General features: G+C 43.2%; 2 protein-coding genes across 3 annotated transcripts; both read right to left on the reverse strand.

The window, feature by feature from the left end:
* Positions 1–1,874: 1,874 nt before the first annotated feature.
* On the reverse strand, positions 1,875–21,818 carry LOC109408341 (structural maintenance of chromosomes protein 5). 2 transcript variants are annotated; one of them, XM_062856067.1, is made up of 8 exons: positions 21,652–21,806; positions 21,465–21,571; positions 21,260–21,401; positions 20,646–21,202; positions 14,436–15,245; positions 13,160–14,324; positions 2,346–2,621; positions 1,875–2,234 (listed from the first exon to the last, which is right to left on the reverse strand). In XM_062856067.1, exons 2-8 carry the CDS (start codon positions 21,515–21,517, stop codon positions 2,124–2,126), a joined length of 3,114 nt encoding a protein of 1,037 aa, XP_062712051.1. In that variant the 5' UTR covers positions 21,518–21,571; positions 21,652–21,806; the 3' UTR covers positions 1,875–2,123. The 2 variants fall into 2 exon arrangements, with proteins under 2 accessions (XP_062712051.1, XP_029731341.1); XM_029875481.2 differs by having other exon boundaries at positions 21,465–21,818.
* Positions 21,819–32,602: 10,784 nt separating this feature from the next.
* LOC134290995 (uncharacterized) lies at positions 32,603–37,450 on the reverse strand. Its single transcript, XM_062858237.1, has one exon. The coding sequence runs from the start codon at positions 37,448–37,450 to the stop codon at positions 32,603–32,605; it is 4,848 nt and encodes a 1,615-aa protein (XP_062714221.1).
* Between the last annotated feature and the right edge of the window lie 34,639 nt (positions 37,451–72,089).

Below are 72,089 nucleotides of genomic sequence, written 5' to 3' on the forward strand. Positions count from 1 at the left end.
AGCGATAATCGCCGATTTACTCGAAAGTAGGCCTAATTCATCACCATCTCTGTCTCGCGGCTACCGGTTGTCATCACCATCTCCGCATGTTCTTCCAACATTAATCTTTGCCTCAGCACAGAGACCACGAAAACGTTGACGCAAATTCCCCCATTAAAAAGCCGACACATCCTGCTTCCACCGCATAATAGACGCTTCCTTTCTTCCACGTTAGCCCGCCGCGCCATCCTTCTGCCTGGCTAGCAGCGGAGCAGCAAAAAACAGGTGCAAATTGTAGCATGACTTTTCAATCGACCCTCCCGGAAGACGTCAATAATTAACGAGACGATCGGAAAGTGTGAGATCGCTCGACGCGGCGGCGGCGGCGACGGCGCGCTATCGCCCTCCTATACTGAACGCGATAGTTTGCAAGCACAGGCCATACGAGGATGATAAATTCCAACACGAAACCCCTATCAGGCCGGACCGCGTGCGTGCGTGCGGTTCATGCGACGACCGACGCGATCACATCCTGAGAAAGCGGCGCGGCAAGAAGGGCACTGGACGTTTAGTAGGGGCTGAGTGGGGTGAAAAGTCCAGCCACAATGTGATGAGGATATTAGCACTAATATGTGCTTATAGTCTTACTTCGTTAAATTTAGCGTACCTATCATAGGTATAATAATAATAATAATAATGGTATAGGATTACACAGATTAGAAACTAACAACAATTAGATAGTACATTTTGGAAATCTTATCCAGACAGCGACACGACACGACAAAGCATATTACCTAATCTTAGTCAATGATCTTAAGCAATCATTTGAACCAGAAAAGAAGATGCACTCAGTGTAAAAAGATGACCATGAATTAACCTATACTATTGTCGCTTTTATTTCCTCTGGCATACGAAAACTTGACCAGCCCATTGCAGTCTGCCGTATTTTTTTGTATCGCATTTTACCCAACTATCCCTTACGCGAGGCGCCTTCGTCTAACCCGTACAGGATAGCGTATGGTGATCGAACGCGCTTCGCTTATTGCCCCGAGAAAGCTTTTGTATGAAACTGTTGGAAAAATCAAGCGACAAAGTGTCATCGGTTGGATACGCTGCTGAGGGGATGGCGCTGCGATTCAACTGCCTGGCCATAGGCCTCCGGGCTTCTTCAGATGATGGTGATGAGGATGATGCATGCGACCACTGCCGCGTCGAGTGATAGCGGAATCGATCGCGAATTTCAGTCTGGTTCGGTATGGTGGGCAGCAGAAGAAGCGTCCTCGAGGATCGCTCTAGGTATACTTTATACTTTATTAACGCGACACACGCAGGTTTCTATCGCCGGTTTTGAGCCCACGATCCGGCTGCTCTCCTAGCTGAGGGGCACACGTGTCTAGCTGGTTAGGTAAACCTCTCGGCACTAATTATATTTCAGCATGGTGGCAGAGAGAAATGTTCACCACAACAAGGTCAAGAAGAAATGCTATCATATAATGTTGCCAGAGGGTTCATGATAACAAAGTAGTGACTCTAATTCGATTCAAACGATCTAGGATGAATCTGGTTGGTTACCGTTTGTCACCAATACAACCTGCTGCAGCGAGACCGCGAGCAAAACGAGAACCGCCGCTTCTGCGACGACGATCAACAACACGCAGTGTTTTGCCGGCGTGCGAAAAGGTCCGCTACCGTGCGCAAGCCAACGCTGGCCATATCACCAGAGAAATTAATTTCCACTCTTGTTTAGATTGGGGATAGGTAATGGATGAACGGAGGGATTTGATCGAGTTTGCTTTTTTCCTGACCCATTGGGCTTGAGAGCCGTGTGGACACATAGTAGGTATATGTAATTTTCTTTATGTTCTATTTTAGGAAAACCAAAAAAAGGCGAGATGTATAATAATTTCACGTAGTGAAGTTTTAATTTTTTTGGCTTTTGTGATGATGATCTTACATAGAAACAAGCGCATCGATTAATACGCTGATGGAATGAAAAACAAAGTTGCACTCTAGTCAGGTCTAAACAGGAAATAGAAGTTAAAAGATAACATGAAAAATACTTAACGTTTGTACGACTTTGACTAAGTAGGGTAGGAAGGAATTCAATCACCCAGTGGAGATGCTCGTCATTTTTTTTAACATCTCTAACATTCCTGTAGCTGGTCACGAACGAACACGTGAGAATCCGTAATAAACTTCCCGTTGTGAACGATGAATACACTCATCAGATCATTGTGCTTCAGGTTCGGTAGAAGCTGGAATAAATTAAGGGAATTTGTGAACCCACAACCACAAAATTATCGACAAAATGATTTCATTCCATTCGGTGTTACAGCGAACAACCCGCAATCATCGGATTCACCTACCTTGGGAGTTACGAAAAAGTACTGCGACTGGCCGGAGCGGCATGTTTCATCGACCAACATTTCGAACACCTTGCGCTCGTTGCGCGGGTCCATGCCCTGGTTGATTTCGTCCACGCAGCGGAATGGCACATGCGTGATGTGCTGCAGCGACAGGGTGTAGGTGGCGATGGCAACGGCCCGCTCGCCACCCGATTGCACGTGCCGGTCGAGTGCCTGGAGTTTTTCCGTGTTGCGATACTTGACGCGGATCTGGATGCCGTATTCGTCGTAATCACGCTGCGCGAAAATGGTAAAAGAAAAGAAGTTAAGGATTTAGTCTTTATCCTTTGAGATACGAATGGACATTCATAAATGCTGTCATGATTATTATTATTACACAGTTTTGGGCACTTCTCAGTAACAACACCGAGAACCTTCATCTAGTCGGTTATTACTTTTTTCCTAATGAGTCTGCTTCGGATGAACCGTTAGTTATGGTGATTCAAGAATCACCTAAAGCTTGTATCTACAATAATCGGGACACAGAAATACGACTGCGAATAAAGGCTTTAACTACTTCACAGGATCCAAGAAACACCATACTTTTTGTTGTTCAGGTCCTTACCAGTACCAGTTCTTCTGGGCTTCGTGGCCGTGCGGCTAGAGGCGTCAGTCATCTAGACGTTTCGTAAGCCTCGGAGTGTGGGTTCGATTCCCGCAACAGTCGGGGAAAACTTTTCGTCAAACGGAAAATTCTCCACTGGGCCACTGGGTGTTATGTGTGTTGTCCGTTGTCATATGTTAGTGCTTGTTCAGTCTGTACAACCTCTGGTTGAAGACGGTGTAGTGTCTTTTTCTAGGGAAGTTAGGAGAGATTTAGGACCAACCCCGGTCGTTGAAAGGAAACCTGGTACGATACGGACATTCTCCAGGTGCCATATCTGCTTCAACTTCTGCGCCAGGTCGTGATACTTCGTTAACCAAGCAACACACATGGTTACAAAACAGTCACGGCAGCGTATGTAAGGGTCCAACTAACATTTTCAGCGCTATAAGCTTCAGTCATTTGCTTTCTGTTGTGTAACCATCGAATAAAAGCAGTCAACGCTGAATGAAAAGGAAGCTAATCAAATATAAATCATAAGCTAATACACGACTGCAAAACAAGCACCATACAGCTACCAAACTCGGTTTGCAAAAATCCATCGCTTGTCACTGGGGTTGCCTTTGCTCCACTTTATTCCCACTCCGGGAGATTTCCCGGAAGATGTGGAAACATGAACTAATCGAATAGGAGTCCCCACTAACAAAACAGCTGCTACTATACAGTCAATTCGTTATACTGACAAATCCCAAAACCAGCAGCGCATTGAAGGCCGTTATGCGATTTCATTACAGCTAGAAGCTGTAATAAAGAAACTGTTGGCATACCAACACGGCTTGTCAAATGTAAACATTATTGTCAAAACAAACTTTAAACGGGATATATAGCTACAGCACAAATTCTTTACAATTCTTTACAGCTATCCATCTCTGTGCTGTGAAATTATTTGGGTTGCCTTTATTGCACTTTAATTCAATGCCGGAAGATATACCGAAAGATGTGCAAATCGAGTAAGAGTCCCAGTCAATACAACAGCTGCTTTTATACAGTACGTTTTGTAATGTTGCCAAATACACACAACAGCAGCGCTTTGTAGCTGTTTAAAGAATACTCTTTCAGCTAGAAGCTGTGACGAAGAACCTGCTGGCGCAACCACACAACTTGTTCAATGTAAACATTATTGCGTTTGACATTTCACAAGTTTTTGCAGCAAGATGAAGTTGGGTAAAGTTTCTTGTAGCACAATTATGAAGCCTGGTCGGGAGTAAAACAAAACGGGCTATTTTCTGGGCTATTTATATATAGCAGTGTGGCAGCGAGGACATCATCGGGACCAGTGGATACGGAGATCGGGAGTTCGATTCCAAGTAGTGGCAAGTACTTTAATTATTCAATTTTAAAAGCGAGGATTCCAGTTTCATATGTATTGCGTCACGGTATCCATAACCTAATTATATTGAATCGATTAATTTCGGTTAGCCGTATAACTATTATTCAACAACTGTGAAAAGGCTGAAAAAGTGCCATCTCAAGATGTTATTCAGTTAGTGGTTACATAGGAGTCGAGAAAAGAGCTATGACTTGGTGGCATAGAAGCTGCTCGCACAGCATGTACAAGTGGATTAAGTTCGCCAGATTCTTTGGTATAGGGCTTGCTTAGAAGCTTCCGTCCATATATACAACACCGTAACTCAGCATCAAGCCGTATTGAAGACGTTTTGTTGACGTTTACATTCACAATAAATGTTAGTTGGCAACCCAGAAGTCACTGTGACTTACTGCGCAATCCTTACATACGCTGCCGTCACTGATTTGTTACTATGTGAGTGGCTTGGGTATCTTGCCGGAGAAAATTGATTGGACATTATGGTCTATCGGTGCAGTGATGTCCATGTGGGTTATCCGCTTCCATGCCCGCTTCATTCTTTTGTCGTAAATCACAATGTCCGGCCGGTGGACACGAATGAAGACGTCCGTAATGATCTCGCAATCCCAGTACAGTTTTGTGAAACTAATTTCCATAACCGGGTCCGACTGGTGCTTGTAGTAAGGCACAAATCTATCAGCCAAGTTTTGCATTAAAGCATGTGTTGATGGTGCACCATCTTGGCAACATCGCTGAGGCAATCGAGGTGTACTGATCCAACTAACATTAAACAGTCTGCAACGACATATTCGATTGTTTCTCCTACTGAAATTCGCTTGGCAAGCGGTCTTGCACGTCTTCGTCGCAATATCCCAGTCCTGGATGGCTACCATGAAACCTTCTGTTTCCGGAAAGAGTTAAGCCAGAACCAGCCACCGGTTCGACGCAGCCTCATCAGGGTGGCTCCCATGTAACTCATTCTGCTTCTACATTAACTATCATCTCGTCGACGGCCTTGATGTCGCAATTCAGCTGATAATCGTCGTGCGCCAGATGTAAGGTGCTGTAACCGTGATCAGTTTTACATAAAGTGTGATACATTTCGCGGCGGTTCTAGCTTTTTACAAGATATGAATGCTGGTTGTGGGAGATATATGATGCCTGGAAATCGTTAGTGAACGCCACTCGATCAGCTCTTATTGCTGACTGCACCTCAAATTGGACTGACACAATAGTGTGCATACCATTTAAATTGTGCTTGCAGCGAAGGATCACGTCGGATCGAGGTGGGGTCTTCGGTGTACTCATGTCTTTCAAATCAAGGAACCAGTGCACCAAAGACGCCGAGACAATCTGAGGCTAATGTGCACTAGGCCGTCCCTTATTTTGCAAAATTTAGAAATGTTATAAGTTCGTTAGTGGAAAATGATCGTTTTAGCTAAAAAATGATCGTGTCAAAATTTGAAGTCCGTATCTCAAGGCTAAGTGGTCCCTCAAGGGGCCTAAAGGTGTCAAAAATTGTATGGGACCAAAAAAACATGAAATTTTTTTCGACAAAAACAATACGCTATTCTACTAAAACCGGTGATTTTAGGACCCCAAAGGGCCAAAAATGTGCTTAGATTTACGATATCTCTACTCGCTTCCAAGATATTGACAAAAAACAACTGAAAAATCAGCATTTTTGACCATTTTTTTAGATTCCGAAGAAAACTTACCTTATTTTGTTCAATAACTCAAAAACGAGTAGAGATATCGCAAATCTAAGCACATTTTCGGCCCTTCAGGGTCCTAAAAACACCGGTTTTAGTAGAATAGCGTATTTATTTGTCGAAAAAAATTTCATGTTTTTTTGGTCCCATACAATTTTTGACAACTTTAGGCCCCTTGAGGGACCACTTAGCCTTGAGATACGGACTTCAAATTTTGACACGATCATTTCTTAGCTAAAACGATCATTTTCCACTAACGAACTTATAACATTTCTAATTTTTGCAAAATAAGGGACGGCCTAATGTGCACTTTTATCACACTTTTAAGGCGTACCAGAAATACTGATAGATAGTTTAGGGTGAAATCTGTTGGATATGGCAGTAGATCAATCAAGGTAAATGCCTGTATTGTTTAAGGTTCTGATAATGAATGGATATTTCATTGATGCTGCCGTGTGCAGCGGAGTTGTCCCATGTTCCAAAACAGCAAACTGAGAAACACGCGTTTTAAGTTTCAGACTTGTTTCCTTTTTTCGGCATAAGGCTGTCCCATGCTAAATTTCACAAAAGATATCAGGATTTCCGGAGAATGTTCAGGATTCCCTCAGAGATGCTCAGATAGATTTTTATGCTTAAAAATGAACATGGAATAGCTTTTGAGAAAAAATAAATGAACATGAGACAGCTTGTGCTGCAAAATTGAACATAGGACAGCTTATGCTGCAAAATGTAACATGGGACAACTTATGATGTTTTCATGGAGTTTCTGAATAAAATATACTAACCGAGAGTAGATTCTGAAAGTATACGCAAAAATAGACCTTTTGATGATAAAAAGTCAAAATCGTCAAAAAGTAACATAAGACAACTATGCTGCAAACGGCATGAATCCATACAGGCTTCGTTGCTCCATCGTAAGTTTTCGGTTCAGAAATGAACTTCTTTGCCAGGTTGATGGTTTCACTGTACCTAACCGGCGGCAATCCTCACCGGATTCGTATTCCGATTCGCTTTAAATATCGTCTGCTGTAACGACTGACATTGGCTCAGGATTCGGAAATAACCATCGACTCGATTCGAACTACGCGGGGTTGCCTTGGATGTGGCTTGGCAGCCTTCTGATTCTCCAAAAAACGTGCATCTCGACTAAAGGTGATGTTGTCGATCCAGCGATCGATAGTGATGGGCCGAGTAATCCACAAACGTCACCGTCATTGATTTCAGTTCCAGTTTTGTACGATTCTGCGCGGAAATGTGTACGGACGCTTGACAACCAAAAACGTGCAGGTAGTTTACGTTGGGTTCTGTCCATATCATATTTTGTGAGGTGTCATCTCGACGGATCTGTTGGGCAACAAGTTCTGCAGTATTGACGGCCCAATAGGTAGCTCATTCCTGCGTTCAGCAGCATAGCATGCATATTGTCATTTCAACCAGGGATCGATTTTGTCACTTTGCTGTGGCGTGTAGACGGTGGGGTATTGCGGTGTTATTCCCTTCTTGCGGTAGAAATTTCTCAGCTGCTTCGCTTTATATTCTCCTCCTTGATTCGTACGACTATATTTTCCCCAGTGTTTCGGATTTGTGCTTCAGGAAATAGATTACAGAATGGAGAGGGACATTTGGCATAAAGTCATTTGGCATAAGGTCGTTTGGCATAAGGCCACTTGGCATAAAGTCATTTGGCATAACGGTCACTAGGCATAACCGAAATGCACCCTTCTTTATTATGCCAAGTGACCTTATGCCAAATGACAGACCAATTGGGTTGTTTAGTGAATTAAATATTGCCATTTTCTTTAGCCTAATCGAAAGAGCTCATTTTTCTGAGTATTAGATGATTTTATTGCGTTCCAATTCCTTTGTTTTGATGGTTAAATAAACAAAACAGTTTTAATGTCCGTGGATAGAATGACAGTTCAATCGATAAAGTGACAGTTCACCCCGACCAAAAATTTTCTCCATACAAACTTTAAATGCATTTTAAAAATAGTTCCCGGTCACCAAAAATGATGAAATTTTGGATTTCGACTAATTTTTGGACGGAGATTGCGATTATGCAATAATCTGGATACCCCTAAAGAACCCAATTACGGTGTATTGCAGTGTTATTCCCTTCTTGCGGTAGAAATTTCTCAGCTGCTTCGCTTTATATTCTCCTCCTTGACTCGTATGACTTGATTTTCTCCAGTGTTTCGGATTTGACAGGAACCGGCGGAGCAATCGTTGCAAACTTCCAATGCTCTTCCCGCATCAGCAAACTCTTCACCTGGAAACTCCAATTTTCATAATTCTCGCTTCCAAGCCTCTAGACTCCAAATTTCTCCATCTTGATAACTCTCGACAAACTTAATTGCCGAGAACTCTTCACAGGACCTGAAATTCAACTTCAGCATTCACAGTAGACGCACAGCAGGCCTATAATTTGATGGATATAGCCGTAGATCGATTAAGGTAAATGTCTGTATTGTTTAACCCTCTAATACCCAATCCCGCCTTTAGACGGGGTATAGTTTGAGCATTTTTGTAATTTTTTTTTTTTTATTTATTAGTTTTATTCAATATTAATTCAATAACACATGGGTACAAATATTTTACACGAGCTGAGATATGGGTAACCTTTCAACAGCTATCTAGTTCGAGAATTGCAAGACTATCGGCGATTAGGATACAAATTCAGATAAAAAATAATCAACTAAAGGAAAAATTACGAAAAAAAAAACCTTTGAATTAGCTAATAGAGTTTAGGGATAGTTGGAGGAAAATATGTATCTTAATCTAATATCACAGGTAGGTGTTGCAGAAGCGGATTTGCTGAGGTGGTGCATCCCATCCAGAACTTTGGAAGCACACGTTGGAACCAGTCGTCGATTCTTTCCATGTTTGTAGTTTTGTGAACGTCGTCAGTTGAATGGAATGGCTCCAAGTTCAGCATCATCTTGAGGATTCGGTTCTGTTTAATCTGGAGCTTTTTTCTGTGGGTTGCAGCACAATTGTACCACGCCGGAAAACCGTATGTCATTACAGGCTTGAACACCGTTTTGTACAAAAGCAGTTTCGAGTTTGTGTCCAGATGTGAGCGACGATTAACCAGCGGGTAGAGCATCCTGATGAGCTTATCACACTTATGCCGTTTTTCTTTATTATCCAGTTCCAACCTGGGTTGGAACTGGATCAGATCACAGTTTCAACCCCAACCCGATTTCGGTTTCGCTTGTACTAAAATTTGTTTGACTTTGGTTGTTTACACATTTTCCGCCAATCCAGTTCCAACCCAGGTTAAAAAAGAAAAACGGCATTACTCAAGGCGGTTTTGATGTGCAGGGCAAATGTAAGTTTGCGATCCAAAGTCAGACCCAAATAACGTACGTCATCCGACCATGGGATATGGCGCCCCCACACAGAGATATCGTTTTGTGGAAGTTTGCGAGGACTTCGTTTTCGAGTGAAGAAAATTGCCTGCGATTTTTCAGCGTTGGTCTTAATTTTCCACTTTCGTTGATATCGTTCGATGGCATTTTGAGCCGCTTGTAATTTAGTGAGTACAATGGTCGGGTCAGAGTCGGAAGCGATGAAACCAGTATCATCAGCGAAAAGATAATATTTGACATCTTCGAGCATCACCAGGTCGGCGGTGAAGATATTGTACAGCGTGGGGCTTAGCACAGCACCTTGCGGTACACCGAATGGTACTCCATGTCGATCTGACAGATGACCATTGACGCACACTTGGTAGGAACGATTTGACAGGAAGGAACGAGTAAGTTTCAGGATGTACATAGGAAAGTTACCTTGAAGCATTTTGTGCAGGATTGCTTCCTGCCATACTGAATCGTATGCCTTCTCAACATCTAGAAGCACCATACCAGATGATTTTCCCCGTGCAAAATTTGAGCGAATCTCCCTTACAAGCCGGACAAGTTGATGATTTGTAGAGTGACCTCTTTTGAACCCGAACTGCTCATGTGGAACAATCCGCGTGACCTCCAAGTGTTGTTCGATGCGTTTGAGAATTATGCGTTCAAAAAGCTTGCTAAGGGAAGACAGCAGGCTGATTGGTCTGTAGTTTGACGGAATCGTTAAATCTTTGTTCGGTTTTGGAATGGCGATTACCACGGCGTGTTTCCAACTAGCCGGAAAGTATCCGAACCGAATGCACGCAGAGAAAATTTTGGCTAAGAAGATATGGGCTTTCCGAGGTAGTTTCTTCAGGACACAGTTTAGTATTTTGTCTTGCCCTGGAGACTTTTTTGGTTTGAGCTGTCGGATGATCTGAACTATTTCCTTTGGACGCACTAGCCACGGATGTGTTCCTGTCAGATCAGTCTGGTCGATATGAACGATTGATCCATTCACTTCTGCAAGAGTATCTGGATCGTCAGGCATTTGATTGGTGTGGGCATGCGCAAAGCTCCTGGCCAAAAGCTGGGCTTTCTCTAGCGGGGAAGCGATAAATGTGTCTTCGTGGCGCAAAGGTGGGCTATACTTCGTCGGTTTCCGCAAAGCCTTTGTGATCTTCCAAAGTGTGTCGCGATCACCGTTTATTGTTCGCAGCGTTTCCTTCAATTTGCTGAAATTCGCCTGATCGCATTCCTGTCGGATTCTACGATTTAGCGATAGCACGATGTCCCGGTAGATTGGGTCTCTCCTTCTGTACCACTGTCGCCGGCGTTTGTTCCGCAGCGCGATCAATGCTCGTGTACTCTCCGGGATTTTTGCAACTTCATACGTTCGTTTCTGAACTTCTGGAACTGAGGCAGCTTCAGCATCCATTAGCGTCGTCGACAGTTTTGTAATTTTTGGCTGATATTCAGGACTGTACTGTATATCTCAAAATGGTTTTTGGTGTATTATAAAGCGCATTTACATTTTTTAAAAATTATTGAAAAATTGATGTCTTAGTCACCTTTTAGAAGTCATTGTTTATTTTGTGTTGAATCGGTACAATTACCATATTTTAAATTTTTCACAAATCATTCTATCCTTGTTTAATAGTTTAAGGGAATCGAATACACTCTAAAATTATTTTCCTTAGAATTACACGGAAAATAAAATTTTCTGTGAAAAAAAATTAAAATAATAATATTTTAACAATAATCAAAAAATCTCAAAATGTTTTTATCTCAAAAAATTTATTCCCCAAATTGGCTTCCAGGAAAAATATAAAAGTGTGGGGATGTTCAAAAATAAAAATTAGAAAAATCAAGAACTGAAATTCATGAAATCGAGAATTAAAAAGAATCATCTTCCAAAATATGTTTAAATCGATTTTAGATGACGAAAAATATCAAAATAAAAAATTTGGGTATTAGAGGGTTAAGGTTCTGATAACGAATTGATATTACCACCCCAAAGCTGTAGGTCAACAGGGACTAAGCCAACGCCTTACTGTCACGATGCAGCTCTTCCTTGATCGTCGTATGGCAAATGCCTCTAAGTACCTAACAGACATTCGTTAACGTTTTGGCTTTAGCCATATTTTGAATTTCCTCCAGTAGTTGTTTCATGGAGGAGAACGTGCCTCTGGCTGGAGCTCACCTAGTGATACCACCAGTTGCAGTAGATGCCAGCTCTTTCGTTGATGCCGAAAGAACTGGCGTCTACTATTTTGCCGGTGAAGAAAGGATGGCATATGCCAATTCTAAATTCCATCCGGATGTTGCAGAATATCACAAGTTTGCAATAGTCGATGCAGCCTCATTACCGATTCCGTAACCATCTTCAAGTCGTCCATAAAGAAGGTGTAAGAAGTTATTGTGCAACGTACCTAGTTGAAGAAGCTCTTCAAAATGGATCACTAAAATAACTAAAAAAGCCCGCTATGGAATGAACAGATAGCGCCACCGTAGCCTTGTGTGTTTGTCATAACTCCACTGCTGTCACAATGTTAATGTCCATATACGGTGGCGCCTCTGTTTACATGCGGTGAACGCTAGAAAATTTGGCTTCATTGATCCATTGGACAAAATGCAACTATTTTCAGCTCAAGGTATTAGTTTTTACGTGAATATGTCTGATTTAGATGAGGATTTATGACAAGATATCACTTTGAAATATCCTCCTTCTAGATCTGAATATTCTGAATAGTTCTGAACCGCAACACTACTGTTCCGTCGGTAATTTGTAGGGACATACTCTACATCCCGATTACGTGCTGGTTTAGTTTCAGGCCGTTCACATTCACCCTGTACAACTGCAGTACCCGGAAACGATATGATTCCGGTACTGTATGCACATTAGTATGGGACAAATATCAAATCCTCGCTCCAGTCGACTTTTTGGATTCCAGGTCCCATATAAACCGTGTAAAATTTCAGAGCGATCGGTAAAACTATAAATTTGCGCAAGCGGTTCAAAGTTTGCATAGGATTTACTATGGGAAAAGTTACACTTTCAAACAAAAAATCTCAGAGGTTGCCATTTTTGTCTCCTTAATTCAAATCGATCAACGCTTCTTGTAGAAAAATTCATTTATGAAACTTTCCTTCGAAAACCGCAAAACGATTGGATGCTTGTGGAAAAAGTTAGGTATTGATTTATTACCGATTTGTGATCCAACGAACGGCTTTTTGTTTTGTTTTATTAGCAGCACTGTAGCTGCTGCCTTGGCTGCTGCTGTTTCTGGGGGTGGTGATGCCTCTCGCCACCCCATGCAACAACGGCAGCAGCAGTGCTGCTGATAAACCAAAACAAAAAGCCGTTCGTTGGATCACAAATCGGTAATAAATCAATACCTAACTTTTTCCAATCGTTTTGCGGTTTTCGAAGGAAAGTTTCATAAATGAATTTTTCTACAAGCGTTGATCGATTTGAATTAAGGAGACAAATGGCAACCTCTGAGATTTTTTGTTTGAAAGTGTAACTTTTCCCATAGTAAATCCTATGCAAACTTTGAACCGCTTGCGCAAAATTATAGTTTCGCCGATCGCTCTGAAATTTTACACGGTTTATATGGAACCTAAATGGAATCTAAAAAGTCGACTGGAGCGAGGATTATTTTTTTCATACAAGCGTGTCCCATACTAATGCACATACCATTATCACTGTACACAAGAAAATTATCCCGTAGAATTGCCCAGAACTGTGTGACGTTTCCAATCGTTTAAAAATGCCTGAAAGTGAGATGTATCCATGATACAATAGGAAAACTTACCTCTCCTTTTGTGACGATTTCTACCTCGCCAGCGAAACCCATACTGCTCATGAACCGCGAAAAATTCCCATTGATAATGTCCACCACCCGGCTAATTTCCGGATACCAACGATCATGTAGCTTCTGCAGTTCAGCTTCCAAAGCATCTGTGCTCTTTGTTGAGTCACCGATTGCTTCCCTCAGCGTTTCTATCTGTCGACACCGAGCTTCGTACTCCTCCAAGATGTTTCCATTGTCTCGGGACATACACTCGATACGTGCCTGAATCTCTTCCATGTGATTGACCAGGTCTTCCAGTGAAGTAGGCAATTTCCGAAATTCTTTCTTATAAAGGAAGTTCTCATTCTGAGGTGTTGTGTTGTTAGTCAGTCCCTTCGCAAAGGTCAGTTTTCGTTTCACCTTTTCCTTAATCTCTTCATAGCGCCTCTGAACCGACTCGTAACTTTGCTTAGCAGAATCGACCGCATCTTCTGCCGAACGGATTTCTCCCTCTAGGTCGGCGTTTTTGTTCAAGAATATCGTCAGTTTTTGCTTGTACGCCTCATGTTTGACCGTTGCGTCCACGTACAAATCCAACTCGTCGACCTTTTTACCCTGCAACTTTAGAATATCGGAAATCGTTTTCGCACAGAACTGCTTGAATTTAGCCTTTTCTGCGCTGATGTCCACCTGTCGCTTAGCCAAATCCGTACACTTCTGCTCTTGCCGTTTGGTTTTGAGCTTACAATTCTGATACCGGGAAAACTTTTCCTCGACCTCCCTACGCAGCTTGGTCAGCTCCGAGGACTGTCCCTGCAATCTCGTAATGTCAGCTTCAACCTCATTCCGGTGGTTCCGAATCTTGTCGCATTCTTTCACCAGACGTTGGAGGGCCCGTTTGCGTTCCTCCAGCATTGCCGGATCGACGTTCTTGTTCAGCAGATTGTGGGAGTGAATCTCATCCGATCGGGAACTTTTCTCCCCGGTGTAGCGTGATTTGATCACGGAGAACCGATGCGACGGAGTAAAAAACAACCGGATTTCGTCCGGCATTTGGGAGGCGTACTTGGTGGAGTCGTTGGCACCAACGGGGACGTTGTGCAGTTGGAACGATTTACACAGATAGTTCAGAATCGGGAAAGGTGCCTCGACCATGTCTATTAGGTAGGAATGGAAACCGTAGCGCCTGGAGGAAGATTAAAAACACATTTGTAATGTTCATCGTCTCTAATTAATTCCAATAAGCTGGGACAAAACTTGTCTATTGATGATAAAAAAATTATAAACATGTACTCACTCTAAATTTTGAATCGGTAATCGGGATTGATACATCAGTCTATCCGAGGGCTCCGAAAACACCACATTAACCCCTTCCAGCTTCATCTCTTGGCGCACTTTGCGCAAAAACAGAGCCATATCGTCCCGATCCTCACAGGTGAACGCAATCAGATCCCGCTTGGCGATGGTGTTTTCCAAATACTTGGCATTTTCGCTATTTGGCACGTTCAGTTCCAGGATCATCGGTTCGTAGATTTTCCCCCGGAATAGATGCTGGTTGTCGCGCAACCACAGAGTTGCGTGGTAGGCACTTTCGAACTGCGACTGCAGCAGCCGCATCTTGACTTGTCCGACGTTTTCCAGGGTTTCGATCCGCCTCTGGATGCTCACCATCTCCGGCTTGAGCTCGGTGTCGATTTTCATGTTCAAATCATTGCGTCTACTGATCAGCAGATCAGACTCTCGCTTGAGTTTATCAATTTTTCCGTTCAGTTCACGCTTTTTCTGTTCCTGTACCGGCTCGGAGCCAAGTTCTTCCATGGCGTTCTTACAATCCTGAACCAAAATCGAGAGGGTTTCTTTGGCTTGCGCCAACTGATTTTCCCGATCGGCTGCCTGCGCAATGGAATCCTGAAGGTCGCGTTTCGCCTTCATGATGGAATCCTCCAGCTGTTCAGTTCTTGTTTCCATCTGTCGCAGCTGACCGGCATGTTTCTGAATCTCCGTCTGCTCGGACTTAATCTTATCGTTAAGCTCTCCTTTGACTTTGTCCAGTTTGGCCGCTTTGGATTTGAGCGGATCGAGCCGTTTTTGTTTCTCATTCATGTTCCTGAAAATAAAACAAAGATTGATATTGAAACATGTGTGAAAGTTTTTGGAACTTAAAAAAGGAGACGTAAGGTCCGGTTTGAGATTGAGTTGATGCTTGCGATTAATTAATAGTCGTAGTTGCTACTCCAGTATTAAAGTTTAGCTACACTTACACAAGGAATCAATAGGTATAACTACTTGCGACTAAGGGGCTGTTCATAAACCACGTAGACCAAAATTTGGCAATCTCAGACCCCCCACCCCCCCCCCCCTCGTAGACTCCTGTCCATACAAAAATTTTGAAATTTGTATGGAGCGTAGACTTTGGTCAGATCCCCCCTCCCCCCAAAAAGTCTACGTGGTTTACGAACGGCCCCTAACAGTTATATTCAGTGTAAAAGTGCACTTTCACTTTTGCTTTTTAGAGATTGGGCTATGTGAAGAACTAGTTAAAATTCATTAATAAAAAGATATTGAGGTATACTGCCGTGAATCGCATATCTGTCCCATTTGCATAGGAAATCCAGCAAAGTTGGGACTGGTATGCGATTCACGACAGTACAGATAAAAGCAGATACGGAACTGAAGTCTATTTATCTGCACGAACACGAAAAGATGATTTTTTTCCTGTTTCTAAAAATATTGCATACATTGGCAAATGGCACTAAGATTAGCTAGAGGTTGAAATACTACAGGGGATACTCAAAATAACTGGGATAGGTAAAATTTTCACTTCTCAAAAAATGTTCAACTCACTGTAACTTTTCGTAAAGGGCATCAAATATTCTCAAATTTTTACTGTAAGTTCATCAACTAGTTGTGTATCAGTGGTCAAAAGTTGGGAAAGATCGAGCCATTCTACACGAAGTTATAAAGGTTCTAGAAAAAGGTATAATTATCCGATAGCCAACTTTGCGCTTGTATATCTCCGGATTCAATGAACCGATTGCAATGCAATTTTGATCATTTATGGCTTCTATAATGAGCTATTTAAATCTTTTGACTAGACTTAAAATTATTTACACGAAAGGAAATTATTGCAATTGTATTATTTTTCTAATATACCACAAATTTATCGAAAACTTCATCATCGTTTCAAAATTCGAGATAGTAATTATAGTTCATTTAAATTCCCTCTAATTGACTTCAATATGAATATGTTTTGAAAGGAAGTAACAAAATAATCAGCATTAAATTGAAAAAGTAATGGGATGCATATGAAAAATAGATAAATTTACAAAAAAAACATACATTTATCCTAACCGCCATAACTTTTTTTCTTATTAATAATTTCAAATTAGGTAAACTGTTTTTCAAAGTTCATTACATTAGTCATAAATGATAAAAATTTCATTGCATTCGGTTCATTGAATCCGGAGATATAAAAGCTCAAAGTTGGCTATCGGATAATTATACCTTTTTCTAGAAATTCTAGAAAAAGGTATAATAAGGTATCTAGACTAGAATCTTTATAACTTCGTGTAGAAGGGCCCGATCTTTTCCAAATTTGAATCACTGATACACAACTAGTTGATCAACTTACAATAATTTTTTGTTTGAAAAGTGAAAATTTTACCTGTTCCAGTCCCAGTTATTTTGAGTATCCCCTGTACCTTATCCTCGCATCATTCATCACTTCAGCGCAGTCCCTATCTCAATCTTTAATGTACTCTAGGAGGAATCCTTGAAGTAATAGCTTGAGGAACCCCTAGAGCAGTTATCCTCCTGTCTATATTTTCAGCTGCTTGTATTGAAACACCTGGACCGATTAGTGAAACATTTAACACGTTATTCTTGAGTATTTCGGGAGTAGAACAACTTTCATAAGAAACATTGTTAGAAATTCTACGGCAACATAAATGTCACGTGTGGCTCGTGGGCCGCACTTTGGTAACCACGGCCATAGAGGAAACTCTAACGGAAAATCTGGTGTAACATCTAGAGAGGAATTAATTATTGAACTCCAAGAGGAACACCTGGAAGAAATACTTAAGGAACTTTTGGAAGAATTACTGAAAAATCCCTGAAGAAACTTTTGGCCGAGTCGTTGTAGAAATTCCTGGAGCAATCCCTGAAAACATTCCTGGAGAACAATTTTCTTGATGAAGAATCCCTGAAGAGGAAGATGGTCCCGAAAGAATCTTTGAAGCAATTCCTGGAGGAATTTCTAAAAACATTCATGGAGGAATCTCTGAAGAAAATGCTGTAGAAATTACTGGAGAAATTTACAGAGGAATCCTTGAAGTAATTCCTTGTGGAATACCGCAAGTAATTTCTGGATGAATCCTTGAAGGGACCCTTTAATGACCTCCTTGAAGATACCAGAGTAATCCTTTTGGAAAATTTTCAAAGGTTTCCCAAAAAAAATCAGGAGGAATCTTTCTTTATTTTGAGGAACCCTGAAGAAATTCGCTAAGGGAGCCCTGCAGCAGCATTTTGAGGCATTGCAGAAACAGTTTTTGGAGAAATCCTTGACAAGGTTCTTTGTGGAATCCTTGAAATAATTCCTTGTGGAATAGCTGGAGGGATCTATGAATAATTTGCTGGAGGAATTCCTGAATAAACTCCTAAAGAAATCCGTGGAGTAGTCCTTCAAGGAATCCCTGTAGAATTGATTGAAGGAATCTCTGAAGAAACTGCCGGAGAAATCCAGGACTGAACTCGTAGATAAATCTCTGGATGATCTATAGGAAGAGCCCAGGAGGAATACCTAATGGAACTCTTGAGTGAAACCTTAAAAGAATTCCTGAAGAAATTCTTGGAGAAATCCATAAAGAATTCATTGAAGCAACTCGTGGATAAATTCCTGAGGAATCCTTGAAAAACATCCCAAAGGAATCTCTCGGGAATTCCTAAACAATCCCTGAAAGAACTGCTGGAGGAAACCCTGTAAAAATTTCAGGTTATATCTGTTTAGCAAGTCCTGAAAGAATCCCTGAAGAAATTTGTGGAGGAATCTCTGAAGAAATAATTGGATGAACCCCTGTAGAAAATTTTGGAATCCTTGGGGAATTTCTGTGGAAATTATTGAAAAAATCTCTGATAAATTCCCTGGAGAAATTTCTAAACGAATCATTGTAGAATTATCTGTAAAAACCCTAGTAGAAATTGCTGGAGGAATCCCTTTAGAAATTACTTGTATTCTTGAAGGAATTACTGAATCTTTGAGAAGTCTGTGAAATAAATCTTAAAAGAACTCCTGATTTCTGAAGAAATCTGTAAAAAAAAAATCTTGAAGAAATGTCTGTAAAAATTCTTCTAGAAATTCCAGGAACAATCTGAAAAAATACCAGAGCAATAACTGGAATTTTTCTGAAGAAACTGCTGGAAGAAATTCGCGAAGAAATTGCTGGAAGAAACTCTAAAGAAATTCCTGGAAGAATCGTTTAACTCTGCGGTTTAAGGTAGGAATGCTTGAGTGAACTGTAGAATGAACCTTTGGAGAAATTCCTGAGTAAATCTTTGAAGGAACTTTTGAAGGAATCCTCTGAAGGAACTTCGAGGAGAATCCATGAGTGAATAGGACAGATCGGTGAAGTACTAGATTTGTAGTAATGAGCTGAATTTTAGCATGGTGAGAAGGTCAATTCTCCGTTTCTGCAATAAAATGGTGGAAAAAGCGTGGGTATAGGACAGATCGGTGAAGTACTAGATTTGTAGTAATGAGCTGAATTTTAGTATGGTGAGAAGGTCAATTCTCCGTTTCTGCAATAAAATGGTGCAAAAAGCGTGGGTATTATGATTCCTTGTCTAATTTGATGCTGTTTGAGCAAAACTTTGGACAACAGTGTTGTTGTTTTCTCCATTTCTTGCAACATAAACAACATAGGGAAGCGGAACCATCTCGGCAGGGGTCCTATTTTGGGCACTTTTCTGCTATAACTCAGCCAATTCTTAACCAATTGACACAATTTCTGGAACGCGATGAGATACGTATAGTATCTAGCCGTGTACAAAATTTCAAGTCAATTGGTTTGGAATTGACTGAGTTATAGCGAAGAGTGCCCAAAATACCGGCCGCTGCCCAAGTGGTTCGCTACCCTAGTTATCCAAAGTTTTGCTCAAACAGCATCAAATTAGGTAAGGAATCATAATACCACGCTTTTTGCACCATTTTATTGCAGAAACGGAGAATTGACCTTCTCACCATACTAAAATTCAGCTCATTACTACAAATCTAGTACTGCACCGAACGTGCCCCATTATGATTCCTTGCCTAATTTGAGGCTGTTTGAGCAAAACTTTGGACAACAGTGTTGTTGTTTTCTCAATTTCTTGCAACATAAACAACATTGTTATCCACAGTTTTGCTCAAACAGCATCAAATTGGGCTTCGTGGCCGTGCGGTTAGCGGCGTCAGTCGTTTAGGCGTATTCTTCATTACACCAACAAAGCTAGCCATGAAAATGTTTGACACTTCTCAGGTCATTTTGGCAGACCACACACATGTACGACAAAGACGGATCAAATATTCTACTTTATCGATCTTGTTGCCGTCCTTTTCAAGCTCATGTTACATCTGTCAAAATGACCTGAGATCTGTCAGTCATTTTGAGGTTAGGTTCGTTGGTGTAATAAAGAATTGTGAGTGCCACGGAGTGAGGGTTCGATTTCCGCTCTAGTCGGAGGAAACTTTTCGACAAACGAAAAATCCTTCATTGGTCCACTGGGTGTTTCGTGTTGTCCGTTGTGTTAGTGATTGTTCAGTCTGTGCAACCTCTGGTTGAAGACGGTGTAGTGTCAAAAACAGTGTACGCAAAATATGGCACCGCAAGCGAAAAATAGGCAACAAAGAAGGCACGGCAACAACGCTTTGTTTTTTCGTTAGCGGATAATGACAAAATCGCTCCAGAGTTTGTTCACAACAAAAACGGTAGGAATATTTGTCTTGTTCTATTCACATCGTGATTTTCGCATTGTTCTACAACTGAAACTCGACTCTGAGGATGGTAAGAGTCTTAATTCATCCAAATGCTCATGAATTCGATGATGTGGGTCGAAAGTTTCTGCAGAAACGCCGAAATATCGGCACACGCACGGCAAGCGATATTTGTTTTATTGCTCTCATCGCTTGACATGCGTTTGTTGCGGAGCGCCTTTGTTACCGACATGCGTTTGTTTTTCGGCGTGATCCGTTTTTCGTACCCTGGTCAAAAAAAAAAAAAAAAAAATAGGCGAGGAATAATCATACCCACGCTTTTTGCACCAACTGCAAAAACTGAGAATTGACCTTTTCACCATACAAAAATTCAGCTCATTACTACAAATCTAGTACTATACCGAACGTGCCCCATTCCAGGTGGAATCTGATGAAATTTCTGGAAGAATCACTGAAGGAAGTTGATAACCCAGGAAGTGCTCACTGCAACTGTCTAAAAATATCTTGCTACAAACCCAGTACAAATTACTTCAGACTTACGTTTTCGCCAGCTGCAGATCGTCCTTCGTAGAGTTGAAATCGAGGAAAATTTGCTCATACTCCAGCCACGCCTTACGCGCATTGCAAACCTCCACCTCCTTCTCGTACTGCTTCCGGACCTTCATGTTCTCAATCTGAACGCGCAGTTCCTCGTTTTTCGCCTCGGCTTCCCGCAGTTTGGTCAAATTGTCCGAACTGGACTTGGCAACCGCCTTCTGCTGGTTTCGCTTTTCCAGCAGCTGATCCATCAGCTCTGTCATCTCCGGCCGGCAAACGGAAGCCTGCGTATTCATCAACAGCTCCCGGGAGTTCATTTTGGTAAAATCCTGAACGCGGTCTTGCGGCAAGAACTGGCACAGGTTATCGATTTGGATGTTGAGTTCTTTGACCCGCTTGAGGAACTCCTTGTGCGACACTTTGGTACCGTCCACTTCGAACCGATCCATTCCGCTCCGGTTGAACGTTCGATTGAAGCTCATTACGTCCCCACGGGAGTTTTTGTACAGGGCCACCTCTATCTTGGCTACTTCCTTACCGTTTTTGATGTAATCTTCGATCTAGAATTGAGAGTTTTGTTCAGAATCTTCTTGACCCAAGATAAATGACAAACTCACATTCCCGGAACGAGACAGCAGCTTGCAGTTGCCTCCCATCCCCAGGACAATCGCGGCCACGATAGTGGATTTGCCCGTTCCATTGGGACCGATTATGATGTTCAGGTGCTCATCCGGATAGAATATCACGACGTCGTAAGTCCTGCAATAGAATGCCGGTAATCCAATCACATAGATTCAAAATTACCTGACAGAAGAAACTTACACGAAATCCTTGACTGCGACGGATTTAATCTTTCCTTTCAGGGAGTCTGCCATCAGCGCGCTTCGGTGGTATTTTCGGATGGGCCGTCGTCGGAAGCCGGGTGCCTTCTTTGGGATGCAGAATTCAGAATCAAATTACGCTCACATTCAGCAGTTACCACCGAAAAAGCGTAGTAACACTGTAATACTGTCGATAAAACTTAAACTTATAGAAATCACGCACAAAACTACCGAATTATTGTCGAATAAAATTTGAAAACTTTCAAATCAACGAAAAAATCACGCAGAAAACAAGAATATTATTTGCGAAACACTTCCGCGGAAGTCTGTGTTTACTTTGTTCGCAACAAGCGCGGCAAACAAGATTTTTCCCGTTTTATCGTTTTTGCGCGAAACCGCTAGTTTAAAACGATAGAAGGTTGATGTCCACGCTGTCGTTATCGTTTGTACTACTGTGAAGATTGGTGTGAATCATAATGATGTTTCTGATAGGGAACGCTAGGTGGCAGCGTTATAGACATTTGGATGCGACACCGCCTGGTGGTGAGTGGCAAACGCATTTGTTTTAACAGTGAAGGCTCGCCATCATGGACCGGTTGCACGTGCAGAACACGCTAATGGTTTTCATTTCATTGCCGACCTTAAAGAAATATTTGAAATCAAATCAACATCAACAAAATTATAAAGAGAAAATTATAAAAGAAAAAAAAACATAACAGTTTTCTGCTTATATTCGCATAGTTGACGTAAGCGCCACTGTAGTTTTCAACACTCTTTTGAAATTTTAACAATGGGAAGATTCAAATATTACGTCCATATTTTTTTGGGATTTCTAGACCCCCCCTCCCCCCTCTGTCACGCTATTTTCCTATACCTAATACACGTACTGTCACACTTTTCTAGACCCCCCCCCCCCTCCCCCAAATGTTGGACGTAATTTTTGAACGTTCCCAATGAATAATGGAAAGTTTAAGATTTTTCTTTACGTTTTAGTCTGGATCAGTGTTGAAAATGTAATTTTGACATAGGGTGACGAAGGGTATTATCGGCAGGTTTGTTCACTTCGTCATAGGGGTTTTTTGTAAGCCGAATTGTCTGAAATTTGGGCATATAACTCAGCTTGGTTGGGAAGGATTTGAGGCCAACTTTGAGACCTACAGGTTTCAAAAAAACCCCTTATGACGAAGAGAACAAAACGGCCGAAAATACGTAAGTTCCCCTATCTAAATTGAACCTTATCCAGCTCATTTTAGAAGCTTAGCCTGAGAATATGGTACACTAAGGTTTTTTTACACGGCTTTTTTAATACACGGGGGGCTTACTACTTAGGGGCCGTTCATAAACCACGTAGACTTTTTGGGGGGAGGGGGGGTCTGGCCAAAGTCTACGCTCCATACAAATTTCAAAATTTTTGTATGGACAAAAGTCTACGAGGGGGGACCCCCCGAGATGACCAAAATTTGGTCTACGTGGTTTATGAACAACCCCTTACCACTCAGGCTAAGGCCGGGGTGGCCTCTGCTGTACATAGTAGCCGCCTCCATTCCACTCGGTCCATGGCTGTTTGTCTCCAGTTCCGCACTCTGCGTAGGGTCGACAGATCGTCCTCCACTTGGTCGACCCACCTAGCTCGCTGCGCTCCACGGCTTCTTGTACTGGTCGGATGACTCTCGAGAACCATTTTAGTCGGGTTGCTATCCGACATCCTGATGACGTGACCCACCCACCGTAGCCTCCCGATTTTCGCAGTATGGACGAAGGTTGGTTCTCTTAGCAGCTGATGCAGCTCGTGGTTCATTCGCCTTCTCCAAGTCCCGTCTTCCATCTGCACTCCGCCGTAGATGGTACGCAGCACCTTCCGTTCGAAAACTCCAAGGGCGCGTTGGTCCTCTGCACGTAGGGTCCATGTTTCGTGCCCATAGAGGACGACCGGTCTAATCAGCGTTTTGTAGATGGTTAACTTCGTGTTACGGCGAACTTTATTCGATCGTAGAGTTTTGCGGACTCCAAAGTAAGCACGATTTCCTGCCACAATGCGCCTCTGAATTTCTCTGCTGGTGTCGTTGTCGGCGGTCACCAGTGAGCCCAAGTACACGAATTCTTCAACCGCCTCGATTTCATCACCGTCGATGTAAATTCGTGGTGGCGGGCGCGGTGATTCCTCCCTGGAGCTCTTTGCCATCATGTACTTTGTCTTCGACACATTAATGACTAATCCGATTCGCCTGGCTTCACTTTTAGTCGGATGTACGTTTCCGCCATCGTCTCAAATTTACGAGTAAAAATGTCAATATCATCGGTGAAACCAAGCAGCTGAACGGACTTTGTGAAAATCGTACCACTCGTGTTAATCCCCGCTCTTCTTATTACACCCTCTATCGCTATGTTGAACAGCAAGCTCGAAAGACCATCACCTTGCCGTAACCCTCTGCGAGATTCGAAGGGACTCGAGAGTGTCCCTGATACTCGAACTACGCACATCACTCGATCCATCGTCGCCTTGATCAATCGTATCAGTTTATCCGGGAATCCGTATTCGTGCATAATCTGCCATAGCTGTTCTCGATCGATTGTATCATACACCGATTTGAAATCGATGAACAAGTGATGCGTGGGCACGATGTATTCGCGGCATTTCTGCAACACCTGGCGGATGGCGAACATCTGGTCCGTTGTAGCGCGTCCACCCATAAATCCAGCCTGATATTGCCCCACGAACTCTCTTGCAAGCGGTGCTAGTCGGCGGAATAAAATTTGAGAGAGTATCTTGTAGGCAGCGCTCAGTAGTGTGATCGCGCGGTAGTTCCCGCAATCCAACTTGTCGCCTTTTTTATAGATGGGGCACGCGATATCTTCCATCCATTCCTCCGGTAATACTTCCTCCTCCCAAATCTTGGTAATGACCCAGTGTAGTGCTTTCACCAGTGCTTCTCCACCGTATTTTAGAAGCTCGCTTGGTAGTTGATCTGCTCCAGCGGCTTTGTTGTTTTTCAACCGGCCAACCTCCTCCTCAATCTCTTGGAGGTCAGGGGCCGGAAGTCTTTCGTCTTGTGCACATACTCCTAAATCTGTTACCACGCTACCTTCGGTACTTGCAACGTTGCCATTGAGGTGCTCATTAGTATGGGACTCGCTTGTATGGAAAAAATAAATCCTCGCTCCAGTAGACTTTTTAGATCCCATTTAGGTCACATATGAACTGTACAAAATTTCAGCGCAATCGGTGAAACTATAATTTAGCGCAAGCGGTTCAAAGTTTTCATAGGATTTACTATGGGAAAAGTTGCACTTTCAAATAAAAAATCCCAGAGGTCGCCCCTTGTCTCCTTAATTCAAATCGATTAACGCTTCTTGTAGAAAAATCATTTATGAAACTTTCCTTCGAAGACCGCAAAACGATTGGATGTTTGTGGAAAAAGTTATTGATTTATTACCGATTAGTGATCCAACGAACGGCTTTTTGTTTTGTTTTATCAGCAGCACTGCTGCTGCCGTTGTAGCATGGGGTGGCGGGAGGCGGGAGACAAGGGGCGACCTCTGGGAATTTTTATTTGAAAGTGCAACTTTTCCCATAGTAAATCCTATGAAAACTTTGAACCGCTTGCGCTAAATTATAGTTTCACCGATTGCGCTGAAATTTTGCACAGTCGATATGGGACCTAAAAGGAATCAAAAAAGTCAACTGGAGCGAGAATTTGATAATTGTCCCATACTAGTGCTCATCGTAATGCCACAGACAAACAGACATACTACTCAAATCGAAATCATCGCACAATTTAACGGTCATTTTGAAAATAAAGTGTGGTTCGCACTGTGCTCGCATGTGCCATGGTGGCGCTGCTGTGCCTACACCACCTCTCAATTTTGGAGAGAAATGAACGCGACGCCGATCAATGTTTACATAAAATGACTCAATCATGAACCTTCATTCATGTTTATGAATGGATGACGGCACGGGGGAGTCGTCACCTGCAAAATTGTTACATCGAGCCGAGGGAAACCACACCTGCAAATGAATGCTTCGGATTAAGCATTATAGAGGGTGCTAGTGAGATGCCAAACGATGTTTTTGAAGCAATTTTCTTCTAAGTAATATGTCTGTTTGTCTGTTCTGCCTGTTCCGCGCCTGTTTGTAACGTGCCTCATTTGCTCTCGTACGGTGTTGCAGCATTCTCGCCCATGCTGCATTCTTCTCGTTTTTCAACTGTTCACATTCGCCGTCGTACCAGTCGTTTCTGTGATTCGGAGTCGCGAGGCCTAGTGCTGTAACCGAGGTACTACCTATGGCGGATCGGATGTCCCTCCAGCCATCTTCAAGTGTAGCTGCGCCAAGCTGCTCTTCTGTTGGTAGGGCCACTGCTAACTGCTGCGCGTAGTCTTGAGCCACTTCTACGTTACGAAGTTGCTCGATGTTGAGCCGCAGCGTTCGACTTCGACGCGTGGTGATAACTGTCGAAAGTTTTGAGCGCATGCATACAACGACTAAGTAGTGATCCGAATCTATATTCGCACTGCGGTATGTGCGAATATTGGTTATATCCGAGAAGAATTTACCGTCGATTAGAACGTGGTCGATTTGGTTTTCTGTTTGATGGTCGGGTGATCTCCAGGTGGCTTTGTGGATATCTTTGCGGGGGAAGAAGGTGCTTCGGACTACCATACCACGGGAGGCTTCAAAGTTTACGCATCGCTGGCCGTTAACATTCGATACGGCGTGCAGGCTGTTTCGCCCGATTACCGGTCTGTACATTTCCTCCCTTCGGGCTGCAAAACGGTGAGTCGATAAGGAGAGCGTCCAACATAGCTCTGGTCCTCACAAGTTCCTACCTCATGCTTCCACGGGTCAAACGATGACAAAGACCGCCAGTTAAGAGTTGTGCGCTTAACTGGTAGTGCAGCCTGGGCACTGTTGTCCTTCTGACTTCAGCTAGATTGAGGAGGTACGTCCCGAGCGACTGTTCACCAAGGAGGTGCGGCTCAAACAGCGTCTGTTCTGGCATCCAGCGGCTGAGTATGAAATGCTGTATTGCGTCAGCTATACCTAAGAAGGCAGCCCCTTCAACGCAATGTAGGCAGCGCGGCCCCGGTAAGGTAGCCTGCTGAAAACCTTCAAACACCCAGAAAAGCAAAAGTAGAGTAAACGGATTGATTCAACGGCAACAGACACGGCAACGAATAAAGGACAACGATTGGAAAGTCGGATCTTGGAACGTGAGAACTTTGAATGAACCCGCACGTGTTGGGCTCCTGGCTCGTGAACTGCAGAATGTCGGCGTTGATGTGGCCGCTATTCAGGAGATACGCTGGCCCAAAACTGGAGAACGCGAATTCCGAGCGGTGGATCCCATCGCCAACACTTCATTCAAGTACCACATCTACCACAGCGGCGGCGATAAGGCAGAACGCGGAGTTGGCTTTATAGTGATCGGGAAGCAGATGAAGCGAGTTATTCGGTGGAAGCCGATAAGCGACCGAATCTGTGTGTTGAGGATGAAGGGCAAGTTCTTCAACTACAGCCTGATCAGCATCTATGCGCCAACGAACGACAAACCCGATGACATGAAGGATGAGTTCTATGAGAGCCTTGATAAGGCCTACGGAGAGTGCCCAAAACAAGATGTCAAAATAGTCATCGGAGATGCAAATGCGCAGATCGGCAGAGAATGCGGATGATCCTAGATAAATTTCGGGAATATAACTTGCAGACTCACCATCTGTTCATTGATTTTAAAGCAGCGTAAGATTCAATGAAAAGAAATGAGCTTTGGCAGATAATGTCAGAACATGGTTTTCCGGCGAAACTAATTAGGCTGATACGCGCAACGCTGGATGGATCAAAATCAAGTATTCGGATCGCGGACGAAGTGTCTACGTCGTTTGTGACCTTGGATGGATTAAAGCAGGGGGATGCTCTTTCAAATTTATTGTTCAACATTGCACTCGAAGGAGCGATTAGGAGGTCAGGCGTGCAGAGGAATGGCTCTATCATCACAAGGTCGCACATGCTCCTCGGTTTTGCGGACGATATTGATCTCATCGGCATCGAACGTAGGGCAGTGGAGGAAGCTTATGCTCCTCTGAAGAGAGAGACAGCGAGGATAGGCTTGACGATTAACTCTACCAAGACGAAGTACATGATAGCGGGTAGAGACAGAAGCAGGCCTAGTGGTGTTAGTGTTGAGGTAGTGATTGATGGGGAAGTGTTTGAAGTTGTTGAAGAATTTGTTTATCTTGGAACACTTGTGACATGTGACAATGACGTTTCCCGTGAAGTGAAAAGGCGTATTGCAGCTGCGAATAGGGCCTTTTACGGATTGCGAAGCCAGCTTAGGTCCCGTAACTTGCAAACGCAAACAAAATTCGCTCTGTATAAGACGCTGATTCTTCCGGTTGCCCTCTACGGTCACGAAGCGTGGACGTTAAAGGAGGTAGACCGAAAAGCTTTTGGAGTTTTTGAGCGCAAAGTGCTGCGGACAATTCTCGGTGGGAAACCAGAAAATGGAGTGTGGCGCAGACGCATGAATCACGAGTTGTACCAAGTGTACGAAGATGCGAATATTGTGAAACGTATAAAATACGGCAGACTTCAGTGGGCTGGACACGTAGTGTGAATGTCGGAAGAAAGAATAGCGAAAACAATATTCAGCAGAGAACCCGGTAGAGGTAGGCGACTTCGTGGGCGGCCGCGAACTCGCTGGCTGCACGCAGTTGAAGAAGATCTACGATCCCTACACGTTCGGGGAAACTGGAGGAACATCGCCCAAGACCGACGAAGATGGTGCTCTACTATACGCTCGGCATTGGAGTAAAGTTACTTTGTAGCCAACAAGGTATCAAGGTAGGTACATTTCCTCCCTTCCTACCTGCGTGTTCATGTCGCCGACAACGATTTTCACGTCACGCGGCGAGCAACCATCGTATGTTTGCTCTAACTGCGCGTAGAACGCTTCTTTCTCATCATCGGGTCTCCCTTCGTGTGGGCAGTGGACGTTGATGATGCTGTAGTTGAAAAAACGGACCTTAATTCTCAACATGCACATCCTTGCGTTGATCGGCTGCCACCTGATCACACGTTGTCGCATCTTGCCCAACACTATAAATCCTGTTCCCAGTTCATTGGTAGTGCCACAGCTTTGGTAGAAGGTAGCCGCTCGATACTCGCTTTTCCACATTTTCTGGCCAGTCCAACAAAGTTCCTGCAACGCCACGATGTCGAAATTGCGGGGATGTAGTTCGTCGTAGATTATCCTGTCACATCCTGCGAAACCTAGTGACATGCAATTCCATGTTCCAAGTTTCCAATCGTAGTCCTTATTTCGCCTCGTGGGTCTATGCCGATTATATCGAGTCGTATTTTCTCCTATGTTATTCGCAATGGGGATTTTTGCGGGTGGCTTATTGGGCCTACGCCAACAGGGGCTGTCCATAAACCACGTGGTCATTTTTTTGGGACTTTTCATCCCCCCCCCCGCGTGGTCATTTATCCATACAAAATTTTTAATTTGTCCATACAAAATGGTCATTGGCCGAACCCCCCCCCCATGACCACGTGGTTTATGGACAGCCCCACAGGATTAGAAGATTAAGATGACCTTTTTCGATCACTGTTTTATATTTGTGTTGTAATTTTTACCCCTTAACATTCATGTAGACTTAACTGTCGGATGAATTATATTAAATAATAATAATAATAATAATAATAATAATAATAATAATAATAATAATAATAATAATAATAATAATAATAATAATAATAACACTCCTGTCTCGCCGGAGGGCCATCGTGCCAGTTCTGTTTAACGTCCCAACCAACACTGGGACGACCACGCTGATGGGGCTACCACCTTGGATCTAGCTGGGCGTGGTGCAGCGTTTCTTATTCAGCCGCTGGATGTCAGAACAGACGCTGTTTGAGCCGCACCTCCTTGGTGAACAGACGCTCGGGTCGTACCTCCTCAATCTAGCTGAAGTCAGAAGGACAACAGTGCCCAGGCTGCACTACCAACTAAGCACACAACTCTTAGCTGGCGGTCTTTGTCATTGTTTGACCCGTGGAAGCATGAGGTAGGAACTTGTGAGGACCAGAGCTATGTTGGACGCTCTCCTTATCGACTCACCGTTTTGCAGCCCAACACGGAGGGCTAGGAGGGGTTAAATGAGGGTTTTCCTAAAGGTGACTCCTTATAGCATAGTTCTGTAAATACGTAGTTTACAAAGATATTCTATGACACCAAGAACTTCCGCGAGTACAGCCTACAAGTGTAATCAATTGTTAATTGTTGCTATATTATTGTGGATTTACCGGCTACTTGCATTCTACTGGTCGCTTCAGTATGGCCTCCAAAGTAGCCGCTTTATAAAAAGAGTAACTTAGAAATGATTTTAAACATTTTTATTGTATGCGCTATTCCTCGTTGCCACTAGCTACTCAGCGACATTCATTTTTTGACAATCAAGTTGTTTTTTATATGAAAACGGCTACTTTGTAACGGCTACTTAAGTAACCGGTAGAATACAAGTAGCCGGTAAATCCACAATATTGATGCGATGTAACATGGAGCATGATTCTGTAGAAAACTACTTCACAAATATGCTCTAGGTCATCCAAGAACTTCCGCGAATAAGGAATTCAAGATCTACAAGCGTAATAAATGGATTTTTGTTACATTACTGATACGGTGTAACCACAGACGAAAAATCGCTAAAAGTAAATCCCAAAAATATTGTATGGCGAATAGAATCTAAAGGCGTATTTCTCGAAGTGGAACACTTTATTCGAAAAAATATTTGGTAGCGGTTGTGCACAATGATGACCGCTTTGGTGCCTAAACAGTCAGTTCACTATCCTTACCGACCATAAATCGTTCCGTTGGTTGGTATTTTCAACGAGACGTCTACGCCCATCAAAGGTTGGGTACTTCAAATGCGGGAGTACCGTTACCGTACCTGCCATGTCCCTGGAGAAGTAAATATAGCGGAATCACTGTCTCGAGTCGCAGGTAGAGTTTCAGAAGGAGCCAATAGAAACCTATCTAAAAGAATAAATTAACTACATCGGCTGTTTTCCTACTCTCTGCATCGACCAATGTGGCGCTATGCGCGAAAAATCGCTAAAAGTAAGTCGCAAAAATATTGTATGGCGAATACCATCTAAAGGCAAATTCTTCGAAGTGTAACACATTATTTGAAAAAATATTTGGTAGTGGTTGTTAGAGTGGGTCATCGTTTATATGGAAAAATGAAAAATTCAATGGAATCCCATCAGATCAAAGCTTGTTTGATCCCATTTCAGGACCCAAATATGTGTGCAAAATTTGGGCAGGATCGGTTATGTCTACGTTTTGCGCATCGCGTTTGAAGTTTGTATGGGGTTTTACATGACAAAACACACTTTTTTGCATTTCTCTCATAACAAGCTCCAATTTTTCTAAAACCATACAACCGATAAAAGGAAAACATAGCCTAGGGTGTCCTGAAAAACTTTGTCGAAGATCGCGAAGTGATCTGATGCTTATGAAAAAAGTTATAGCGTTGGCATTGCTTGGTGAAACAGCATGATTTTGTTGCTATTGTTATTTCTTTGCATGTTATTTTCACAAGCATCGGGTCGCTTTGTGGTCTTCAACAAAGTTTTTCAAAACACTCTAGGAAGTTTTGGAGCATTTTCTGGAGAAATCTCTGGAGAAATGTATTCAATAAATATTTGAAGAAGTTCTGAAGGAATCATTGGAAAAATTTTCAAAGATATTTCAGAAGAATTACGTAAACGTTTATTTGATAACAGCTTCAAAATTTCACTTATTTGAAAGTTTTTTTTTCCTTTGCATGACTACAAACACGCGCTACAAAGCAATAATTTACAGTGGTCCATTCGTATTCTATTTTATTGGTTTTCTTTTCATTTCTTTACGCATAAATTGAACCATCTTTGCTCCTGGGATACGCACCTAAAGATCATTATCATAATTCACCAGATTCAGCATTTTTTATGTGCCACAAACGCAGCAAAACCCAACTCGGGTCGGCTTTTAATTTCAGCGTGGTGTGAGGAGGATGTTGTTTATTCGCTTTCTTGCCTTCTTGTGTTTTCGCTAGGAATTGCAAAGATTTCATTTTTTTTTCTAGAATTCACATTTTGAATGTAAATTCGATTCCAATCCATCATCGATGAGAACCCTCTTTTCGGTCCGATTTTTTTTTGTCTAGGTATTTTGTTTTCCTTCAGTCTTCCCAGCGCTACCGAGTCAGAATTTGGAATCAATCTCGATTCTAATGCATTCTGTAGGTAGCCAGAAGGATGATTGCACGAGAGCGAGGATCTCACTCTCTTATCGCCGTTATCAGTTCGGCTATTGATCGGTCCCTTGATGATGGTCAGTTTGATCGATGATGGCAACAGATCTGGCGTTGGAAGCCTATTGTATTCAAACAGCGAACCGACCAACATACGTGTGGATGAAGCAATCTCGCAGGCACAGAATGTTTGTGGTGATATCACTGCGGACTTCTGCTAGTCCACCATCATCCAGGGATGTAGTCTGGGGTGGGTGGTATTCCTTGGTCGCAGACATCCTCACCCACCCAGAAATACCATATTTCTGAAAAGAGAGAAAACAGGAATATCCTCTTCGACAGGGTGGGGAAATGGAACGAAAATTACGTTTGCTTGCTGGATGAACTGTCCTCGGGGTCTTCTTCGGGGATGCAGTCTGGTATCGGCAGAATACACAACTTCTCTACCGGACGAGTTAGCATACCAGAAGCTGTCCTTAGTGTAACGACCCGAACCACGTTATCATCTCCGGGATGTAGCCTTGCTATTCGCCCCATTCTCCAGCGCATGGGGGGAACCTTATCGTCTTGGATAACGACCAGTTTTCCGACTTCCACCTGAACCGGTGGTTTCCAGCGTTTCGTCCTGGCTTGGAGTTGACATAAATACTCCCGGCGCCACCTTCGCCAGAAATCTTGGAGTTTTCGTTGCATTAATTGGTACTTGTCGAGGCGATTCATGGGGATGTCTTCGAGGTTGGGTTCGGGTAATGCTTGGAGTGACGTGCCGACAAGGAAATGCGAGGGAGTCAACGGTTCCAGATCGTCCGGATCCTCCGTCAAAGGCGTGAGCGGTCGGGAATTCAATCACCCTTCTACTTGAACAAGCAGCGTTGTGAAGTCTTCTGGAGAAACTGGATCTTCACCGATGACCTTCAAGAGGTGTTTCTTTGCCGAGCGCACGGCGGCCTCCCAGAGACCTCCGAAGTGAGGGGCGCTTGGTGGAGAGAAATGCCACTGAATACCTTGCATGGCACAGTCCTTTGCAACGATCTCTCTGTGGGTTTGATCCTTCAGTAGATTCAGAAACTCCTGTAATTTCCTCCGAGCACCGACGAAATTGGTTCCGTTGTCGGAGTAGATGTCGCTACATTTTCCACGTCTAGCCACGAAACGATGCAGAGCTTGGAGGAACCGGTCAGTCGACAGGTCTGTGACTAATTCGAGATGCACCGCCTTCGTGCAGAGGCATATGAAAAGCGCAACGTAAGCTTTCACTGCCGGACGTCGAGGGGCTGGCCGGATATATATGGGTCCAAAATAGTCGACACCTGCTCGAGAAAATGGCCGGGAAATGGTGACTCGTGCTGCCGGTAGATCTCCCATATATTGCTGGATTGGTGTTGGTCTCGAGCGATAGCATTTGAGGCAATTGTGGACTATTTGTTTAGCGACACTTCGTCCTCCTAATGGCAGAAACCGTAGCTTTACTACAGCCAGAAGAAGCTGCGTACCAGCATGTAATAGCTTTTCATGGTAATGCTGCAGAAGTTTGCGAGTGAAGGCGTGGCGAGCTGGCAATGGAATGGGATGCTTGCTGTCTTCCGCTTCCTGGGATTTGCTCAAACGGCCGCCCACCTTCATGATTCCATCCTTGGAGATCGTAGGATTATACCACCGTAACGGAGAGTTCGATGGAAGAACGGCTTGATTTACGATCGCCTTCCATTCCTTACTAAAAGCTTCCTTCTGCACTCGTCTTATCAGAACGTTCTCTGCCTCTCGTAATTCCGCTGTAGTCAGGAATGATCCACTCTTCCTGTCACTTGTAGGTTTGCGTAGCAAGTCCATCAATCGTAGCCAATAAGCAGTTCGGCGGATCATGTCCGTATAGGAAGCAAATTTACTGATGTATTCTTCGTTGAATTCAGCATACGACGAAGCTACGGTTGCTGCAACAGTACGACGTCTTTCATTCTCACCTTCTTCTCCAAGTCCTTGCTGAAGTTTTGGCCATCCTTCAGGATCACCTTCCAACCAACTTGGCCCTTGCCACCAGAAACGATTATCTACGATGTCTTCCGGTGTAATGCCTCTCGATATGAGATCTGCAGGGTTTTCAACGCCTGGTACGTGTTCCCAGAGTCCCTTTTCAGTGATGGCCTGGATCTTCGACACCCGGTTTGCAACGTACGTCGTCCATGCTGTAGGAGTAGAGTTTATCCAGCGTAGAACACAGGTCGAATCAGTCCAAAAAAATGTCTTCATCGGACGCTTCAATGATGATTGGACCTTCTCAAACAGTTCAGCAGAAAGCAGTGCTCCGCAAAGCTCTAACCGCGGAATCGATTGACATTTTAAGGGTGCTACTCGGGACTTCGAAGTAAGAAGCCTAACCATCACCTTCCCAACGGCGTCTATACTCCTTAGGTAGACACAAGCACCAAAGGCCTTCTCTGAGGCGTCTGAGAAACAGTGTATTTCCACAGAAACCGCTCCGGGAACGATGACGCAACGATCAATCTTGATTTGGTTGAATGCCGATAGTTGATTTCGCAGTTTTAGCCATGTCTCACCCACCGTGGAAGGAAGTGGCTGATCCCAGTCCAGTTTTTGACCTTTCTCGTCCTGAATAGACCACAGCTGCTGCATGAAAATTTTTGCGGTGGTAATAGCAGCTCCCAGTAGACCCAAAGGGTCAAAAAGTGTGGCAATTATGGACAAAACTCGACGTTTAGTGAGCTGCTCTGCCTCGTCTAACGGTGGGATTTCGAATTGGAATTTCAACTCGTCGGTTTTGGGCACCCAGGTCAGACCTAGAGTTTTTATGGACGGATCGGTCCCAAAATTGATTTCTGCTGCTTGTTTAATGGCAAGGTCTTCTGGTGGTACGCCTTCCAATACCTGGGAGCAGTTAGACGCCCACTTTCTCAACCGGAAACCCCCTTTAGACATCATGTGGTCAAGTTGTTCTCGGAGAATCAGTGCCGTTTCGACGTCGTCCGCTCCTGTGATGACGTCGTCCATATAAACGTCCTCACTAGCTGCTTGTGCTGCCTTGGGATACTGTGTTGCCTCATCTTCCACCAGTTGCTTAACCGTCCTTGTAGCCAAAAAGGGAGCTGGTTTGGTACCGTATGTCACGGTGTTCAGCTCGTACACGCCAACCTCTTCTATCGGTGAAGATCTCCACAGGATGCATTGGAGTGGCCGATCTTCTTCGCAGATGTAGATCTGGCGGAACATTTTTTCCACGTCTGATACCAGCATGATTTGGCGTGTGCGACACCGTAGAACAATCGACCTTAGATCCTCCTGAATCACTGGCCCCACCAGTAAAACATCGTTCAACGACACTCCTGATGCCGTTTTACAGGAAGCATCGAACACTACTCGTACCTTAGTGGTGGTGCTTGCCTCCTTGACCACCGGATGATGCGGCAAATAGCATCGTTGGACCGTTTCCTGAGTAGTTTGTTCGACCTTCCGCATGTGTCCCATCGCAAGGTACTCGTCCATGAATGCGACGTATTGCTCTCGCAAACTGGCATCCCTCGCCAGCCTACGTTCCGTTCCTTGAAGCCGACGATAAGCAATCTCTCGGGACTCGCCCAAGTGTAGGGGTGTTTCGTTGTGTTTCGGAAGGGCGACGGTGTACCGACCATCTTGCTCTCGACGAACTGTTTGCTGGTAGAGCTCTTCACAGCGCTGCTCCTCTGGAGAAAATGCTCTTTCCGATTCTAGCTCTTCACACTCCCAAAACCGCTCCAATAGTAGGTCCAGCCTTCCGGACGTTGAAGTGTTGCAACTGATTTGCAGGGAGTTGACGGAAGTAGATGCGCCTCCACAAACGACCCATCCGAATACCGAGTCGTTGAGGGTTGGTAACCCTTCGCCTATTGAGATTCGCCTGCCTGTTTTGAAAAAGTCGAAGAACGACTCAATCCCGAGTACGATGTCTACTCCCTTTGACTCAAAAAATGCCGGATCTGCCAGTTCGATCCCGCTTGGAATGGTCCAACCATCAATATTGACCGAGGTTGTCGGAAGATTAACAGTCACCTTGGGTAGAATGAGGAAATCCAATTCCCGCGAAAACGGAGATACTCGCGAGCGTACCACCGCTCGGATTCGTTGCTTAACTCTTGTTGAAGCTTGTCCGATGCCTAGAACCGAGATGTCCACCTTATCTCGAGTCACTTTCATCCGTTGGCACAACCGTTCGGTTATGAAATTGCTCTCGGAACCGGAATCTAACAGAGCACGAGCGGGATGCCGATTGCCGTCGTCGTCCACCATCACGACGATCGCTGTTGCAAGGAGAACTTGCGAAGAGTATTGGTGCGCTGCATTTGAGACCGTTGTATCAGTGGCCACCGCATTGGCCACTTGAGAGGAGCTGGGTTGCGAAGTTCCTTGTGATTCCTTGTCGGAGGATAGATTGTTGCCCTTTGCAACTGTGGAAACCTTATTTCCACCACTCCTTTCTGACTTGAAGCAGACCATGGAATGATGGCGACCCTTGCAATGCCTGCACGAGTACTTTGATTGACATTCCCGAGCCTGATGTCCCGGCCTGAGACAATTTCGGCAGAGGGAATGAGTTCTCAGCAGGCCGTCCCTGTCTGAAACCGATAACCGTTGGAATGTGCTGCATTGGAACAGCGGATGATTCCCCGAACAGCATACGCAACGCACTCCGGACGTTTGCGATGTGGTGAAGCTAGTTCTTGTGAAGGACTTCTGCTTCGGCTGTGGTGGAGGCTGATGGACACCCCTAGTGTCCATAGATTTGGGTGGCAGTGACTCCAGTACGTGCACTCGCCGATTGAGGAACTCCCTGAGCTCATCTAGAGAATCGTTTTCCTTTGACGAAGAAAACTCTTCCCATCCCCTACGTGTCACTGGATCCAAGCGTGACGTGAGGATGTTCACCAGCAGTAAATCCTTATACTCGGCTGGCTGGATTACCTGATCGAGGGTTTGCACTATCCGCTCAAAGCTTTCCAAAAGTGTGTGCAATTCCCCGACGGATTCCTTGGAGAGCGTAGGCAACGACAGCAGTGACTGGATTTGCCTCTTCTTCAATTGCTTACTGTTGTTATAACGCTTCAGTAGCATATCCCATGCTACCTGGTAGTTTGCCTTGGTTATCTTCAATGGATCGATCAGGCTCCGTGGTTCCCCTTGAAGACAACCCTTAAGGTAGTGGAATTTTTCGACTTCCGGAAGATCAGGCTTCCAATGTATAAGAGAGGTGAACAGGTCCCGGAAGCCTAACCACTCGTCGATATCTCCATTGAAGCTTTGAAGCTTGATTTGCGGCAAGCGCACATTATCAAGCACGCCATGCATTGTCGCATCGGCAGTTCTCACACTTTGGTCTAACGACGATGGTTCCCTCAACTCCTTAACTTGATCCACAAGGAAAGATTTCGCCTCATAATAATGATTGTTGAACTCCCGCCTTTCCTTATCATATGTCTCCTCCCCGTTATAATCGTCGTGAGATTTAATCTCAACTAACGTCTCGGAAAATTTCTCCCATATCTCTTCCAATTTCTCCAGACGAACCTCCACTTGAGAAAGCTTCGTATCCTCCTTGAAATCCTCAATGAATTCCAAAATGTCCCGAAGTGAGGACTGTGTTCCCGCAAGCCTTGCAGTTAGTTGCTTCAGCGAAACTTTCTTAGTGGATGATCCAGCAGGCGGCATAGTTGACGTCACAAATCACCGGCAACAGAATAGAGAGATGGTGGTGTAATATTCCGCGTATACGCCTAGCTTGGCTGGCATATACTATCGTGTTCACTAACCTGACAAAACAGGCGGTTCCGCCCAACGATAATTGACAATCCAAATAGCAAATCACGATCAGTGCAGTGTGATTTCTTAACGTCAACCAGTTCGTCTCAGCAATAACGAAAAGTAGAGGAATGAAGAGGAGGGAGATACGATGTAGTATTCAAAATAAATGCCACGGCTGGACATATACTGTGGTGGCTTACCCAGACAACCAACAGCGGTGCAAGTCCAGCGTGCAATTCACTCAAATGTCCAAGGCGGATGATCAACGTTCACGAAAGGCATTCGACAGACCCAGCCGGGTCCACAGGGCTCACGTGTGTAAATAAGGAGTCGAAGAGGATACGAATTTCGATCAACAGGTGTATTTACTGTACGCCTAGCTTCGGCAACATATACTCTAATAAAGTGTATTTACCTGGACAAATATTCGTTGACGCTGCCTCTTCTCGTCCACACGTACCCCGATGGTAGTATCGATCCTTCCGTGGTGATCGGTGTCGTTCACCAGATGAATGGATTCCAATCGATGAATGGCGGGTCAGGCAATGAATGAATCACCACCGAGGCGTCTTCCCAGGAGACGAAATGGCACCCTGTTGCCACGAATGGTCTCGTCGGTCACACAACACCACAAAGTGCAAGACCGTGTCCGAAGCCACCTGACGGTCCTGTCCAGGTTGGCTCCGTTGCGAATAATCCAGAAAATGGTCGAAAATTGGGTGTAAGTACAATGAAAGGTACACTTCGACTGGACATATACTCGTTCTTTAACATTTACCTGTGAGACAAGTTTCGGCGCTTGTCCAGTGAGTGTCCTCCGGCGAAGTACCAATCCTTAGGTTGTTGTCCTCCTCCACTGACAGAAAATACCGCGCAGCGAATGTCCAAGCCAAGCGACGCTGTTTCCAAAAGATGATGGTGGATATCCTTTATTCCTTTGATCGCACTGATCCTTTGTCGCAATCGATCCTTTCTTCCTCAAGAACAATCGCAGCATTCAGCCCTCCTTGGCTGGCAAAATGGCACCAAACAGCGTCCCAACGTCCAGCCCGCGTCGACGATATCCAAACCGAGCTTCAATTGATCCTTCACTGGTCCCGATCCGGTTCGAAGGACCACAATGAACGAACCTGGCAGTCCTTATTCCTCGACTTCGATAGTGGATGATACAGCAGTGGTTAGACCAGGTCCGACATCGACCAAATGGTGGGATTGAAACGGGATCCAAAGGAGACCAAATCCAATAGTCTATGACCAGTCCTGAAGCTCGTAGTTCCAGGGTCCAATTAGGGGTATGGCATGCACTGGGGGTCCCGGTCTAATTAATTAAACACTCGCGGGCTAGGTTGATGACACTTGATACATTTAAAACACATTTATTAAAACACACATTACTTAGAACTATATTTCCACTTAAAACTAAACAAGTTAAAATTCGTGCGTAGGCTCAGTGCCCAGTAGTTTCACCGGCGATCCAAATTTGACTAACTATTCGTTCTTGAACAACTGCGACTGTAGGTAGCCAGAAGGATGATTGCACGAGAGCGAGGATCTCACTCTCTTATCGCCGTTATCAGTTCGGCTATTGATCGGTCCCTTGATGATGGTCAGTTTGATCGATGATGGCAACAGATCTGGCGTTGGAAGCCTATTGTATTCAAACAGCGAACCGACCAACATACGTGTGGATGAAGCAATCTCGCAGGCACAGAATGTTTGTGGTGATATCACTGCGGACTTCTGCTAGTCCACCATCATCCAGGGATGTAGTCTGGGGTGGGTGGTATTCCTTGGTCGCAGACATGAATCAATGAATCGAATCGTTGTTTGAATTTCTTTATCGGTTCCCCTCTGAGCCATTTACGTTTGGAAATTCTGATTTCTCCTCTTTTAATTATCACAATGACACATTTTCGGTAAATATGTTTGTTCTTCAGCATTCTCAAGAGCTACTTAACTCTTGTTTGCCGAGAGTTGTTTTTAAGCCGAGCGCATTCATGGGTCGTCCTCATCACCCCTTTTAAAAATGTTGAAATTTTCTGGCAGCTCTCTGGAAGGTTGGATGATCTCTTGCTCAAACATTGCACCGTCACCGTCTCGATGATTAGCTTTCCCTCTCTGCATTTTGTTTGAATACGAAATATGGGTGCTGCATACATTTTTGTTACATACAAGGTGTGCATACAATGGGGATTTTCCTTCGGTTTTTATGGCAAAGACGGAATCAGGGATCAGGCGATAAATACCATAAGCACGGAGCACTTCACATGATTGGAATGAAATATGGTAACATTTTCAGTATTACCTCAGCGTGCGTCGAAAAACAAAACGTGTGTATTAAAGAATCGTACCAAAGAAATGGTTCGTGAGATTTGACCAAACGATGATCCCCAACATGTGTTTCTGTTTAGTGGGACAACCCCTTCTATACAAAATAAGCAATTTTCATTTTTCAATAGAACGTTTACTTCGACTTTTAGTCTTTTCGACCTTTTGTTTTTCGACCTTTTATCTTTCAACCTTTTCTCTTTCGACCTTCAGTCCTTTCAACCTTTAGTCTTTTGATCTTTCGTCAGAGATTATCTATGTTGATACAAACTTATTTAATAGCCGACTGTTGATGAAACAGCTCAAATACTATAAGTCAACAGGTGGGTTAATGGGATAGAGCATTCGATTTTTTTATGAGAATCGTGGGTTCAAATCCCAACCGAGCACGTGCATTATTTTTTTTATAAAATAAATGTTTCAACTGTGAGTCAGCGTGCCAATCCAAATCCAATCCAAATCCAATCCAAATCCAATCCAAATCCAATCCAAATCCAATCCAAATCCAATCCAAATCCAATCCAAATCCAATCCAAATCCAATCCAAATCCAATCCAAATCCAATCCAAATCCAATCCAAATCCAATCCAAATCCAATCCAAATCCAATCAAAATCCAATCCAAATCCAATCCATATTCAATCCCAATCTAATCCAAATCCAATCCAAGTCCAATTTAAGTCCAATCCAAATCCAATCCAAATCCAATCCAAATTCAATCCCAATCTAATCCAAATCCAATCCAAGTCCAATTTAAGTCCAATCCAAATCCAATCCAAATCCAATCCAAATCCAATCCAAATCCAATCCAAATCCAATCCAAATCCAAATCCAAATCCAATCCATAAATAACTGAGAATTTTAAGTAAAAACTACTTACTCATAGATTTTGCAGCAATTTAGCACGTACTACAAAGAAATTACATACAAATACATTGATAGCCACTTGACATCTCCTCTCGAGCCAATCCATTCCACCTAATCGCACCCACCGCTTAGCCTAATTACTTTACAACGAATGGCCTAAGCCGAACGCCTGTCGTCGACTGTTGTGACAACAAAGAACCTGATTTGAAGGCAAATCGTTTCGGCAAACATCACAACGTTTGAACACATCACCAAAATGACCATGCATTTATGTACTCGTCTCCTATTCATATGAAGCGCATCAGGAGACAGTTAATACCACACAGATAAACAGGCAATCGTTCCAAAGGTTACCCTTCACTGCCTACTCCTACGACGGCACACTGCTAAACGCAATGCTGCTTCCAGGTTGCGAAGCTGCAAGGGAACAGTGCATCTGCAAATAACATATTTAGTATGAGCCCTACTTTTTCTTTGACGTAGCACAGACAGACAGACTCAACGTTCTTCAATTCGTTACACAGATTCGGTCATAATTCTTCACCGTTTCCGGACGGTTTCATGGAAAAGTTGGATTACTCTAAATTTACTTCCTTGAGTTTGTAATATACAGGTTCAGTGGTCTAATGGATGCCACTTCTGATATATTTGCAGAATGACCTGGGACCATTCTCTGGCTTATTCCATTCCTTCTACTTGATACTTTTTCCATACACGTAGACATCTCTAGAACCAGGAACGGGTTGTAAAATTCCTTTCCATTAAACTTCACAGCAATGTAAAATCTTTAATGTAACGCCTACAAGTCGGCAAACCGCGAACTATGTTGCATAATGTTCACAGTAAACTTAATACTAAATTTATCGCCTAACGCCCGCCAAACGGCAACCCACGCACCGGCGTGAACCTATGCTAAATAATTTTCACGAGTGTGACAACCAGTATGTTGGGAAGAGCTTGTTTTACACCGAGGTCAAGTTGGAATCCATCATGGTGCCAACGATTCACAATTTATAGCTTAGTACAGCAGTGTTACTTTTGTAGTGAAGAATTACATCTATTTGTCTGTGGTCGTACGATTCTAAACGGAACCAAACCACGGAACCAGTGACAACTGTCTACAATCGGACGCGGTTCGTTGGTTCGAACAGATTTTCCTCAACGCACAGCACACACAACTTGTCAGATCCATCCCTCCCGGATTATGTCGGTCTAGTTTAAAAAAGGCAACAGAGGAAAAAAGCAAAATCGCACCCCCTTGTCGAAATGCGGAACTACGGGTTCTGCAGGACGAATAGGGAAATTAATTGAATCCCTAATTGAGGGTGTAATAGCGTATTAAATAGTTTCGGGTTTTTTTTTCTCGGTGCGCAGTTTCGAGGAGTTTGTCTCGAAGGGGATCAAGCGTGGAATTACTTCTTTCGAATGTTTGTTTTTTGAGCGGACCCTTTTTCTACTGAAAAGAGGCTTTACCTGGTTCAAGCGGGAGCGAAACAATTTCAAGGAATTGATTTACCAAGCAAGTCACGCATGGTACGAACAAAGTTGTAAAATCACTGCACTAATTTCAATTACCTCAATTGAGATATAATAACGGTAATGAGGAAATTTGCCTTATGATCCAAAATTTATCATTTCATGAGACTTTAACAACACAAGCGCAAATGTCTGGTTGTTTAAATTGGAACAACAGTCGATTCTCTCCAACTTGGTATTGAAAGAACGGTCGAAGAATAGGAAATTTCCATGAAAACAAAAACCTTCTCTTGGAAAACTCACTGTAAATGATCCTGCCCGACCACAGAAGGGGAATTTCATCTCTATTAGAGAAATGACTTGAAACTACCAACCGGAATCCATCCTCATCCTCACATATTCCCAAACGTGGTACAGCCTAATGACAGTGGAATTAAGGCCAAATTATCACCGAGTCAGGAAAATCGCTTGCGGTACGAAACCTCGTGCCTTGGACAAATCTCAACCAAGTTGCTTCCTCATCTCCTCTCCACTCACATTTAATCCTTTTCCTCTGTGACCCTTCTCGAGTTCTCACCATTCCGAGAGTCGGAGACTGAGAAAAAATAATCATCCCAAAATGGTCCTAATTATAGGGATGGTGATGGTGGTTGAGCTGGGAGACGACATGATTTCGGTGTCTTGGGTGCTTGTTGTGCGTCATCTCCGATTGCAGGGACCAACGCCCTTTAATCCAGTTATCATCCTCATGCACTTGACATGATATCTATCTCAGAGCTGATTCTGGATATCATGGAATCAGAAACCAACAATCGACGACAGGCATACAGACAGATATACGAAGCAAGGACATTAAAATGCGATTTGTGGCTGCAGGGTGTGTGCCTGAAGTGCAAAGTTCAATTAATGACAATTGCGATAATGATACATGCATTATCTGGTGAAGTTCTTTTTATCTTGGTTAAGTTTACGATAATGAAGATTCAATTAAAACATTTCTGACAAAGTCATAATAAGTCTTCATAAGGTCCCTCATCTGTTTTTGCAAAAAATGCCCAAAAAATAAACATAAATAAATTTAAAATTACCGGAATATCTGGGTGCACAAATCCTGCTTCTTGGCACATCATTTCTGGTTTTTTTTTTAATCTAAAATCGCTAACATTATCTTATTGCAATACATATACCACACAGTCACACAGATGCAAGTCTCCCTCAATAAGTATATAGTATTGAGCTACACCAAAAAACCACTATTTGGGTAAGCTATGGGGGTGAACACTACAGCAGACGGAATCTGAAATCGACCACGTTCTGATTGACGGACGGCACTTCTCCGACATTATCGACGTCAGGACCTATCGTGGCGCCAACATCAACTCCGACCACTATCTGGTGATGGTCAAACTGCGCCCAAAACTCTCCGTCATCAACAATGTACGGTACCGGCGACCACCACGGTACAACCTAGGCAGACTGAAACAACCAGATGTCGCCTCAGCACACACGAAGAATCTCAAGGCCGCGTTGCCAGAGTAGGGCGAGCTCGATGCGGTCCCTCTAGAGGACTGCTAGAGTACAGTGAAAGCAGCCATCAACGACGCAGCCGAGAGCACCATCGGGTACGTGGAACGGAACCGACGGAACGAACGGTTCGACGGAGAGTGCAGAACGGTTTGAAGGAGAAGAACGCAGCGAGGGCGGTAATGCTGCAGCAAGGGACTCGACAGAACGTGGAACGTTATAAACAGAAGCGGAAACAGCAGACCTGCCTCTTTCGGGAGAAAACGCACCGCCTGGAAGAAGCGAAGTGTGAAGAAATGGAACTACTGTGCCGTTCCCAAGATACACGGAGGTTCTATCAGAAGCACAACGCATCCCGCAACGGCTTCGTGCCACGAGCCGAAATATGCTGGGATAAAGACGGAGGCCTCTTGACGGACGGACGTGAGGTGATCGAAAGGTGGAAGCAGCACTTCGATCAGCACCTGAACGAACGGCATGAAGAACGTAGGCACGGGAACCCACGGCAACGGAGGAAATGACGACGCCAGTGCAGCGGAGGACGGAAATGAACCAACTCCCACGCTGAGGGAAGTTAAGGATGCCATTCACCAGCTCAAAACCAACAAGGCAGCTGGTAAGGATGGTATCGCAGCTGAACTCATAAAGATGGGCCCAGAAAAGTTGGCCACCTGACTGCATCGGCTGATAGTCAGGATCTGGGAAACCAAACAGCTACCGGAGGAGTGGAAGGAAGGGGTAATCTGCCCCATTCACAAGAAAGGCGACCATTTGGAATGTGAGAACTTCAGGGCGATCACTGTCTTGAATGCCGCCTACAAAGTACTATCTCAGATCATCTTCTATCGTCTGTCACCTAAAACGAATGAGTTCGTGGGAAGTTATCAAGCCGGCTTCATCGACGGCCGGTCGAAAACGGACCAGATCTTTACCGTACGGCAAATCCTCCAGAATTACCGTGAGTACCAGGTCCCAACGCATCACCTGTTCATCGACTTCAAAGCGGCATACGACAGTTTCGACCGCGCAGAGCTATGGAGAATCATGGACGAAAACGGCTTTCCTGGGAAGCTGACTAGACTGATTAAAGCAACGATGGACGGTGTGCAAAACTACGTAAGGGTTTCGGGTGAACTATCCAGTTCATTCGAATCTCGCCGGGGACTGCGACAAGGTGACGGGTCTCATGCCTACTCTTCAACATCGGTCTGGAAGGTGTGATGCGACGAGCCGGGGAACGATTTTCACAAAATCCGGTCAATTTGTGTGCTTTGCGGACGACATGGACATTATCGCTAGAACATTTGGAACGGTGGCAGAACTGTACACCCGCCTGAAACGCGAAGCAGCAACGGTCGGACTGGTGGTGAATGCCTCAAAAACAAAGTACATGCTGGTAGGCGGAACCGAACACGACCGGATCCGTCTGGGTAGTAATGTTACGATAGACGGGAATACTTTCGAGGTGGTGGAGGAATTCGTTTACCTCGGATCCTTACTGACGGCTGACAACAACGTGAACCGTAAAATTCGGAGGCGCATCATCAGCGGAAGTCGGGCCTACTACGGGCTCCAGAAGAAATTGCTGTCGAAAAAGATTCACCCATACACCAAATGCACCATGTACAAAACGCTAATAAGACCGGTGGTCCTCTACGGGCACGAGACATGGACCATGCTCGAGGAGGACCTGCAAGTACTCCGCGTTTTCGAGTGACGCGTGCTAAGGACGATCTTCGGCGGTGTGCAGGAGAACGGTGTGTGGCGGAGAAGGATGAACCACGAGCTCGCTGCACTTTACGGCGAGCCCAGCATCCAGAAGGTGGCCAAAGCCGGAAAGATACGGTTGGCAGGGCATGTTGCAAGAATGTCGGACAACAACCCTGCAAAGCTGGTGTTTGCAACTGATCCGGTTGGCACAAGAAGGCGTGTAGCGCAGAGAGCACGATGGGCGGACCAGGTGGAGCGTGACCTGGCGAGTATTGGGCGCGACCGTGGATGGAGAGCGGCAGCCACAAACCGAGTATTGTGGCGTACTATTGTTGATTATGTCTTGTCTTAAATGTGATGTTGAACAAATAAATGTATGTATATGTATGGGGGTGAACAAAGTATTTTTCTTGCTTATGTATATGGGTGCATTACCTAAAAGAAATATTTTTTCCTTCTCAAGGTTGACTGGTAGTTCAAGGAGGGTAAATAATCCAGAAAGCTTACTCTGCGGGATTTAAGGGAGCTTTCAGGAAGGTTTCAGGATGTTTTTTGAGGGAGTCACGAGGGTTTCGAGAAGTTCCAGAAAGATTCAGAAGGTTAGAGGTTATTTGAATTCTACAGTTGTCTCAGGGGGATTTTTAGAGGTTCAAGACATTTCAACGGGTTTCAGGTTTTCATGAGAGTCAGGGGCTTCAGCAGAGTTCATCAGGGGTTTCAAGATGTTTCAAGGAGCTTTGACAGGTGTCAGGAAGTTTTCAGTAGAGTTTCAGAGAACTCTTCAAGGGCTTCAGGAGAGCTTTTTTGAGGAGTTTCGAGGTGCTTCAAGGCTTTTCAGTGGATTACATATCTTATTCGTAATACAGCAAGAGACCACCAATAACGTTTGTCGATTCTATAACCTGTACTCAAGGGACAATTATTGAACTTTTCTGAGATAAACTAGTGACGTTTGGAAAGTTCAGTTCCCACCGGTTGACAAACGAAAACAGACTACATCCAACCCTCGATTTAGGTAATGAGTCGGAATTGCCTAAATAGAACTTTTACCTAAATGGATTTCAAAAAGCTTTCATATGCTCTCAGGTGAACGTCACGGGGGTCAGAGGCGTTTGAAGATGTTTCAAAGCGTTTCAAGGTATTGTAGGTTGTTTCAAATACGTTTTAGAGCTCATCTCAGATGAGCTTTATGATGATTTCAGAGGGGTTTCAGTCAGGGGTTTCAGGGGGTTCAGAGGCGCGGAGGTTTTAAGGAGGCTTCAGAACCGTTTCAAGGCATTTCAATGCGTTTTGGGGCGTTTCAGAACGTTCCAGATGGGTTTCAAGGAGCGTCAAAGCCTCTCAAGTGAATTTCACGGAAGTTTCATGGGGATTTAAGAGGCGTTTCAATGCATTGCAAGACGTATTAAGGTGTTTCAATGTGTTTCAAAGCATTTCAGGAGAATTCCGGGGGGTTGAATACGAATTTTACGAAGGTTTTATGGGGGTTCCAGAGGCGTTTCAAAGCGTTTCAAGGTATTTCAATGCGTTTTAGGAAGTTTTCAAAGGAATTAAGGGAGCTTCAAAGGCTCTCAGATGAGTTTAACGAAAGTTTCAAGGGGGCGTTTTAGAAGGCTTTCAAAGCGTTCCAAATCGTTTCAAGGCGTTTCAATGCTTTTCAGGGCGTTCCAAGAGATTTCCGGATTTAAGGCCTTCAGAGGCTCGCAGGTATATTTCATGGGGGTTTTAGAGGCGTTTTTATAGATTTTTAAGGCATTTCAAGATGTTTCAGGGCGTTTCAAGAGATTTCAGCGGATTTAAGGGAGCTTCATAGGACCACAGGTGAATTTAACGGAGGTTTCATGGAGGTTTAAGAGACATTACAAGGCGTTGCAGGGCGTTTCAGGAGTTATCAAGGAAGCTTAAGGGGACTTCAGAAGCTCCCAGGTGAATTTCGCGGAGGTTCCATGGGTGTTTTAAAACATTTCAAAACGTTTCAATGCGTTTGAAGGCGTTTGCATCCATTTCAGACCGTTTCAGGAGTTTTCATGGGATTCAAGGGACTTCAGAGGCATTTCAAAGCGTTTCAAGGTGTTTCAAATCATTTCAGGGCGCTTCAGGAAGCATCAGATGGCTTTTAAGGGCTTCAGACGCTCTCAGGTAAATTCCATTCTCATGCGTTTCAGGGTGTCTTGGAGTTCTTAAAATAGATAATGAGTTCTCCTCTTGACATCACATTGCTACATGAGGCTATGCAAGAATAAATATCATACATATTTCTCTAATAGATCATTTATTACGCTTGTAGATCCGATGACCTATACCTAGGGAGTTTTCGGATACTTTTATACAATCATAGAACCCACCACTTGCTAGAACATAGATGCCTGAGGCTGTGTGAGTATGAACCTCATTTAAATTTTTTGTTGATACTACTAGTAGGTATCGTAGATTCTATGATCTTAGCTCAAGGGAGTTCGTGGAGACCATTAAAGAGTCATCGAACTCACCACTTGATAGATCATTCCTACCTGAGGCTATGCGAGTATGAACCCTTATCATAAAGCTCTTAGAGACAACCAACTACATTGGTATTTCCCATGACCTCAAGGAAGTTCTTGGAGATTCTCAAACTGACAATGAATCCACCACTTAACTACACATGGTTGCATGAGGCTGTGGAAGTTTAAATTTTATTCATAATACTCCAATAGATCATGGATTACTCTAGTAGATCAGATTGATTATACTCCAGAAAGTTCTTGAATACTTTTATTCTTTAAACCCTTAAACACGCCGTAACCGCACCTTAATTGTCAACTCTGCTTTTTCTTCCCGTAAACCAACTTTATCTCTAAGTAGGTAGTACTCCAAATACTCTGAACACAATCGAACTGCATTTAGGTCACGTTACCCTAATGGAGGGACCTAAACAGATTTTACCTAAATTGATTCTACCTACACTCCCAATCAAAAGTTTGTGGTGACCCCCTCAAAAACATGTAATTTTTTAGCCCCAAATCTCTGCCAATTTGCGTCCGATTTCAAAACCCTCGATCTCATGTAAAAGATAATACAAAGAAACTTTGAACATGATTCAAATGAAACTTTTTCATAAATGTTTGCATGTAAACTTAACCCAAAGTTGCCAAATTTTCTAAAAAAAATAATATAAACTTAACGCAGTGTCGCTGGAAGTTGGGTCGACCAAATTTTAAAATGAGGGTGGGAATATAACCATCGGGTATACGTGCAACGGAGTCGACGGGACGAATGGTTCGGCGAAAAGTGCAGAACGATTTTGCAGGAGAAAAACGCAGCATAGGCGTTAATGCTGCAGCAAGGAACCCGGCAGAACGCGGCACGTTCTGAAGCGAAAAAAACGCCGCCCGGAAGAAGTGGAATGCAAGAACATTGAACTGTTACCAAGAAACACGGAAGTTCTACCAGAAGTTCAACGCATTGACAGACTTCACGGTTGTCCAATACTTCTATTTCATATAGAAGTCAGTACATACCACATTATTCCAAAAAAAAAACAGTTTCTGGAAAAAGAGGTACACACCTAAAAAATATTCTCAAGCTCGGCAGAATAAAATGCTGATTTCCATCGACAACTCAAGAATTTGCCGATGTTTCAGCAAACAAAATGTTTTTGCTGAGATTTACCACAATCATTTGCAAAAAAAAAATAAGCAAGTTCTGAAATTTGACAGCATTAGGGTCTTGTACCATTTAGGCGAGTGTACCTGTTTTGGGCACTTGCCGCTATAACTAAGTTCATTTCAAACCGATTGATTTGAGTTTTTGTATAGAGTAAGATATTGTACGGCAAGTGCCCAAAATAATTACACCTGCCCAAATGGTACAAGACCCTATTTGCTGGGTACATCAGCAAACACAAAATAAGCCGATGTCAGCATAAAACATTTTCGAGATGTCAGCATTTGTATCATGTTTTGCCGAAATTGAGCAATACAGCTGTCACTTTAGTATCCGCCATTTCTTGAATGTGGAAAAACAGTTCTTCGTACTTTGTAAAAGTTATACTTCAACTGCAAAATAACGTGAATACGTAAGAATTTGTGGCTAATGTTGTGTACTAAATTTCTTCATTCATTTTAGAAAATCTAATGGGGATTTGTGTGAAGCGGTACGTCCAAATTCCTTCACCAGAGCCCAAGGCCAAGTTTCTGATGTGCAATGTGGTTATTCGGCGCAAAAAGTTAACGTCCACTGTCGTTTCGAGTTTTTGTACAAAGGAAAAAGCTGTTTTTGCGGGATTCATGCGCGCTGGATATCAGCGAGTGGTCCGAATGGGTGAACATTCGATATGGTTTAAAGGGTATTCTTAGCCTATTGGGTATTGGAACCAAAGGCAAACAGAAAACTAGCTGAGTCCTACACAAGTGGGTACACAATCATCATCATCATCATCACTACTGTATTCGTTTTACTATCCTAGGTTTTACTAAAACAACTCTGTCGAAAAAATCTTCAGTCGATTCGTACGAATAGTTTGTTGTTACATTTTTAAAGTTCTTACGAGTTGCTATAACAACACCAGCCCTGAGGTGCATGTGCACCTCAAAGCTTAAATTTTGTGCACGATGAAGGTCATTATTTATCGATCACCAAACACCACGCTCAACCTCCCACTTTCAGCATTCCTTACTTTGGCAGGCAGTCCAATCCAGGTAGGTATGTGCCATCCGTCCAACAGAACTCCAACGCAACATAACTTCCAAAGCCCAGGAAAACCTCCTAACCGACGGCAAACGATCGCTGATGTACTCAACCCCCCAGACTGCCTCGAACACCTCATGCACCAATGCATTGGAATGCAGGCAGGCGACCGGCGTTATGCGCGTGCTTGAATCGTGAGGTTACGAGGTCAAGTATAGTGACCCATCCCCGTATATTTTTACGCTAAGCTTGTCCGATGGGCTGCGCAAATTGTGCATCTGCAATCCGGCCGGTGCATGAAGGGGGAGTATCGCACGCGCGTACTTATCTGCAGACTCCTCTCTAGGCCTCAGTGTTTATGGTCGAAGCGGGAACGACGACGACGACGATGGTTGCTCAGAGTTGCTTGACGACGGACCCATCCAAGAGAGGATCGACGTCGTCGTCACCGTCGTCTTTCGGAGATTTTGGATCGAGAACGATCAGACAGAAAGTCGTATAATACGAAGGCGACCGTCGGACGACCGGTCGGTCGTCAGTGGCGGCTCGAGAGACAGTCATAAAAGAAGGTCTCGAGCCCCGGAGCGATGCGACCGTGATGACTGATGCTGAGTGCTCTCGTGCGGGTTGACTGGGGGATGCTGCGATTTGGATGGTCTCCGGCGGCCTGGATTTAGTGCGGGTTGGTACAAGGAAGGTAACAAGAGCGACGCAGTGGATTGGCGCGAGCCAAGCGTTTTTCCGTTTATCCTTCTTCTGGTCGTCGTCGCCGTCGTCGTAAGCACACTCTAACTCGAGGTTGGATATGGTTCAACATAAACTACCACAAGTCAAGTACCCTGCTATTTCACGAGATGTTCGCGCGATGTCAATCACAATCGATAAATTATGGTGCCAATTATCCTAGCGCAAACCGAAGCAGCACGCTCCGAGGTAGTAATGGCTTTGGTTGGTTTCTTGGGTTTCAATCCCGTGCCCGACGTCAACTCATGTCGTAAAGTCGCCAAGTAGCACGGCTCAGCACCAGACTGCTGGAGCTTAGTGGATTAAGAGCCCATAAATTATTGTGGATTCTGAAATTGGAAGTAATCGCGCACTCTGATGTTATCGAACGTTGCTTAATAAATTGCGCTACCAAACTGGAACAGAATATGTCAGGCAGACTGACTCAGAATTGTTTCCAGTGTGTCGATTCAGGCGGAACTTAATTGCAGCTCGTGTTGCATGCCCAACTTACGTAAGCCGAATCACTTCATATATGTATTCAGATAGAAATATTTTGCCTAAAGCAAAATAAAAATTCAGCTTGTTCCCATGATAAAATTACAAGATTTGGTCCCGATTTTCAATGCTCAATCACCGAACTAGGGGGCAAGCAATATGGAAATTCTGATCGGTGGAAAACAAACATGCAGCCATGTACATACGTCGACATCAGATTATACGCCCGACCAAGCTTGATAATCGGCGTTGTGCAGATAAAGGACCTGGTCCAGCAGGCTGATGCACACATGTGCGGCTTTTCCAAATTCACGGGTGTATGAACGTTCTCGCAATTGGCCGGCGGCTGTATGACAGATCGCGAAACAAAATTTTTAACAACCAACGATGTGCCGTTGTGTTATTTTTCCAGTACTGCATCGTCCAAGTTAGTTATCCGAAAGTCATTGGGTTGCATATCATGTCTAAAGAGTTTGCGAACATGTATTACAAACTAGCATTTTTTTATTTGATTGCTAATCCATCAATAACCGAATAACTTTACCAATATTCAGCTTTTTTTATTCAGGTTATAAGTAGGGTTGGCGCGGTAAATGCTTTATAATTCGCGCAATACAGATCCCATTGAGATCACTAGCCAACTCCTATCTTCTGCAAACTTGAGCGTCTGTTCTCCAGGAGAAGCGACTCACAACAGCGTCTGATCCCCATGTTAGTGGCGGCTGATCAACGTCCGAGTGCCAAGGAAGGACTCTAAGCTTAACTGTGCACTATGGTCCTCCGGAAAGGAGGGGGATGTATAATCTGCCCCATTCACAAGAAAGGCGATCATTTTGAATGCTGCCTACAAAATGCTATCCCAGATCATCTTCCGTCATCTGTCATCTAAGACGAATGAGTTCGTGGGAAGTTATCAAGCCGGCTTAGTCGACGGCCGGTCGACACTGTTTTCTGTTAGTGTCGAACTACCAACTCCCGGCGAGGATGATTCCGAATCTTCCACGCACACTGTCACTGTTACTTTTCATACCGAATAACCTACTTCTGGCCTATTGAATTTCTTAATACCTTTCGCGGTAAGATGACCCACACCTAAATGAAAACAAAAAAAAATCCTACTGAAGCCAATTGCTGAAAACGGTACGTAGTGTATTTTCCGGCGGAATACTCGGAACTAGATTCCTACCACTACCGGTAGTCTCGAAGGAGCTCTAAGCCTATTTTCTTGCTAACCATTCATCAGGTGAACGTACACGCTTAAATGGCTACGCAGAGAAAATGTGTGCGGCCTACTGATATTTAGTAAACATGCATGCCGCACATAGAATGTGTAACATACACACTGGCTGTTTGAGCCCGTATGAAGTCGATCAACCTAGATAGCTGTGTAGTGTCGGTAGCGGTTGTCTCAATTGGCTAAGAATAACACTACGGACCGCCTGATCCAGTGGTAAGAGTCCACTAAACAGGTGACCCCTAATTCATGATGTGATGCGGCTTTATGCTTACCGTGCCAAGGACTGAATGGCTAGGGGAGTCTAATAAAAACCTAACCGCAAACGGAGCCTGTGGAGTACCAGGGCGCCCTCCACAGTATGTTGCCCTTACCGTCGTGCGGGGCTTCTTTATACACTTTTTCATGGTTTTTCAACTTTGTGACATTATAACTCCCAGACTAGTGAATGAATTTCCGCAATTTTTATACACAATAATTGTGAGTATGTATGTAGGATGTATGCAAAATTTGAGCTAAATCCATCAATAAACAAAAAAGTTGTTCATACACCAATCGGACACATCTCATATAGAACCGGATGGGGGCTACTTTGGACATTTTTATCTATAACAAAACTGCATTTCAAATTCCAGGGTTATTTGGAAAACTACATTGTACCAATACTGTAGTATACTGTATCATACATAATTTCAATAGAAATATGCGTTTTAAGATGGTTCTGTGCTATCTTTGGTATTATGAGCAGCGTGATATTGCTATATAGATAGCCTGAAAAAAGGGACCACCTGTTACCCGGGCAAAACTCGCGGTAATACTACAGCAGCAAGTGACCCTTAGAGCTGTGTCTCAAGGTCGGCTTACTACTGGGCAATCGGAGGGGCTTCGCGACCAGCGTGCAGAGTACTGTCACCTTTCTTGGGTTATGGGAAAACTATGCAAAATTTGAAAGGGAAACTATTGGTTTTTATTGAAAATCTATTGGCATGAATGGTGTGGGTGTAATTTATTAAAGAACTATTGTGGTTTATACGGTAGAGTGGGTAGTTTTATTATGGGTTTTGGGGACGTACCGGTACTGCTGCTGTTGGTGGTGCACTGCCTGAAGTCTTGGTCGGTGGACGAGCGCTCGCCGATGCTGCTGCGGGCTGGACGGCCTGTCCGCCGGCAGATTGACGGTTTGGGGTGGTGGTGTGGTGGTCGGAAATTGGCTTGGTGGATCGGTCAGCAGATCGTCTTGGCTTGACGGTGCGATCTGCCTGTCTCGCTGGCGTCTTCCCTCTTTGTCGTAGATCGACAGAGCCCAGGACAAGGCCGGATTGACTCTGCCGAGAGGGGTCCTCTTTGGCGATTAAGACACCCGTAGGGGTCCGAGGAATCGCTCCTTAACAATTATGGCCTCGCAGGACCAGAGCGGGTTTAATCGTTTACGGTTAGGCGAAGTGGCCAACAAGGGACCACTAGGCCGAATCGTGTGCTTCACCAGTTCGTAACTGGCCTACAAAATGGCGGTGTACCGTAAGGTACCACAAAAGGTCCTGTGAGGGCAAGGGGGAGGTATTTTAACAAACCGTACTATACACTTCTAGTCACTAGCTTTAACGTAGGTTTAAGTTAGTTTTAAGGTTCATCGTAAATGTAAGCATACCTGATTGAACACTAGAAGTTTCCCCTGAATAGGTTTACCACTCACTTAACTTTGGACTATGGACACTTTTAAATTTACTCACAACGATCCGAAGCACACGAACGCCAGATACTTTGTGAGGGATGGCGGATTATCTTTGCGCCTCAATCCTTACAATCCCTTTTCATATTGAGACGGTTATTGTTACACCACCCCTTTTGTGCTGATTCTACGCCCGCCTCATCATGTTGTACCCACTATGCCTTGCGCAACATGTCTGCTCCTTTTACCCACTATGTGCCGTTGTAACGTTTTACATTTTTTTGAATTTGAAAATCACTAACCCTACTAATAAACATACAATTTTGTTCTAATTAAGGACATTATATGACGAAGCCATACCTCAAATTTTCAAGAGCACGAGCTGAATGAACCAAACCACGGATTGCGCTGAAAAGTTGATCGATTGGTCACACCCCGGTGGTGACCAATCGATCAACTTTTCAGCGCAATCCGTCGTTTGGTTCATTCAGCTCGTGCTCTTGAAAATTTGAGGTGTGGCTTCGTCATATATTCACCTTAACCCTACTAACCCAACACCTAATAACCTAAGGGACGTGACAGTATCCAAAATAGACATATAGCACATATTAAAAATCCTTAAATCTTGTAACACACGGTTACACACCAATCCTTTATTTGGGCGAAACGGTCATTTATAACGTATAACGATACAAATATTCGATTGTATATGCTACGTAGATACATTTTGAATGAATTGATCAATCCTTTGAAATTTATGAACTGTAGAAACAATGCCTACAGACCAAATGTTCTGATACGTTATGTATATTATATTGGTTTATTCGATGTTTTTTCGCGTCCTGACAAGCAATAAACGGTCTGTTTGAAAAATAATTTCAACAAAATGAAGGGAAAACTATTGCTTTATAATAGTGCCTAAGATATCAAACAGATTTGAACCATATTTTGAATTCAAAAAATCCATATTCAAAAGTGTCCAAAGTAGCCCCGCATTTCAAAAGTAGCCCCGCACGACGGTACTACGCTAACTGGAGCAATGGTGCAGTGGACCTTGTGTTTCTCCGAGACAAATCAGCTGCCCTTATTTAGTCTCACTTGAGGCTAAATAAGGGCGGGATTATGAAGATGTTGTTAACAAGCATGGGAAAACTCATTCGGTCACCCGAATGCCGGCGATGCAAAATAGCAAAAAGAACGCCAAAAACCTAATGCTGAGTGAGAGCACGTCGCACTAGGATCGAACGCAACACGAACGGCTCGGCATCGACGCCACCGAAGCGAATCAGCAGAGAAACAAATAGAGTGCGAAATAAATCAGCTTCCATCGGTGTATACGACAAGAACGTTCGCTCTCTCAACTACCGAGTGGCATTCAGCTGATTGAATCAAAACGCACTCACTGATTAAATTCCCAGTACTGAATGCTTCCGCTGAACGCCAAATGAACGTTCCAAAATGAATGCTCTCGCACCCGACTCAGAACGCAAACATTCGTTCAATCTTGGTTCGTTCGCCTTCAGCACTCAGATTCGGTAGCGATTCATTCGGCCGTCGTTGCTTGCGTCGCTCGGTGCTCGGCGATTGGAAAGAATAGGCAATGAAAGTGGAAAGATTTTGCTTGGCTGGGGGAGAAGCACACTCGCATCAGATTGTGCGTGGATGTGAGTGAGGGATACGCAATAAATTAATGATTTTTTCCCATCCTTGGTTGTTAATTAGTTTAAATTTTCACCTATATGGTCTCGCATGACACGCGATTTACACAATGTATTCTGTGTATCGGCGTTTTCCAATCGATACCGATCTGGTTTTGTTGCTGCTGTTATTTGTTGTGCTGTTGTTGCGAAGAGTTTAATCTTGCCTAGTTTCGGTAGTAGCTCAAATCAATCTTCAGCATAAAAAACAGCAATAATCAATCTTTGCAGACTTATGCAAAATGGTACAGCCCAAGTGGCCATGGTCCAAAAACCTTACTTTCTTAAGGGGAATTTCTATTTAGGAACCATGTGAACCCGGTGTTTGCTACTTTCAGTTACCCAAACTTTTGCTCAAACATCATCAAATTAGTCAAGAAATCATATAACCCACGCTGTTTGCGCTATTTCATTGCAGAAATGGAGAATTGATCATCTCACCATACAAAAATCCAGCTCACTACTTTCAATCTAGTACTTCACTGATTGCTTCCTATTGATGTATCTGTTGGAAACCTCTACAGGAAATTCGTCTATTGTTCGCTTTATTTATCGCATGATGAATCATGCCCTATGGATGCTTTCAAACACGTCATCGCATACTGTACTTCAAAAGGCCTTCCGCTAATTGTAGGCAGTGATGCTAATGCTCACCATATCATCTGGTGCAGCTCAGACATTAACTTGAGAGGATCCAGTTTAATGGAGTACTTAAGTAGTACAGATCTTGCATTACTTAACATAGGCAACCGCCCAATCTTCATGGTATCTGCTAGAGAGGAAGTGTTAGACAAAACACTTTGCTCTAGTAGAATTAAGTCACGAGTTGACCAATTGGCATGTGTCAGATGAAGAATCTTTATCTGACCATCGCTACATCTTGTTTAAACATGTGAATGTTACTTCGCAAACTTTGCGTTTCAGGAACCCCCGGTCAACCAACTGGGATCTCTTTACCGATTTGGTTGCAGCCAAATTTCATGGATACTCACCATCAATTGACACTCCAAGTGATTTAGATGATGCCGTTGATACTACAACGGCCTTCATCATGGAAGCTTTTGAATAAGCTTGCCCTCTGCGGTCTGTGAAGACCACAAGAGGAGCCCCTTGGTGGAACTCTGATCTGGCGAAGCTCAGGAAACAATGTAGAAAGAGTTGGAACAGACGACATTTTGTTAGATCGGCGGCTTTCAGGTCGGCTGGAAAAACCTTTGTACAAATGTTTCCAATTTGAGTGGAGCCAGTCGGTTTAACAAATCTAAGGATTTTCAAGTGAACGAACTTCGTTTGCCAAATGGTGATTTCACTTCCTCTGATGAGGAAGTTTTGGAATGTTTATTCAGTACACACTTTCCCGGATGTGTGGATATTACATCTTCGGATGAACCTGATGTCTTTTCTTGTAGTTATGATTCTTTAGCTTCGGCTCGGAGGATCATAACTTTAGAATCGATTAAATGGGCACTTAATAGTTTTGCTCCTTTCAAATCTCCTGGGGCAGATGGGATTTATCCTATTTTGCTTCAGAAGGGATTTGATCATTTCAAACATGTTTTGAAACCACTACTTGTTTTCAGTTTTGCTACAGAGTATATTCCCAAATCCTGACGGAATATTACTGTAAAGTTTATTCCGAAAGTGGGTCGTGCGTCGTTCGAAGAAGCAAAGAGCTTCAGACCTATCAGTTTGAGCTCTTTTCTTCTGAAATGCTTAGAACGCATTGTCGATCATCACATCCGTGATGTTCATCTGGCCAACGTGCTTGTTCATGTGAACCAACATGACTACTAATTTGGTAAGTCCACTGTGACTCTTTTACACAAGGTTGTTTACGATATCGAGAAAGCATTCGCTCAAAAGTAATCTTGTTTGGGTGTTTTCCTAGATATCGAGGGTGCATTTGACAATGTGCCTTTCGATACCATATTGGAAGCCGCACGGAGTCATGGTATATCTTCAATGGTTTCTATTTAGACTCACCAAATGCTCAAAAACCGATATCTCTTATTGCCATTGCGTCTAGCAGGGATTAGGATATTGAGTGTTTGTGGATGCCCCCAAGGGGAATCTTGTCATCGCTTTTGTGCAATCTCGTAGCAGATACGCTATTGAGGCAACTCAGTAATAGCGGTTTTCCTACTTATGGTTTTGTCGACGACTACCTAACATTGTTAGTCGGTATGTGGATCAGCACCCTTTCCGACCTGGTGCAAAACGCTCTTCAGGTAGTTGAGGGTTGGTGTCGCCAATATGGCTTTTCGGTAAATCCGAGTAAAACATCTATTGTTCTTTTCACGGAAAAGCGAAACCGTAATGGTGTTCGACCTTTACGTCTCTTTGATTCTGAAATCAATGTGACTGAACAGGTAAAGTACGTTGAAGTCATTCTTGATTCCAAGCTTTCCTGAACACCTCATGCTGAGTTCAGAATCAAGAAAGCTTGTATGGCCTTCGGGCAATGCCGGCGAACCTTTGGTACAACTTGGGGTCTAAAACCCAAGTATATCAAATGGATTTACACAACTGTTGTTCGTCCAATATTGGCTTATGAATTTCTTGTGTGGTGGCAAAAGGGCGAAGTGCGAAGGATCCCATGAAAGTTAGGCAATCTCCAAAGGATGTGCTTAATGGCGATGTCTGGAGTGTTCTCTTCAACTCCTACGGCAGCGCTCGAAGTTCTCTTTGACGTTGTTCCACTACACATTCATCTCAAACAAGAAGCTCTTTCTTGCACTAGGGTACTCGGTTTCTTGTCTAGGGGTACTCGGTCTACTAGAGGAAACTCCTGTGAACCGCACATCAACACACACCTCGTTGTTTCCACTTTTGGTGAATTGGGACAAAACTGTCCTTGCTCCAAGTGATCTTACAATTGCTTATAATTTTCCATATAGGACATTTTCCACGAAATTCCCTTCCCGGGAAGAGTGGACATCTGGATATCTGGAAAGAAGTATTTCAGATGGCATCGTATATTACACTGATGGCTCCCTTCTCGAAGGTCGAGCAGGTGCTGGTGTTTATTCTCGTGAGCTAAGGATGCATCAGTCTTATTCACTTGGTAGACACTGCACCGTTTTTCAGGCCGAAATCTTTACTCTTATGTGTGGAGTGCAATCAGCACTTCAGCAGCACGTAATGGGCAAAGTAATATACTTCTGTTCAGATAGCCTGGCTGCTATTAAAGCACTTGCTTCGGCCAACTCCAGGTCGAAGATAGTTATCGCTTGTCGAACTAAAATCGAGGAGCTGAATTCAGCAAACGCTGTTCACCTTGTATGGGTACCTGGCCATTCTTCCATCGCTGGAAATGAATTGGCTGATGAGTTAGCTCGCACTGGAGCATCACATGACTTCATTGGCCCTGGGCCAGCTATTCCGGTATCCAAGTGTTGGGTAAAGCTTCAGATTGACACCTGGACTGCCACTCAGCACAAACAACACTGGAATAGTTTGGAGTCATGTCGTCAAACAAAATTGTATTGTACTGAGCCATCTCTAGGGGTGGCAAAGTATCTAACAAATCTGTCAAAGCAGAATTGCAGCATGCTGGTCAAAGTATTGACTGGCCACTGCCGACTCAGTTATCTCAAGGCGAATATTCAGCAAGCTGTTTCATTTGCATGTGATAGCTGTGAATCCGATTAGGGAACTTCGTATCATTTGATATGTAACTGTCCAGTTTTTGCGCAATTGCATTTCCTAGTACGGGACCGTTCATAAACCACGTAGACTTTTTGGGCGGAGGGGCCAAAGTCTACGCTCCTTACAAATTTTAAAATTTGTGTGTGGATGAAAGTCTACGAGGGGGGAGGGAGGGGTCTGAGATGGCCAAAATTTGGTCTACGTGGTTTATGAACAGCCCCTACTCGGAAAACACTTATTGAGTGAAACTGACTTCAGAAACCTGAATCTATAGGCCTGAGCTATAGGCTTTATGCATTATCACAGCATAAAGAGCTTTATGCGTTATCACGGTGCCCTTCTCAGGGCGCTGTTTGAACCCATTGTGGTACGCTTATGCGTTATTACAGTGTCCTTTTCAGGACGCTATGTGAACCCATTGTGGTACGCTTTTGCGAGTATGACGATCCTATTCCCTTACCTGTCCTTTCCCCTGTTCTATCCTTTTTCGTTCCCTTCTCCGTCAGGTAAATGATGAATAGGCTCGTGTTCATGGCGATGGCACAAATTTCCCAAATGGAGCCGACCTACTGATACCTGATACCAACCCTACTTCTCTATTGGCAATTTCTGATTTTGTTATGAAAAATGATCACTTTTTTATGAGTCGTTCATGTTTTAGCCGGACAAAAATCAGAGTTTGAAATTTTGGTCCCTTGGTATAGAAGTGCAAGGAACGTATCTTATAAGTATCAACTATTCCAAGAGGCTCTTTATACTGTCTTCTGAAAGAGCGCCATTTTCTTCATGTGGCCAAAGATTGTCAATCAATTTATTATGCCGACGATCTCGCATACGTTCATCGCACGCAGTGTAATAATTTCATGATAAATCGATGTTCTTACAGGTCATACCCACGTCGTGTACTGTATGTAGTGTACATTACACACACAACATGTCTTGCTCTTCCATTTCGTTTCCTTTATCTCTCACATCGATGATTCCATAATATGCGTGTCTACCCAGAACCATGGACTTGATGGTTGATTCAATGCTAGCAGTCAGTACTCCTGAATGTAAGTACCAACGAACGCGGCATATCTCACAAGACAAAACCGGAGCTCTTCCCCGCACCTTCCAGTGGAAGGCTTCCACTTCCACTGACTGGAGGCGTAAGAAAGGGAGACACAAGACGCAAATCTTGCCACCCCAAGAAACAACTCCGACGACGACGAGGAAGCGATGTATCGATGATGTGTTCCCTCTCTTTCGATCCGCATCGCTCTTATTGGTTGCCAAGGGCTACACCCCATAGGATTTCTGCACTGAATATTTAATTTGATTTCTGTGTACCGACGATGGAAACATATCCCGACCCGCCGCCGCCATGCCTGTGCAGTGCACCTGTGCTTCCTCGCCGTGCACAGACCGGTAAAGGACGACATCTCACACAATTACTGTTGTGTCTACCTTTTGTCATTTTTCAATCTCCTCACTCCTTGCCGAAATGCGGCGTGGTTGGCTCCGGGAAGACACTAAATGCATGTAGCGTTTTAATTGTACATCGACTTTATTTGGCCACGGGGTGCTTGGGATCTTACTGGAATGCGCGCCCATTCGGATTTCCGTGGAATCTGACTGTTGACCGAGGTTCGATGAATGGCAAATATGCTTTTTGGGTACGTGAAAATTGACTGAATGCGTGGAAAATCAGCCTTCCGGAGAACGAGCTTTTCACGGCTGGAAGCTATGTTCAGTCGCAGTTCACTGACATGGATTGTTATTTGCTTGTACATTTTTATGTTTTTTTTTTTATTCCAAGGATGAAAAGTATGTTCATTGACCCGAATTTTGTCTGCGCGATCCGCATTGCATTCGGTAGATTTGTAATTTATGTGAACACATGTTAACACAACAATTGAACCATTAAAAAATAATAATTAAATAAAATTTTATCTCAAAAGTTTGAGAGTTCTTCCAAGAGCACCTACAGTCATTTTTTGCTCACAATTTTACAGTTTTCACGAGAATTGCTGGATCATATGTTTAACAGCTTACGGAAAAAAACAGGGGAAATTTCAAAGCGTTTCAATGTGTTACAATGGAGGTCTCAGAAAGTTTCTGGTGACTTCAGGTAATTGCAGAGAGGTTTAAGCGGATTTTAGAGGCGTTTCATGGGGCTTTCTGGGAGTTTTAGGGGACTTCACAGCCTTTTAGATGTGCTCCAGAGATTTAATAAAAGTTTCAGAGACATTTCGCGTGGTTTCAGAAGGGCTTCAAGACGTTACATAGCATTTCTGTAAGTTTGAAGGGGTTTAGAGGCTTCTGTCTTCTCTGTCTTCTCTGTCTTCTCTGTCTTCTCTGTCTTCTCTGTTTCCTCTGTCTTCTCTGTCTTCTCTGTCTTCTCTATATTCTCTATCTTCTTTATCTTCTCTGTCTTCTCTGTCTTCTCTATCTTCTCTGTCTTCTCTGTATTCTCTGTCTTCTGTGTCTTCTCTGTCTTCTCTGTCTTCTCTGTCTTCTCTGTCTTCTTTGTCTTCTTTGTCTTCTCTGTCTTCTCTGTCTTCTCTGTCTTCTCTGTCTTCTCTGTCTTCTCTGTCTTCTCTGTCTTCTCTGTCTTCTCTGTCTTCTCTGTCTTCTCTGTCTTCTCTGTCTTCTCTGTCTTCTCTGTCTTCTCTGTCTTCTCTGTTTTCTCTGTCTCCTCTGTTTTCTCTGGCTTCTCTGTCTTCTCGGTATTCTCTATCTTCTCTGCCTTCTCTGTCTTCTCTGTCTTCTCTGTCTTCTCTGTCTTCTCTGTCTTCTCTGTCTTCTCTGTCTTCTCTGTCTTCTCTGTCTTCTCTGTCTTCTCTGTCTTCTCTGTCTTCTGTGTCTTCTCTGTCTTCTCTGTCTTCTCTGTCTTCTCTGTCTTCTCTGTCTTCTCTGTCTTCTCTGTCTTCTCTGTCTTCTCTGTATTCTCTATCTTTTCTGTCTTCTCTGTATTCTCTGTCTTCTCTGTCTTCTCTATCTTCTCTGTCTTCTCTGTCTTCTCTGTCTTCTCTGTCTTCTCTGTCTTCTCTGTCTTCTCTGTCTTCTCTGTCTTCTCTGTCTTCTCTGTCTTCTCTGTCTTCTCTGTATTCTCTGTCTTCTCTGTCTTCTCTATCTTCTCTGTCTTCTCTGTCTTCTCTGTCTTCTCTGTCTTCTCTGTCTTCTCTGTCTTCTCTGTCTTCTCTGTCTTCTCTGTCTTCTCTGTCTTCTCTGTCTTCTCTGTCTTCTCTGTCTTCTCTGTCTTCTCTGTCTTCTCTGTCTTCTCTGTCTTCTCTGTCATCTCTGTCATCTCTGTCATCTCTGTCATCTCTGTCTTCTCTGTCTTCTCTGTCTTCTCTGTCTTCTCTGTCTTCTCTGTCTTCTCTGTCTTCTCTGTCTTCTCTGTCTTCTCTGTCTTCTCTGTCTTCTCTGTCTTCTCTGTCTTCTCTGTCTTCTCTGTCTTCTCTGTCTTCTCTGTCTTCTCTGTCTTCTCTGTCTTCTCTGTCTTCTCTGTCTTCTCTGTCTTCTCTGTCTTCTCTGTCTTCTCTGTCTTCTCTGTCTTCTCTGTCTTCTCTGTCTTCTCTGTCTTCTCTGTCTTCTCTGTCTTCTCTGTCTTCTCTGTCTTCTCTGTCTTCTCTGTCTTCTCTGTCTTCTCTGTCTTCTCTGTCTTCTCTGTCTTCTCTGTCTTCTCTGTCTTCTCTGTCTTCTCTGTCTTCTCTGTCTTCTCTGTCTTCTCTGTCTTCTCTGTCTTCTCTGTCTTCTCTGTCTTCTCTGTCTTCTCTGTCTTCTCTGTCTTCTCTGTCTTCTCTGTCTTCTCTGTCTTCTCTGTCTTCTCTGTCTCTCTGTCTTCTCTGTCTTCTCTGTCTTCTCTGTCTTCTCTGCCTTCTCTGTCTTCTCTGTCTTCTCTGTCTTCTCTGTCTTCTCTGTCTTCTCTGTCTTCTCTGTCTTCTCTGTCTTCTCTGTCTTCTCTGTCTTCTCTGTCTTCTCTGTCTTCTCTGTCTTCTCTGTCTTCTCTGTCTTCTCTGTCTTCTCTGTCTTCTCTGTCTTCTCTGTCTTCTCTGTCTTCTCTGTCTTCTCTGTCCTCTCTGTCTTCTCTGTCTTCTCTGTCTTCTCTGTCTTCTCTGTCTTCTCTGTCTTCTCTGTCTTCTCTGTCTTCTCTGTCTTCTCTGTCTTCTCTGTCTTCTCTGTCTTCTCTGTCTTCTCTGTCTTCTCTGTCTTCTCTGTCTTCTCTGTCTTCTCTGTCTTCTCTGTCTTCTCTGTCTTCTCTGTCTTCTCTGTCTTCTCTGTCTTCTCTGTCTTCTCTGTCTTCTCTGTCTTCTCTGACTTCTCTGTCTTCTCTGTCTTCTCTGTCTTCTCTGTCTTCGCTGTCTTCGCTGTCTGCTCTGTCTTCTCTGTCTTCTCAGTCTCCTCTGTCTTCTATGTTTCTTGGAAGCCCCTGTAGCCACCCTGAAACCCACTTGAATCCCCTGAAATACTCCGAAACCCCCGGAACATATTGAAATTTCTCTAGAACATCTGAAATTTCCTAGTGCCCTCAAGGAAGAAAGTCACATACCCACGAAAATCCCTTCAAAGCTCCTGAGAACTCCTTGAAACTCCTAGTGGCTACCGCTTCTGATTCATATGCAAAAGGTCCTGGGTTCAATCCCTGACCCGTCTGTTTCCTTCTACTTTGTTTTTTCCTTTCCACTTTCTCTATACTCTTCTCTCTATATATAGAACTCATGTGTATTCATTCATATGTTCATAGCCATTGCTACAATCAGAAACGGTTGAAAATCCGTTTCCCTTCCTTCTAAATTTCATAGCACAGTGTCAATCTATCAAACAATGCCTACAAGTTATGCAATCAAGCGAACTGTATCGCTTTAGCTTCATTGTAATAAGCGTACTAACCAATCACCTTACGCCTGGCATCCACATACCAATGTGTGAACCCTCTGCCATCCCCCAGACAACCAGTCATCGTATAAGATGTTGCAACAGATGATAAAGTGGAGGCCATATGCGTGGATGCCTCCATTTAGGCGCATATAAAATGTACGCATATCGCCTCCACTTTAACATCTTATACAACATCTTATACGATAACTGGTTGACTGGGCCATATCCCACCAACACTCCGATATCCGCATGAGTTTATGCAGACGCAGAGGTATATTCGGTTTGATGTGGATACAAATGATTGCAAGCATCACTTCCTTCCCCTTCCCCACATTGGCCTGCAACCTCACGTGGAAGGCGCCATTTTCGCCCCAAATAGAAGATCACCATCGCTAACACACTGAAGATGCCTGCTAGTCCCTGGCAGATAATCTCATTGGTTCCTTGTGTGAGTGTAGCTGGTCTGGCGATACTGGAGGAGCATCGACGGGCGGTCAATCAAGCTCAAGCTCAAGCTTTGAGGAGAACTGCAGGAGAGATCTAGAGGGAGTTTTTGGAGCGGTTTCAAAGCGTTGCAAGGCATTACAAGAGGACTTCAGTGAGTTTCAAGGGGGGTTTCGGAGGCGTGTGAAAGCGTTTCAAGTGTGTTGTCTTTACCAGTCATGGCACGGTAAACTAATGAAAACTATTTCTATAAAAGTAATAAGAAGACCGACTAATGTTGTCGATGTGTTAAATGATTCATTAGATTTCATACTTACAGGATAAATATAGAATCGAAACCAAAATACTGAAATTTGAACAGGGTCTTAAGGACAGTAAGAGAGATCTCTGGTAGAAAGGAGAACACTGGCGAAAAAAAGTGGCTTAGAGAGAATCATCTTTCCAAATACACATAACGTAACTTAGAGAAAATCATTTAAAATCATGTAAAAAGAGAGGAGTAAAAGAAATTACCTATAAGAAAGAACATTTGGAGAACACATATCTACACCAGATGGCCAATAAACGGCAATTGTATGAACCCAAGTTACCATTCACCAAAAATATTATGTTTGTGTATGATCCAAATTGGATTATCCTGAACTATGCCTCGATTGCTCTTTCGTCCGGTACCTCTCAAGCTTAAGCCTCTACCCTTTGCGCGCACGAAACACATAATCCACTTTCCGAGAAAAACTGCCAACAATTGACTGTTTGTGTAAAGGATTTCCCTCCCGGATCGATGATACCCGACCAATGCGTCCTTCGTAAGCAGCGTGAAATTTCTTTCCATCACGTTCCCAGGGCACCTACCTCAATCCAATCAGAGGCAACCGCGCGCCATCGGTCGGCTGGTTCTTGTTACTTGCCGGAGCTGCTACTACTACTCCCGACCTGGGAACGTTGATCCAATTAGTCATCCTCCATAGTAATCGTTAATGATATTCGCATTCGAGTCAATCCCTCCCTCCGACTCCTTTCATCGACAGCCGGCCGATACGGAACGGAGGCTGGCTGGTGGCAGATTGGCATATCCTTTGGGAAGAATATCATTTCCGAAGCCAATGGTTTTGCGTTTAATCCCGCGGTCGCCTCACCACTACCTCTTCCTTCGAGGAGATCAGCTTCTTTGACATGACGGCGACAGACGCTCGCATATTTAGCGACGACAAGGCCCTACGATTATGCTCTACGCGTACAGAGCCGTGTGGTTGGAGCTATGAGTTTCCTATAGCATAATGGGTAATTTGCATTCATAAAACCATTTCACGCTTTGGAAAACCACACCGCCACACTCAACTATGAGCTGCTCAGAGCACGTTTGCATCATAATAAGTACCGTGAAATGAGGTTACATTGATCAGTTTGATCCTTAATCACTCTTCTTTATTTTCTTAGTGTAACGTTCTAGCTGGAACATAACCTACTTTACAGCTTAAATCAGCTTAAGAACCTAAACCCAGACATTTCCTAGCTGCGGGTTTCCACGTTTTTGTTTCTTCTTAATGGAATCGAATAGCATACACTAAGGGGCTGTCCATAAACCACGTGGTCATTTTTTGGGACTTTAGTCCATACAAAAATTTTTATTTGTCCATACAAAATGGTCATTGGCCGAACCCCCCCCCCCCCCCCCTCATGACCACGTGGTTTATGGACAGCCCCTAATATCGTTCCTCATTGGCAACACTGTTTTTTCATTGTAGTTGAATTAAAAAAAAAAACGCGAATAATTATAAAATTACAACTTTAATAAGGTATGTATGCAGTATTTTGATACATTCACGAAGTGTTCGAATTTCTACGCAAAAATAGATAATAATAAAAATATCAATCCATCACCAATCAACGGTACTTGCAAGGAGAGTAGGTTCCATGTACAGCGAGAGTATGTTTTGTTTCGTCGTTCTGGTTTACTCTAACCGTGGTCACAGCCACGACCACAACCACAGCCAGCCACCCCGTCAGTCAGTGTAGTATGCCGCCGATGAGGAGGTAAAAGTGAACAATCAGCCACCATCCAACCGAGACTAATAATAATCCGTATAATTTGATTACGATATCATCAGCTCGGAAAGATGTATGCAAATATCGTTTGCTTAGCTCATTATGGTTAGAATGATAAGCTTGATGGCGTCGATCGATGCTTGTTATAGAAAATGAAAGGACGAGTTCTGAAATAACATCTAACTACGAGCTTACGACATAGACTCTTTTTCTAATATAGTGCATTTCCAGCCCAAAAGGCGATAAAAATGGTTAGAAGCAATTAATCATTCTAGGCTACTTGTCAAATTTGGAGGCTGCAAGTCAACATTGTACATAAAAATAATGAAAAAGAAAAAAATCGAAGGGAAGGTTTTTGGAAAACTAAAATAAATTGATATTTTACATAGATCACCGATGAATATTACTGTCTTTGCTTTATATTTGAAGACATAATTTCAATCCAACAAACCGATTTTGAGTTACATTTTTTTTTGAAGAAGAAAATTAAGTTTTATTCATACAAATTTTTAAATAGTTAATGAAAAATTTTGCAAAACAAATTACATGAAAAACATTTTCAGATAGATTGGTGTGTTGCGCTAGAAATTCTCTAAAATGCTGTATGGTGAAGGAAAACAAAAGAGGTTTGAGTATGATCCATGGTAAAACGATGGTAGAGGTTTCATAAAGACAGTACACCGTCTTCAACCAGAGGTTGTACAGACTGAACACGATTACATGAGACAACGGACAACACACGAAGCACCCAGTGGTCCAGTGGAGAATTTTCCGTTTGACGAAAAGTTTTCACCGACTGAAGCGGAAATCGAACCCACACTCCGAGGCTAACGAAACGCCTAGACGGCTGGCGCCACTAACCGCACGACCACGAAACCCAAGCATCTGTGAAATGTCAATCAATATTTAAATTAAAACGGTTTGTACTATGCATGTGTTCAATTATGCGAACGGCCAGAGGTCAACTCAGCAGAGCTGTGCCTTCCTCAGAAGGTAAACCCCGAATGTCGTTTATTAATTTATTGACTGAGTAGCCTAAATAAGGGATTGTAACATAAGGCTGAATTTCAAAAGGCTGAATGCACAAAAGGCTGAATACGAAAGTCTGAAATCAAGTGTAACAAAAGGCTAAAATTACAAAAAGGCTGAAATACAAAAATGCATATATAAGTTATAGCACTTCTTTCTTTTCTTGGAGTAACGCCCGAACTTGGGTCGAGCCTGCTTCTCAGCGTACTTAATGCCAAAGGGAGCCAAGAAAGTTCTCATAATGAAAAGTTCTTGGTCCGAACGCGAATCGTACGCGTAATCCTCAGCATGGGCCCCAGTTCCGAAACTGAGCTTATAGTGAAAAGGCTAATGGTGCATACCAACGAACACAAAAAGGAACTGGCAATATTCATATCGTTAATTTATCCTTCTTTAAACATGAGCTATTCTTTCGAGTCATGTTGTTGTGAAGATTGTTGTCATTACGATTACTAAAACAATATCATCAGAGATTTTCCCTTCTTTGAAATATATCCTATTCCTATGAAAAATACTGCCTTAGTAATGTAGGCGTTCAATAACCCATAGCATTATGGCCGGTCGTAAAATTTTCCGATTCAGAACATAGTAACTGAAGCATGTTCCCCCAACATGGCTTAGTTTTGGCCAACCATGAGCTAGGTGCGGTAGGACGGTCAATCGTCAAGCTGAAGCAAAACCAATGCGAGTGCCACGGCTGGGGAATCAACCAACAAGAAAATTTTCAAATAGATAAAATCAACGAACGTATGTAATTATTCCAATTAGAGTGATCTGTTTGTCTGAGTTGTTAGTGTTGAGGTTCGCCTTTAGGCTGGTGCGTTTGAAAACTAGTCGAATTACTATTTCAGCCTTATGTTATTTCAGCCTTTTGATGTATTCAGCCTTTTGTAAATTCAGCCTTTCGTGTTTCAGCCTATTGTTGTTTCTGCCTTTCGTAATTCAGGCTTTTGTACGTAACCCGTAAATAACTAATTTTTCCATTTAGTCGATTCAACATCAGTTCAATCAAAATGAAATTTTCATGACATTTCCCATCCCTGTTCCGGAAGCACAATCCGGATGATGACAAGGACGCACTCTACACGCAGCTCGAACGTTAGTACGACCGCCGTCCAAGACTGGACGAATCATTGTAGGAGACCTTAATGCTCAGGTAGGTTTCAAATGTGTTCCAGGGTGTCTCAGGGGCGTTTCAGGGAGTCTCGGAAATTTCAGAGGGTTTCAAGGGTTCCCAGGAGAATTCAAGAAGATGGGGGGGAGTCGGTTGTTTCCAGAGGGTCTCAGGGATACTTCATGGGGGTTCCTAGGGGTTTTAGAAGCGTATCTAGGAGCCTTACGGAGTACTTGGAGGTCTCAGGGGCGTTTTAGGAAGTCTTTGGGGGGGGGGGAGTTGAGGGTAAGGAAATCTTAGAGACGTATAAGGGTGTTTAGCGGGGTTTCCAGGAGGTCTAAGGCAATGCAATGGTGCAATCGAAGCTGGTAACTCAAGGTTTCCAAATTTAAGCACCCCCTTTACTAGTACGCTCGCAAGGAAATGATTTAGCTGTTTCACCTTATCAAGAGTTATTCCAGAAAAACCCCTCTAAGCATTTTAATTCTACGAAATTATGAACATTCCTGTTGGAATTTCTTAGAATTCTTCTAAAAATTCATAGAAAAACGATTACTTGCAGGGAAACCAATAGAAATTCATTTTGTTTATTTTTCAGAATTTAATATTTTTTTCTGGATTTTTTACAGAAAGATGATTATCGCATGATTTCTTAGTATCATTTGAGCAAGAACTCCTGTAGGTATCTCTATATTAATTATTCTGTCCATGCATTTATTTGAATATTTCTGTAGAGATTCCTCCAGACGTTTTTTTTTGGAATTCTTCCAGGAAATTTCTTTAAGACTTTTTCAGGAATTTCCCAAGAAATTTCTCAAACAAATCACATTGCAAATAATTGGCAGGTTCCATAGATATCCCTTCACCAATTCCTCCTAGGATTCCTTAAGTGATCTTTGGATAATCCCCTCAATGATTGCTACATAAGTTTATGTATTTCTTCAATTATTTATGTAAAAATTCCTCCAGAAGTATTGTCATATTGTCTCCAGATGTTTTCTATGGGAATTAAAAAAAATGCTACAAATTTTTCAATATTTCTCCAGGAATTTTTATAAACTTTTCTTGAAAAGATGCAATTTTATCAGGATTTTTTCGCAAAGATTTGGAGATAGTCTCAAAAATTCTTTCATAAGTTCAGATATTCAGGAATTCCCGCAGGATTTTCTGAAAATGTCCCTGATAGAATTCCTGGACACATTCGTGTGGGAATTTTCAATAGAATTCCTAAAGCAATTCCTGATAAAATCTCTGATTGACTACAAGAATAAAGACCTGAACAAATTTCTGAAGGAATTTCTGAAAAAAATCCTGTAGAAGCCGCTGAAAGAACTTTCTGAAGAATTTTTAAAATCATTTCTTAAGGAACCCCTATAGAAAATTCTGAAGGAATCCGTTAATAAATTTTGTAAACGAATCCCAAGAAGAGTTCTTAAAGTGTTCCTGGTGGTAAACTCCATCAACAATACTTCAAGATATCTTCTAGGGATTCGTTTACAAAATTTAAACCAAAATAATTCTGGGAGAAGTTCTGGAAAATTAGATGAAAGAACTTCTAAAGAAAGCTCTGGAGAAAATTTTTAACGAACCTCTGGAAGAATTTCTGAAAAAGTCGCCAAAGATGTTTTCGAAAAAAAAAAACCCTTGCTAGGTGTTAACAACAAATTCTGGGAGAAATTTCTGGAGAAATCCATGGATTATTTTGGAAAAATGCATTGAAGATTTCTTTGAACCTGAATCCTTTGACAAAGTCATGGAAGAACCCTTTAAGAGTTTTTTAAGAAAACTGCAGAACAATTTTGATAAGAATTCTTGGAAGAATTGTCTGAAAAAATCGATGGAAGATTTCCTAAAGAAATTGTGACATAGCCAGCCATGCCTTGAACCCGGAAGTTGCCAAGCGGAGTAAACAAGCAACCGGAAATCATCAAGGCAACCCTATATGTTATTTTGTTAAACAGTTCATTCCATTATCTACTCTCGAATAAATAAGTATAGTTTAGACGCCTTCTCCTTATTCCCTGAATACTTTACAGAAATTCTTGGAGCAATTTCTGGAGGAACTTTGAATTTTTTTTATTAAATTGCAGAAAGCACTTTTGAAGGAATCCGTGGATGATTTCCCGAAAAAAATCTCGCACGGATTTCTGAAAAATACTTTAGAGAAGTTTTCAAGAAAGCTTGTTTGGAAGAAAGAGTAATTTCTGAAGGACGTTCAAAAAGAACTTACAGTCCGGGGAGCAATACCAATAGGAATCTAGGAAAGATATATTGAAAAAATTCTTAACTCTAGACATTTTTTTAATTTTTTTTTAATTTTAATTTTTATTATTTTTTTATTCGTGAATTTTAACTTAAGCTAATTCTTCACACAAGGAAAAATCTGTATCCCATACAAAAAATATCAACCCCGCTAGCTCAAAAATCTGTATTTCATATAATACGTAATCTGTACAGGTGTCCGAAAATCTGTATATATGGCATCCCTGAGTAGGATGTTGGGGTCAATATGACCCAGACAGGCTCGCTGAATGAATAATGCGCTATCATGGTGCGCCTAGTCTAACATCACAGACAATCAGACGTCTCACTCTACTCACTTCCCATCGTTCCCCTTTTTAACGGGTTTTCAAATATTCCGTAGTTCGCAAATCGCTCACTCGAGGCACTCGCAACGTTTTTGCTCCTGTTTGACGTTTGGTCACTACCGCCATCTACGCAGTGGATTTGCGAACAACAGCTTTATTAGCATTGTACGATTGTGTTTTCGTGACGATGATTTTTATCGCATTTTGTTCCTAGTGATACGTTTGTCTGTGCGAACAACATCCCAAGTAACACAACTTGTTACATTAATGTATATATTACGTGTTTCATACAAACGTCAAAGTTTTGTTCCGAATATGAAAAACTTATTTTCATACACTTATATCACCGAAAAAGCGCAAAAAATGGCGGCTTATAAAACATCTTTGATGTTACTAAAGATGTTTTTCAATACATTCATAT

This window comes from Aedes albopictus, chromosome 3, assembly GCF_035046485.1.
Source record: "Aedes albopictus strain Foshan chromosome 3, AalbF5, whole genome shotgun sequence".
Lineage (NCBI taxonomy): Eukaryota > Metazoa > Arthropoda > Insecta > Diptera > Culicidae > Aedes > Aedes albopictus.

Bases quoted from the DNA above. Each gene is read 5' to 3' on its own strand.
- LOC109408341 (XM_029875481.2), bottom strand. From the start codon at position 21,517: ATGGCAGACTCCCTGAAAGGAAAGATTAAATCCGTCGCAGTCAAGGAT. The intron at 21,402-21,464 runs GTAAGTTTCTTC...ATTCTATTGCAG, and splicing joins GTCGCAGTCAAGGATTTCGT to GACTTACGACGTCGTGATAT. The intron at 14,325-14,435 runs GTGAGTACATGT...ATCTTCCTCCAG, and splicing joins TTACCGATTCAAAATTTAGA to GCGCTACGGTTTCCATTCCT.
- LOC134290995 (XM_062858237.1), bottom strand. From the start codon at position 37,450: ATGCCGCCTGCTGGATCATCCACTAAGAAAGTTTCGCTGAAGCAACTA.